This window comes from Lepisma saccharinum, chromosome 4, assembly GCF_977018435.1.
Source record: "Lepisma saccharinum chromosome 4, izLepSacc3.1, whole genome shotgun sequence".
Classification (NCBI taxonomy): domain Eukaryota; kingdom Metazoa; phylum Arthropoda; class Insecta; order Zygentoma; family Lepismatidae; genus Lepisma; species Lepisma saccharinum.
Window position 1 is genome coordinate 78,399,567 of NC_139232.1, and position 72,089 is coordinate 78,471,655.

The following is a 72,089-nucleotide window of genomic DNA, read 5'->3' on the forward strand; positions in this document are numbered from 1 at the left end:
ATGAGTGAGCAGAGGATTTCATACCTTATTGGATCTCTCGACAAAATATGAAATACTATGCAAGGAGTTTTGGAAAATGTAAACACATATAGCTAACTACAACGGATCTTGGCATGGTCACCCTCAACATCCTAAAATTATTTGCCAAAGCTCAATTTATGCTAATTTCGGCACTAAATTTAACCCCTCCAAATACGATCTTACGCCCTGCAGGTGGAAAGTTTAGATGAACATCTGATTAGGTACTAGCATGGACAGTTAGAATGTTTGGTGTGTGTGCATAAATCATAATCCGCTTCTTCGTAATTCAGTGTTGAAATGTAAATATGGACTTTTACCCTGGAGTAAAATAAATGGTAGCAAACCTTGAAGGTCAAGTTTTGTCATTTTTTCAACCTACGCAGTGTTAGAAGAGTTAATCTCCGAAGTAAACAAACGATCCATAAGTCGTCAAGGTTGTTTTCCTCCATGGAAAGTGACGAAGTGCTTTTTGAAAGAAAATTAATAGCAGTTTCGCATGTTGTCTGCCCTGGTTTGAAAAACTTAGGCTATCAATGTTTGTCCGCACGTGTTGCATGGTGGGTAACATTATCATTTGCTTGTTAGGATTTAGATTAATGTTAACATCATAAAGTTTGGAACAGAAGTTGAACACGAATCTGAACTTTAAATGGGAAGAATTTAAAGAAGCCTGTGCTAAATTGCATTTTCAGAGTTCCAAACGAGTAGCCATCATCATTGCTATCCTGTCCGGGCAGTTTCTTGACTTAAAGGTTTATTGTCTAGTTGTATTATAATACACACAAATACCGTACGTTTGGTACGTACCGGTATTTCATATTATTATTTAACAGCTTAAACTATTGTTAGTAACCAAACTTATATCTTAAAAATAGGGATTGACTATGTGTATTTTACTTACGTCAGTTTCCTTCCGTTTTTAGCTAATTGCAATGTTGAGGATGAATGGTGATGAAGTTAATGAAGGGACATTCACAAAGGAAAGCCCATCCAGAGGCTGGAACCACATCAGTATTTAAATGTGTGGAGGTCCAAAGTTAACGACAGCCTAAGTACCCCTTACGTACAGCTGATATGCATACACTTTTTAACATAACTGTTGGGCAAAGTTATTTTTAATTTCTTTATATTTTCATTACTAAACTGAACGCCACGGCGCAGTAGCCCTCTAAGGGTCAGGGCCTGCCAGAACGGCTATTTTTTATTGGGTGGTGCATCATCAGCGCATCGAGTCCCATCGCAGCTGTTTTTTGGCTTTCGGTGACCTTTTTTTGTTAACCTATATATTTCCGAATGTTTTATTCAATTTACACCAAATCTGTACATTGTATTTTTATTGTAGTGTCTGAAATAATGAAAATTACTGATAAATCTAATACGAGGGTGGGTCCAAAATGACCAAATGGGATAATGGGGATATAAATTTAATACAGTATGCACATGCTAGAATTACACACGGGACGCTTGGGACCGTACAGCCCTTTACTAACTACTCCACCACCACGGAAGTCGGCTTGCTGCACTGTATCATACAATAACAATATAAACAAGACACTCTAAGCTACTTTCCTTGTGTGCCTGAGCATGCATTTGTGTGTGTTTCGTAATGCCAGAGAGTTAATTAGATTAATTACTCGGGTAAACAGCATCTCTCATTTCTCTATGGACGCGTCACTATGCCTAGTTCTAGAAATAAATTAGTGACAATTATTTTTTAGAGTATTTTGGCTTTGAAAAACAGCATGTTAAGAGGGATCTTAGGTAAATATGAACTGCACTCTCACAAAACAAGACTATGGTAACAATTTCTGTTTGGGAGTAAATACACTTGATTTGTTGTCAAACATGGGCAGTGAAGCTTTTTAAAGAACCTTACCTCACCAAAAATCTTCTAATACCATGCACTAAACTTACTTTGCTGTAAATGATAATTCATAGAGATGTTCCTGATATTTATTTTCATCATTATTAGTCATAATAATAATATAGTGTCTGCTGAACGAAAATATGAACGTTTACAATTTTTTGCGTCAAGATTAGCTGCTCTAATTTTCTTTTGTGTTGCAATTTGCATTTTCGTCGCAAATAGCTAGCTACAAGTGGCAGAAAAGCGTCGTAAAATAACCTAATCAGTCAATCAATTCTTTCTATTATACTTTCAGGTAATAAGTCTCTGAACTTCATGGATCAGGTATTTCTTGTTGCTGTACAGTAAATATCATGAAGATCCTTAGCCTTGCTGTAGTCCTTGTGGTCTTGAAAGTTACATACATATATCCATTAAAATTTGCACTGGATAAAACTGGAAGTAGTAATGAAAAACAGCTGTTAACTTTCATCAATTATTTCATTAGCAGTTCCTTCGAATGTAAAACTTTGGTTACTTTAACTGATTCAAAGAGAGAGAAACTTGTGGAAACTATCTTAAAAAGAAGTTCGAAACCAGTGTTAGTATACTCAAGAGAAGGAAATGCTATTGCACCAAATGCTAGATCTCTACAAAGGACTGTATCGACGAATAACATGTTGTTCATAATTTTTGGGCATTCCTTCAAAGATTTCAGCGAGTTTTTGAACATTATTAGCAAGAAAAGTATCTGGAATCCACGATCTGGGCTTCTGGTTGTGCTATTATATGAACACGAACAACAATATGATATTATTCAACATATATTTAAGATTGCAATAAAGTACAAAGTGTTCAACTTGTATATACTCTGTCGAAAAATGAGAACTGAATCTGAAAGGAGAAATTTGTTTTCGGAAAATGGAAAGTTTGTTATGTGGTCAAGCTTGCCTCATGCATTCTCATTAGTCAATATTCCTCAGTCCAAAGTTGGCATGAAAGTTGAAGTGAAATATTATAATGCTCCTCTGAGCTTGGACAGTGTGCATGGTACAAGGTTTGTGGTATCAACATCTTTGTTCCCCCCAACCATATTACTAGAAGAAAACAATGGAACACTGAAAATGTCTGGAGTGAACGGTCTGTTCATGGATACTTTGTCGACGTATATGTCCCTGGATCCTATAATCGAGATGCCAGTTCATCAACCTGTATGGGGAAGGGTTCTGGACAATGGTACAATAACTGGGATCCCTGGAGATGTTTTGTATGGCCGAGCTGATTTTGGAATATTTCAGTTTCCTGCAAGTGCGGAATTATATGATGTCTTCGATGCTGTGATGATGCCAATACGAGTAGACATCATCTGGGTTGTTCCAACATCTGACATGTTACCTGTTTGGATGAACGTCTTCTTACCGTACGTGGAAATCGTCTGGTCCCTGATAGCTTTCTCATACGTTATAACATGCGTTTTCGTGTATAGCTTCAACAGAATCGCAGCAGACAAAGAATCTATTATTTTCACTGTCCCACCATTAAAGCTGTTGTCTACCCAAATTGGTGTATCCGTTCCCAAACAACCAAAGAAGGCTTCATCCAGAATCTTCTTTATCTCTTGGGTATACTGTGGCCTCGTTCTTTGCACAGGCTATGGGTCGTCACTCGTCAGTTTCCTAACTCATCCGAGATATAGAAGAGATATCAACAGCGTGGATGACCTGCTGGAATCTGGTCTACCCTTTGGCGGCATCACGCGGAATATATTCGAAGACAGTAGCGTGCCGTCAGCCAAGAAAATCTACGACAATTGGATTTATGTTGATGATATATTAGGCTACCTTCATAGAATCGCCAAGAGGAGAGATTTCGCAATTGCCACAGACATGCTCTTCAGCCAATACTTCATAAAGGAAAAGTTACTCGATGTCCACGGACACTCTCAGATCCGCATTGCCAAAGAGAGAATAGCTTCAATCCCAAGCGTATTTCTTCTCCCAAAAGGGTCGCAGTTTTATCATCACATAAATATTATATCTGTTCGACTGACGGAATCAGGTTTGTTTAGCAAGTGGGTGAAGGATTTTACTTCAAGTGGGAAAAGATCAGGAAAGAATTCTGATATAGAATCTGACAGTAGCAGCAGAGTTGTTATCAGGATTGAGCATTTAATTGGACTTTTCTACATATTCATCATGTGTTCTATTATCAGCTTTTTAGCTTTTTTGTGCGAAGTAGCTCTTTTCTATGGATACAGAAGAATTGGATCTGTGACTTTGTGTTTAGGTTTCATGATCCTTAGCTCTTGAGACGATATAAAATTCTTGGTGCACTACGTCTCAAGTATCGTTGGTTTGGTGTGTTTTTGTGGATTATTCATTTCCAAAATATAATCTTGCCTCTTTGCTTTCTCAAATTATAGTTATCCAAAAATGCAAATTGTAAGTACTTGCAGTGAAAATATTGTAAAAATGTGTTTCAATAAATTGTAATAATACACATTGTGACGTAACGTGTTACCCTTTTCTTGTTTATGGTCTACGGATAGTTTCGAAAATATGTAGGCAATAGGACACAGGATGTTCACTTACAACATTTACAAAATTTCACAAAGTGTACAGCTATCAAGGTGAACCAGTTTGTTAATAATAATGCCGGGAAATAACATTTTTGTACGCTATTTTATTTTAAGACCCTTTGTGCTCAATTGGCTTATCGGGGCTTGATTTACAGTTTACATTAGAGTCCGAATCGCTATGCAATATGCGTCCAGCTTGAATCAATCCACTGATGCCTTGATTACGATCAAGGTTGGGTATTTACGCTTTAAAGCGGTTTTTACTTGACGTGTAAAATACGTAAAAGCTGACAATTTAAGAGATTTTTAGTTGCAGCCGCTGGGAATGCTATTGAGACGACACAAGTCTCGGTCTCTTCAGGAATTTCTACACGAAACTGAGAGAAGGTATTGTGAAAATCGCCATGAGAAAGAAACCAGATCCCTCGAGACTTCTAGTGACGAGACGGAGGATCAGACAGAACCAAGGAAAATCAAGACGAGACCGAGACTTGATGTCTGAAATTCCGTCTCATGCGAGATTTATACCAAATTTTCTCTTCGGGACTGATATTGGAAGTGTTCATCAGACACCATCTTGCTATAAATAGAGCTAGTGAAAGCAAATGTGCCCATGTTCAGTTAGAATGTTGCGAATGGTCAGGAGAGGATTCATAAATCACTGGCATTAAGCCGTTCACTTTAGTCAATCTCAATTCTTAAAGAATTCTTATCGAAACAGAAACACGACGAAACCCAATAATAATTAAATGCACCTGGACAAATTTCCTGCTCTGTCTTCGACAAAGTAAAAATTTGGTATTCAAAGTTGAGGTTGAAAAGTTAAATATTAAAAAAATGGCATTCTACAAAAATAGTGATTTTGTCTGAGTGTTTGTCCATCTGACCCAATCCCCCAACGGGAAAGGGGGACAGAAGTCGTCCAGGCTCAAAAGCAACTGGCTCCGAAGGTCAAAAAAAGAGAAAGGCTGGAACAATACATTGCGGCGCCTAGTGAAAGTTCAATTAATAGTAATAAATGCGTGTTTGGCGTTTTGACGAAGTGATTGTGAAGGATTGTACTTTAACTATGTTACGAGACATCCACGATATACTTTGTCTTAGTATAGTATTAAATTTAAAGCAAGCACATCATTTTGACAATGATATTCTATCAGAAATATTATTATATTAACGATTTCCTGTATGCTGTAATAATTCTGCTCAGTACACTGCACACTAACGCCTTGAATATTATCCCACAGAACAGAAAACAATATAATGTCATATGCGCACTGATCTAGGTATGTGAAACAGTAATCAAACAGAACACACGTACACAAAGAAGCCAACAGAAACCAAATGTTACAGAAACACCACGAAAATCATTCACATTGATTTCTTCTTCCAAAAGTTGACTCACGGTGCAGAAAAGGCTGTTATATATAAAAGGTTCGAACACCTACATAATGGTGTATCGTAACAATACACTCATGTATTCTCCATTTTCTCGCAAACGGTATATTTGGAGATTATGTTGATTGAGACACTTTTTCTTTGCTTATCTCAGTGCGTCTTTTTCACCCATACAGTTTGTACCATAATTTTTGAATTGGAAAAATTGATTATTGTTATTATATTCGAAAAAAATAATAGATGTAAGCTATGAAGGGTAATTGTGCAAATATTATATTATATTTTCTCCACGTTTTACACACTGTCCATGTAAAAACACTGATTGAATCCTTGACAGTCCTCAAGAGCGTTCACATGAATTTTGGATGCATCCCATACAGCGTTCATATCACAGATAAAGTGAAATCAATGGCGTGCCGAAGAAAGGAGCCGATGGGACTGCAGTCAGACTAGAGGGAATAAAATAAAGTTTTGAGCAAAATTTATGAAACGTTACATGCACTTGACAGTAATACTTACGTGTCTTCGAAAGTATGAAACTTATACTTCTTTTTACGAGTTTGATTTTGTTTTGTTTTTAAGTCTACTTTATGCACAGATAGGTTAATCGAGACTGCACCTACAGTTTAAAGTGCGATCCGACTCCACCGGGTATCGAATTCGGGACTCCTTCATTACAAGGCGACGACGTTACCACTGTGCCATCGTGGAGGATTGTTTTTTTAATTTTATTTATTAACGAGACTTCTAGACAAAACACGATGAGGAATTTCCTTAATGCAAAGCAATAAATATGATATGTAAATTGTCTAATGGTGGTAGTACATGAACGATTTACGGAGGAGGGGTTAAACCCTACTTCACTCTGCCAGTATGATAATTTGCCATTCAGTGTTATAGGTTTTAATATCTCCGACAGAAAATTTTAGAAGACAGTGCCAACCAGAAATCTGTGCGTCACTGCTGCATAATTTCCCACATCAAATTACATCCTTCAAGAGATTTCTGAACTTCGTGCATTGTTAGCTATGAATCAGTCAGTTTGTTTTTATAAATACAGCACAAAATCTACTCTTGTGTAACACGTGATAAAACGGACATTGAGATAACGCGTGCCTTCAGAGCGATAACAGCGGTTGTCACTTCAGACAGAGCCAGTTGTGTCTGCAGCTAATCAAAGGGGAAGCATGGCAAACGTCAGTCGCATCGGAGAAGAAATAGTCAAGTACGAATTCAAGGACGTGAGTATAATTTCATTGCTCTCTAGTGTACACTCCAACTCATTGAACACTGGGCTTATGCCATTGCTGTCTGGGTGAGTGATATCGTCTTTGCTGCCAAGTGCGTTTAGTGGTCGATTCATGAGCTGCCGTGAACATATGCCTTTCTCTGTGTAGGGGAATAATCAGATCGCTATTGGGTAAAAAGTAAGTTCCAATTTTCCAAAATGTAGTATTTTATGCCAAATTAACAGCAAACAACACATATTACTATGAAATGTTATCAAAGAATATGAAATTAACATATTTCCAGCTCAGAAAATAATGAATTTTTGAGCACGAAATTCGCAAATTTGAATCAAATACACTCCTACGAGTACATTTTTCTAAATTATTCCTTCAATTTCCTGTTTCTCTCAATTAAAAACGTATTTTCTTAATGCAAATTATGTGATGCCTAAAATGTAGGACATACTATTCTTTTCAAATTTCACCAGGACACCGGACATAAGAGTAACATGTAGATGTCAGGAAAAACAGGACGTCTGTTAGCCTATTCTTTGTGTGTGTGTGTGGGGGGGGGTGTCTTCGACTGTTGAAAAACACCTGTGTGATAAGTTGTGTTAAAGTTATGAACGATTAGCAGATGGTCTCTGTTCATATTTGATAAAGTTCGAAATGAATAGGTACGTATATGTTGTGGCATTTCACGGATCTCTTCGGATAGTCCATTATCAAATTAATTATTTGTTAGTTACCAAATGGAGAGAAAATCGATTAAATTTAATAACTTTAATAAAAGAGAAGTTACGAAATCCATAAAGAAACTAAAGAATGCACTTAAATAATTACATTTTGCGGCACACTGTTTTAAAAAATAAATGATTACCGGAATTTCCTTAATTGATATTTGACAGAGCGAAGGAAAATAATAATACGTTTGAATTTGCATGAAGTTTTCTACTGCTTTGTTATTAAAATAACTTACGTAGTTGAAATTAAAATTCAATGTTGGAAGAAGGAAGCTATTTTTGGAAGCGGAAATGTGATTTAACTCAGAAGAATGATTGCATTCCTTCTTTGATTACAGCGGGCATGTGCACAGAACAAGTTGTAAATTTATCAATCATGCTATTCTATATCAGAATGAACTGGTACAAATGCATATGATAGGTCTTTTAGTATACTATATTTTCTTATATGCCTGCAATAGTATCTATAAATATTCTGTATCTTGGCCTCCCCAGTGCAGTGGAGCAGTTTCTGTCGCAGGTTAGAAAATAAATTTGTTCGTGTGAGAACGAGAGAAGACATGCTCTCTCTAAACGTTGTGTTAGAATAGCATGAAACAATGGATAATGTCCAATTAACACTGCAAGTTAATAAAACAAAAACACTGTTACTAACATCTGGACGAGTATTTCTTGTAAGAAACTCTTTCAGTTGCCTTTCACAATAAAATCCCGCGGAAACCTGTTTGTGTATTCCTTTTTACAGTATTCCTCATCCTTCCGAAATATCGGAAGTTCATCCTTTCTTTATTTCTATTTCATTTACTTTATGTTGCTTTACTAAATCGTGGCTTAATAGTGACGTTGGGAATAAATGGATGATCGACAAACGCAGACATCCACGCATTGACAAGTGTTCATACCTGAGACTTCTGGCTTCATAGCGCGTAACTCTCATCACTCCGGCCGAAGGTAATCCTGTACACTTTCTTCAGATGTTGTATTCTTCATAAATATTTTTTCACATCTTTATTCTAGAAATTATAATAAATGATAATTCAACATCTCAAATCTTTATGGATATTGCATACCCGGGACATAAGTACAATAAAATATTTGTAATGTACACATGACTTTGAATTATTTATAACACGAGCTTACTTACGAAGTTTGGAGGCACATCTACGTATTTTAAGGCATCCTTAACGTGACTCGGACGAGGTTTGTATTGCTGGCAGTTTGTAAATAAAGATAAGTGCATGTATGTATGTATGTATGTATGTATACACATTGTACATGAAATATTGCAATTTTGTTTCTATTATTTTATAATCAAACAATTATAGTTTGGATTGATAATGCACATCTGGATGTGAAATAAGAAGTTTCACAATTCCTCTATATTTTTACCTTACTTTCATTCTACACGAAGTTTGGAGGTACATCTATTTTAAGGCATCCAGAACATGACTCGGACGAGGTTTGTATTGCTGGTAGTTCGTAAATAAAGATAAGTGCATGCATGTATGTATGTATGTATACATGTACAAAGTAAAAAAAGGTAAAGTTACCCCTGTACCATGCATCATATCGTGAAGGCATGTGGAAGAAATGGAGGTATAGGGCCTCACACATTAGCAATCACCACTATGCTCTGGCCGTCTTTAAATTCTAAGGCTTTCCCCGAGGTACCCGTTTACTAGAGAGACTGGGTGAACTACAACCTTTTTCATGCAGCTGGAAAAATTGCCACCTGAAATCACCCATCCTGGATATCGAACCCGGGTCTCCTACGTGGCAGTCGGACACTGTTGACTAGACACCCTCTGACTCTCAAATAAGTATGTGCACCCTCGCATGTGTGCGTATAACAGTAGTAATAGTAGTATTGATAGATTGTAAGAAAGGAATTTCTCCGTTGAACAACGGAATCTCTAATGGTAGATTGTTGGCTTATTTACAGACTTTAGACTGGTTCATATCCTTCAATGACCCCAAAGAACTGTGGCAAGCTCAACCAACCTTTCTTCTGTCTCAGTTCATCATCCTTATTGGTGGAATCACTACGCTTCTTCATGGTAAGCAAAGGAACTAAAAAGAATTTAGAAACAATTATGATAAAGTATTGTGAAGGACAGAACTGGTTCTTCACCCAGGTGATTCCTGAAGGAGATTCCAATCTTTTGAGAGCCAGCTTCACTCTTATCTTCAGAGATTCAAGTACCTTTCAGGATTCAGTTTCTAGATACAATAACTAAGATATCTGGTGAGCTTGAAATATCTTCCAAGAACACCTGGTTGCAAGGGGTTGCCAAGATTTTGATCTTAAAAATCTGAAATAAGGCGAGTGTACTTTGAAGCATGTTCAATAATATACAGAGTTTCAAGTTTATTCTCGAAGTTTATTCTCTCAATTAATAAGTACTCTGTGTGACTTCACATAATGGTATGAATAACAACAGGGAGAATTCGTCGTGTACTGTCTCTTGCACTTCAATGTTCAATGTTAACAGAAGTTTCCACAACAGAAACAATGAGATTTTTAAGCTTTAAAATAAGTGGAACCATCTGCTGACGTAGGAAGCCGTTGCTCAACTAGCGCCAGCGCTTCATTTCCTCTAGCTACTCTGTAAACTGAGGTTCTTTGCACATTATCTAACCCACGGTCCTCCTATGTACACGCTTGTACACAAATACCCCATTTCTCGAACTGCCGATACCAAAAATGGGCGCTTCGTCCACTGCAGATCAAATAACAAATATTTTGGATAGTTTGTGCTTATTCGACACAGTTTACCAAAATTGACCTTAGAAGTTATCCCAAATTGATAATACAGTGCATTCGTTTTGGCTCCTGACCGAGATATCGTTTGACTGCAGAACGTCGAGGCACGGCACGGAGGCCGGCATTTTCAACCCGTGACGTCCCGCTTATTTTTACGCACATATCTTTATCATGCAGAAAATTGTATTAATATTACATAACGAGTACTAACCTGTGTTATAAGAGTTGTTCAAAGTCATGGCCAACTGCATTCACACATTCCTGGAATATTTTGATCAAATTTTGATTGACATATTTGTTCAGTTTGCAAGTTGTTTTCTTGCCATTTTAACCTGGAAGGACGCGCGCTGGGTAAAAAATACCCATTTTAATTGTTTCAAAGCATGTAAATAATGGTATATTCAATGATTAACCTAATTTTATTAAGTTTGAACATTTTTATTTCATTACGCAAAGACAATGTTTAGAATAAATGAGAACGGAAGTATTGCCCATACGGGCGTCCTTATAGATTCAACACTATAGGCAAGTTTCCAGCGCAGTTACAGTGTTGTTATTATTGACCATTCTGTGAAAGAAAACGCCGTCTCATTAAAATGCAAAGTTGTATGTTTAGGCACCGGGAGAGCGCACAAGGTGTCTGAAGCCCGCGTGCAGACGAAATTGTTGCTCACACATCAATACAGTTCTGTTCGTTTTAGCGTGGACGTGTAATTTTTCTGTTTAATTTAAGTGCGTGTGTGCGCGTTTGTCGCCTCATAGATCACATCAGTGTTAGTTCTTTTCTGTGTAATCCCAGTGTGTGTTTAATAAGATTGTGAGACCATTGAAATGTCAACCGACAAATTCACGTTAACACAAACTATTTTTATGTATAACGCTTAAGTGAAAACCGAATCATGTCGAGACGTTTGTAAGCAATTTATTATTTGTAGGGACACTTAAAAATAATCTATAGAAACAATCAGATGAACTAAAAGACAATATAAGAACAGTAGTTACAAAAATTACGGAAGAGGAATTTTTGCGTGTCAATGAAAATTTGAACAAAATATTGCTGGTCATCACTTTGAACAACTCTCATAACACAGGTTAGTAGTAGTGATATACTGATTAGAATGGTAATTATTAGTAATTGTTTAAGGTTGGTTATTTGGATAATAACCATTCATTTTGGTAAAAATCCTAATAGTGGTGGAAGACCACCAAGTGATAGGATTGAAATAAAGAGGGATATCTTTCTTATAGAGGGAAGCTTTAATATAAAGAGTTGGTGCCCTAAAATGGATGCAGATGAAGTAATAAAAGTAGAATTATCTCGCACAAAAAAAGCAAAAACGCTTCTACTCTGGAAAGAAAAAAATGGCATAAAACGCAAATTGTGTTCTATATAATATGGGAGAGTGAGAATAATTAATTTGGGGGAAAATTCTCGTGAGATAATTTCTAATTATAATCTAATTTAATATAATGCATGTTATGTAATAATAAGAACCTCTGTTTATAATTTAAATTAAAGTTTTATTCTGGCTTAAATCTCCTTAATTAAATTTCACATATGTATTTATTAAAGAGAGGTAGAATATTCCGTCAATTTTTCATGGGTTGAGATGGTTGTGTAGTTAAGGTTTGATGGTTCGCAGTGCGTGGGTTTGTTCAGTTTAGTATAAGTTAGATTACAGGATTTTAATCTTTAATAGTGTTTGTCCGGCTAAATTCGTGCCAGCTGCCGCGGTTAGACGTGGGGGCATAAGTGGAGAGTTGTTGGCTTAATTGTAATAATAATTAATTTTTTGTTGTTTATATTTTATTTGATGCTTATTGAGTCTAGAGAAAAAATAAGTTAATATATATATATATATATATATATATATATATATATGAACACAATTTTGAGGGGAAAAAATTGTGTTCTATGTAATATGGGAGAGTGAGCATAATTAATTGGGGGGAAATTTTCGTGAGATAATTTCTAAATATAATCTAATTTAATATAATGCATTTTATGTAATAATAAGAACCTCTCTTTATAATATAAATTATAAAGAAACAACGGAAGAAGAATTAATGGAATTTCACCACCAAAGATGGAAGTTAGCAGCCCCCTTAATATTATACCCCCATAACCAAGGAATTAACCCTAATTTTATTATTAACATTAATATGCCGCCTTCCTTTGGCTTCAGTTAAGCAAGTAAGGGTAATATATAATACCAATTTATTCAGGTCGAAGCTGATTGCATTTGCTTCTTACTTGATGAAGTAAATTGAAGTATTCAATACTTTTTGAATGAAACTCAAATGTTATTATTAACTATTACTCCAGCATGCTCATTCTAGTAATCCCTGGGTCCATTCATGATATAGTACCAAAAGTAAAATTAATAGAAATAAGAATCTTACACATAATCAGTATAATAATTTTGAGCTAGTAATGATAACTGTTATTGGTAATAGTAGTACGAATTCTACTTTTACCTTAAAATTAACCCTACTAGCTCCTCACCTTTCGAGAAAAAAGAATATTCAATTAAAATTCAATCCTCTCTGATACAAAAGGTACGATTATTAACATCTCCTATAATAAAAATCAATATTTCATATATTTAATAAGTCCCAACACTAGACAAATAATCTATAACAAACTAATTTATATATAATAAATATATAACCAAAAAACATAAAATTCCTTTTCATATCCAACCCATTTATAAACGAAATCAAATAGTAACAGAACCCCTATCAAAATATATCGAATCGACGTAGCCTCCCTATTCTTTATTTGTATATTTGTATATGCATGTTGGACGAGGAATATATTATGGATCCTATTTATATATTCATACATGATCAGTTAGAGTTATTATTATACTAACAACAATAGCAACAGCATTTGTAGGATCCATAATATATTCTCGTCCAACATGCATATATATACACAAATAAACAATAGGGAGGCTCCGTTAGCATGAATAGTTCGTAATATTCATCCATAATTTACATCTCGACAAATGTGTATTACTCTAGAAAAGGCTAAATCTGTTCTTTAGTACTCGCTATGCAATATAAATACAATTTTCTGCATTTAAGCTTCGTGCGTAAAAATAAGTGGGACGTCACGGGTCTCCGCCGTGCCTCGCCGTGCCTCGCCGTTCTGCAGTCATGCGCTATCTCGGCCAGAAGTCAAAACGAACGCAAGGTATACGTCACAAAAACGGCATCTGATTGGATATTCCAGTTATGACGTTCGACGAAACTCATGTGACTAGAAACTCCCACCACGAATACTTAGACACACAAGTTTGTTCCTCACAGACTGCGGAGCTATCTTCCAGCAACCTTCTACAACTCTCAGAGGTCCTCTTTCATTTATTATTATTAATAATATTTAATCTGAATAGGGTTACAATTAGTCCATACAGTATTTCTATAAACAATATCAATGCATTGTTCCTATTGTAGTTTACGGTTGATTCAAACATCTAACACACGGAAATTATATAAAAATGAATAGGATGTTAAAACACGATTGATATTTTCGGAAGTATGCTCGTTTGAAATCAGATTAATAAGGTTGTACAGTGGGATCCATAAGTATTATCAAGCAAATTGTCCATCACCACGTTTATTCCCTTTGTTTTATGCAATGAGAGCTCCAAGAACTGACACAAAATACCAAACAATTTGCTTACAACCTCTGAACCAGTATACGTAAAAATACAGTCCTTAAAAATACGTAGGATGAAGATAAGAACCAACGAAAATAGTCATGGACAATTTGCTAAGCAATACTTATGGATCCCACTGTACCTTGTACTTAGTAGCGTTATACGTTTGTGTTTACAGTTGACTTTGCGCAATAATTTTGTTCACTTCATTTATTGGGTTTTGATACATTTCCAGCTGCACGCGTGAGGGGCCAGTTTCCCTACCTGTGGCTGGGCTGCATCCTCCATGGGTTGGTGGTGGAAGCCGTGTCCTACGCTCTTCCGGAGGTCGACTCCTTCTGGCATGCCCAGGCGCCGCTCATGTTCCTTGGCAGGCGCCTTCCCCTCCACATCATCATTCTGTGTAAGTATTAGCACCCATTAGTTGTGAATATTTCAGATATACGAGGTAATATAATGGAGAGCCAATGGCAATGTGCAGAAACGGAAGTTTCCAGGTCAGAGGAAAAGCAGCAGGTACTGTACCAGGAAATACGGAAAGAGTCCAAGCTGCCCATGAACAATCGGTTTTTAGTTTCTGGACGCACCTTGTATATATTGCTTCACTACGTCAATGCTTGGCTGTATTGTGTTTCTGATTCAGCACATATCATACTATTTGCAAAGTATTGAAGCATTTCAACCACGTATGCTCCAATTGCTCATGGGCAACCCACACTGAGTTCCAGAAATATAGGCCACTTGCGTTCTGACAAATTGTGCTTAGTGTTTTTTTCAAATTTGACAAAATTGTCAACAAGGATGCTAAATTTACTACGAGCCGTAACAAACAAGTAACATCTTCAATCAATTTGTCTTTATGATGAAAACTGATGTTTTCAATTCTTGTTCACGAAAAGGAACGTATTTTTATTTATTACTACATTAAGAGCATAAGTTATTTAGAATTTTAAAGCAAACACTATGTTATCCAGTAACAGTATTTCCAAAATTGTTTCTATTTTATGTCCCTACGTCACTGATAGCTTTAAATAGACATCTGATAATGTTGGTTGCAGTAAGTATCGTATCTGTGTAATTTAAGATTATATTTTAAACATGTAAAGTAGAACACCCTAGTTAAAGTATCCAATAATATATCTTTTCTAATTATATTTTATTATGTTATGTGCTTGTTATATCAGACTTACAATCAACCAATAGATTCGGGTTAGAAGTATCTAGCATATGCCAAAAATTCCATTACTTTCATGTTGCTCGAAATATATTTCTCATAGTCTCTTCGTATTTCTCTCCTAATTCTACCGAACAACAGAGTGCATGGGCGTCGGGAGGGGGTGTCGAACGGGTCGGTGGACCCCCCTGGAAATTGACATTGTTCATTTGAAGATACAAGAAAGTCGAAAGTTTGTTACTCTTATTGTTAAGAACAGAAATAAAGTTAATTTAGTTAGTATTCGAAGAGAATAATCAAAGTAAAAATGCATTGGATGGAAAACATTGAGCGAAAAATACACGAAGAAGGTTATATTCTACCATTTCATCCAAAGAACAAATGGTTCCACAGTTTTCAAAATTCTAATAATTACAGTTGTAAGTGAGAGGCCACACAACAAACTTTCTGAAAAAAAAATCCACCTAACATTAACCTTTTCTTGAACAAGACTTGCGAAAGTTAATATCAAAATGCATTTCAGATAGTAACTGCATAAAATGCAAAAGAATTAATGGAAAAAAAATTGGTCTGGTGTTCACTCGTTTGGTGGATCGAGTCTCCCCATTTATATAATTATAATATAATATAATATTTAATAATAATAATTATAATAATAATAATAATAATTATTATTATTATTATTAATATTAATATTTCGAATAAAATTTATTTTTCTTAGTTTATAATATTTATTATTGTATAATACCATTTATAACCGTGGTAATAATATTATTTTTCTACTATTCAACTTTTATCATTTGTCCCACTACCCCCCCCCTGCAACTGGCGACGCCCATGACAGAGTGAGACCATTCCTTCTCTGGTTTGTTAATATTTAAATGTATAACTTTTCAGATGCTTTCTTCATATACAACGCAGTGGTTGCTGTGAGTAAGCTACGTCTTCCATCGTGGGCAGAACCTTTCGCTGGTGAGATTTTTATTAGACGAAAAGTGTAATTATTAAGTGTTAATTCTAGGCTGTTCGGGTTAAGTCATAAAATGCAATTTTACAGCAGACAGTTTTGTGTGTTTATTCTTTTAATAGCTAACATTATAGACACACTTTATCACATGCCCAATATTAAATTATACTTATATTATTTTCTTTAATTGAATCAGTGTGACTTAGATAAATGGAACAGGAAATCGCAGTTTGTGACATTAAGTGCCTTTCCCGAACACCCTAGAATTGTTTAATGTATTTCTTACCACACACACACTCAGTTTTCGTATATATAAATTTAAACTAACTCAAATATTCCAGTGTAGAGGAATGAAATCCGAATAATATAAGAATTGATATTTTTTACGTATTATTCTCATTTTAATTTCTAACTTATGCATTGACTCTATATTATTATAAGCATGTCTTATGTTGCTAACTAAGTCTGCAAATTATTTCTATGCATGTAGGGTCAAATACAGAGTATTGTATAAAGATGTAAGTTTGTTCACAACGCTTAAATAAAAAAAAAATATTTCAAATATTTTTGAATACATATCAAAATGTGCAATATCCTGAAGCTTCGAAGAAAATTGCGTGCAGTGATAATAAAAAAAGAAAATACCATACTGAATATTGTCCCCTCGGGGTTAAATATATGCAATAAGAAGTGGATGCAAATACCTAGAGGGGGAGAACAACCCCCTAATTCCCCTTGCACCGTGCTGAAATGCAGTGTACCAACTACAAGAGCATCCTCCCTCTCCTTCCAGTTGGCCTGGTGGTTGTGCTGATCGACATCCCTTACGACATCGTGTCCGTGAAGTTCCTGCACTGGGCGTGGCACGATTCCGACCCCAACATCGGCGAGAGGAACTTCTGGGTGCCCTGGACCTCCTATTATTTCCACGCCTCCTTTGCTTGCAGCTTCTCCTTCTGGTTCCACTTCTGGCGTCGAAGGCTCACCCGCACCCCCAAATGGCACGCCGACAGGTAGAGAACAGTCACTAGCAAAACGAAGTTGCTTAGGAAGACTGTAAAGAGAAAGGAGAAGCAAATGTTGACGAAAATAAATAGTTCAAATTTTCGCCACCAGGTGGAAATGTGGCGCAGAAATCGAGAAAAACTTCGTGCGACCATTGATCACGATGCTGCGCTTCCAAAGGGTCATTCACGTTGACGGCACGCATATTTAACACTGCTGTACTGACATAAACTCAAACATTTTTCTTCGTTTCCGACTCCTCGGTGTTACTTTAGCGCCACATTTCCACCTGGTGGTGAAAATTTGAACTTTTTTCGTGAGCAGTTGGTTTCCCTTTGATCTTGATAACCTCTATACAAAGTTTCAGAGTAATTCCAACTGGCTTCAGAGGGCTTTGTGAGTAGGGGAACTTTAATTATGAACACCCGGTATATCAAGGTGCCGCAACTGAATTTTTCGAGAGAAACTCGAGTGGCATTCTTTCCTAAAAGTAGCGTATCTTCAAAATAAATTGTTGTTATTGGTCAGTTTTCAAGAGTTAAAAAACAATTAGGTTAAGGTTAGAACTCGTTGAGGCTTGTAATGGTTATGTAAAAATACAACTCCTTGCTATGTGTGATCATGGGCGTATCCAGCCGGGAGCAAGGGGGCACTTATTCCACCTGGAAAACAAGTGGTGATAATTTTCATCTTGTTCATTTGTTTTTCTTGGAAAGTTAAATAAATGTTATTCCCTATTCAAATAATTCAAAATATAGCATTGCCCTTCCTGGGAAAATGTTAATTGCCCCCTCCTGGGAAAAAAAAGTCTGGGCAATGATGATGATTGTAATTTCCATGCTTCTTTAAGTTCGTGGTGGTGTTAGTTTCAAAGGGGATGTGCCTTCTAAGATTTTAATAGATTGTGGAATATATGTGTGATTGTTGATTCAGTTGTTGGAGAGAGATGCTGTCTACGGTACTCGCAGCGCTTCTGGCGATGCTCGGGGGAGTGTTGATGTTCCTGCCGCTGTATCACCCCCTGCACGACGAGGCTGGGGTCTCTACGGAGGTGATCGTGTTCACATTCCTCATCGCCTTCCTTCTCATCGTGTGGACGGCCGACAGAAATCCGTCAAAGACATCCCGACCGCCAAAAGGTAAAGAAGAAATAAGCACAACATATTTATACGACTATGTATTTCGTAATTACCATTTTTAACCTTCGTTTTAAAAGTTGTTCAGCCAAAAATGGTAATCGGGGGTTATGTAAAGGGGAGGTTTGCATTTGCCGTTTTTTGTCTTTTCCGAGTTCTTTACTGCATTGCTTTGAAATGTGGTAAGGGCCACTAGTCCCAATATTTTAATTCTTTATTTATTTATTGTTTAGGATGGCGAAGTTAAGGCACGAGCCTTTCCTTCCACTTAACCATATCTACTTTAGATTATAGCATATTTATGAACTAGCCTATTGGCCTAAATGTATAGCATAACACATTGTTGTATGTAGGGCAAAAATATCTTTTATATAGTTAGAGAATCCGTAGAGTTTACATTATAAGCTTAATTGTAACTCTACTGCATAACATGATAACTTAATTAAATGTTAAAACCTAAATGGCATTGACTGTGAAGGGAATGTAGCGGATATTCAATGTAACGAAAATTGTTTCTGGTCTAGGTGCAGCTTGCCGCGTGTCGTGGATGTACCTCCACCTCCTCCTGTACTATCTCACCTTCCTAGGGCTGTGCATCTTCGGCGATCCAGAGAAGGAAGTATCCACGGGTCTTCATCAACCAACGGGACCTTGCGAGGATAAGGAGAACGTCACAACAGTCTTTGGAACGGTAAATGGACAGAATTCACCGCTGTTGTATTCTCCCTAAAACTTAAGTATAGGCATGGGTGTTCGTAATATGGAGACAGATGGGCTGGAAACGGAGGCCTTGGTAGAATTTTTCATTTTGGTTGGGCAAAGGATGGAAGAAACATTTTCATGTGGATTTATGTCCTTCGATGGTCATGTCACGGTTGCTAAGATTCTTTATCTCGCTGTATCTGTCTATTTGTTTCTGTCTCTGTCTATTTTTTTGAAATATCGCAAATTTGGCATGAAATGCGAATTGTGCCCTTTATCGAGAATTTCAACACATTTAGTTCTTAAAAGACGAAAAATACCGCAAACTTTTAACATCTGCCGTATCATCGGCAATTGTGGGGGGGGGGGGTTAAAATTATCCTAGCAGCATTGGAAATACAGGTTTGGCATCCTCCCTCGCGTCAATTCTCAGCCTGCTACAAATACGAAAATAGTAAATAGTTTTATGTACTCTTTGAAGGTCCTCCAAAGGGGCAAGTACCTGTGTGTGACGGACTACGACGAGGGGTACTTTGACTTCCACTGCCTTCCCGGTCGGAAGCCTCCGTCTCTAGGTATGGAGTGGTACACGATATGCGGTACACCTTTTGAAGACAGGGTGGAGTACATCGTGGTGCTGTGCACCATCAATGTGGTGGCTGCCGTCGTCTTCTGGAACCTTCACCACTCGTCGGGGGAGGAAGTCGTTCCAGCCAGGAAGAACACCGCGAGGAAACACAAGACAAATTAAGAATTATGAATTTATCGTTAATAAACAATTCATCGAAATATACATTATATAGTACGTTTTTCATTGTTGATTTCATCGAACTATTGAATCGTTTATTTATGAAACATCCACTACTTCCACCTAATGAAACGATCCTACTTCATCATGTAAAGTTGTATAATTAAATATATAAATTTAAAGGATAACAATAGAAACAACATATTAGTGTTATTACATCTACTGTATATACCGATTTTTGATTCTAAAAACTGTCATTCGTATGTATAATAGGTAAGGGGTTTTTGAAATAAAAGGGCTCAATTGTACATGACAACTACGTTCTAACCTTTCTAATCTAATTTTTCGCGGGATTTATACTGTAATTATTATGTAGAGAGTAACCGAATGTCAAATGCACGTATCATGGATTACTTTGTGTATATATGCAAGTAACATTAGATAATTTTGATAAATAAAAAAGTCCTCGTTAGTAATCAATTGCATTAAAAAAAATCACCTAAATATATTTCCTGGGGTCCAGGGTGCGATTCCTAGTGGAGGCACATAGTGGTTCGGATCCCACTTTAAACTGTAGGTGCAGTCCCGATTAGCCTTACTGTGCATAAAGTGGACTTAAAACACCAACTCAATCAATCAATAAATACGGATTTCTTGATTATTTAAAACAGCTACAGTGATCCACGTTTAGCGACAGTTTGAGTGTGTGTGTGCGCGTGTGTGCTGAAGTGGAATTTGGACGATAAAACTGCACCATAAGAGAAAGAAAAGTAGTAGTATTTCTGCTGTCAAGGTAATTTCTGTATGAATAGGTAATTTTCACAGGCAAGGATAATTATTGCAAACACAGAATTTCAAGGTATTCTGGCAAATGCTTCATTTTTATACGATGAAATTTCAAAACTTGTTTTAATTTTACTATCAGAAACAGAAAATTGCAAAGTGACACGTGCCTGATAACCTTTCGCTTCCGACCCTTATCGTTATTTCTCATATAACACAACAGATGCAAAAGGTAACTTCAAAGACAAAGATTGACAAAGTGCGTAGTTATGGGACCTCTACTGGTGCATCGTGGTGGTATGATTCAAAATCTTTGATTTTTAAGTGGATGAGGGAAGGAAATAAAGAGGATAGAGCAAGAAATCAGCAACAAGAAACAAATTGAACGCTGTTTACTGTGTAACAGCGACATTACATGCATACTAATCACTTAGTAGTCTGTGTACCCATATTTAATTACTTATATATTTTCAACGAAAGGAAATTCAGAATTCTTAGGTCTTTTCCTGTTTATTAGATTATATTTGTATTATCGTCTGAGTAGGTATATATGTGATCATATTTTTAACTTGAACTGACAGATTCACAGAAATATAAATGCATCAGTTGAAACAAAAAAAATGCATAAAGTCTCTACGAGGAAGGTAAATCAAAATACGCATCAGTTGATCCATTAAAATACAGCTTAACATAGAAAGAAATACTCTGGTGCGTTTTTTTGCCTCCCCGATGGCACAGGGGTAGCGTCGTTGCCTTGTAATCAAGGGGTCCCGGGTTCGATACCCGGTGGAGGCATATTGTGGTTCGGCTTCCACTTTGAACTGTAGGTCCAGTCCCGATTAGCCTTACTGTGCATAAAGTGGACTTAAAACACTAAAGCAACCAACCAATCTGATGCATTTTGACGTTACCTTTAAAAAAGAAACACACACACACACTTTAATGCATCATTGTTCATCAAATAGATTTGATGGATTTAATTTTCCGTGTGCAGACGAGCCAATGTAGAAAATGTAGGGTGTCCGCATTGAGACTGCACATTTTCAATGGCTACAAGTAAAATAAATAAATCAATACAAGGAAACATAGGATTCCACTTTGAATACAAACCAAGTTTGATTGCTAAAAATGTCGTACAGTAAACGTACATAATATTCATAAAATCAGTATCGTTTCACATTTCTTCTTTCTTGCACAGAGATATATCTAGTCGGTAATTAATTTGCTTCCATCTATTCTCTAACTTCTGGGGCGTGACAGAAGACCTTTATGTGCGCACGAACTCCTTGGAATCACGAATTTCAGATCACACACAACCTCACCCAACCTCTTATTAACTGGCCCCTGAAGTCAACCCTTGGGAATAAAGAAGGCGGGAGCGTGATATTGATCACTAACATCCGTATTTTTATGTAGTAATAAAGTGAAGTATATCTAGAAATATGTGAACTAAATCACTGAAATATTTTTAAAAAATATGTAAGTATAACCATTAACCAATTTGAATTTTGTAATTATATTTTTCGTATTCCTCGTTCTTTTACTTCATTCCTGTGGTATTTTTTAGGTTTGAGAGGATATCCCAGAAATTCCGTTAGGGTTCGTACCTGAACTGCTGACTGCAGTCAATATTTTCAGACACGTAGCTTTGGTTTATGCTGTGTATTTTCCATGGCCTAGAACAGGAATATGTAAAAGTTAGGTGGAGTGCCTGAAAAACAAAAACAAAAAGAAACTGCCCAATTTACGGGAACATCATATTTTGAATATTTGATATTTTAAAAAATATGTAACATGAAATTCATGTGTAGTGGTCCGAATGGAGTAAGGGGAACTAAACAAGCTTCCAAAAGTTAAGCACGCGATGGTAAAATCAACAAGAATGAAAAAGTAAAGCTTTGATTAACACAAAATTGCACAAGAAGGTAGCAAATGTGTTTTAAAGAAAACAAGAATTGTATACAAAGATGAAAAAAATATTTACTTTTCTTAAGTTATATGATGACGTCACATTTAGGTCATTAACATAATGATGTTTAACGGCAAACAAACCAAACAAAACTTACAGTAGTATAGTATGTGACAAAAAAAAACTTACATTAATATGGTATGTGACCACCCCGGACCTTCACACAAACTTTGCAACGATTTTCCATGCTGTCAATGAGGTGATCAACCATCGCAGATGTGAGCAATGGTCATTCCTCAATTAGGGCAGTTTCCAACTCTCTGAGACTGGCTGGAGGAGGTAAACGTGCAGAGGCAGCACGTCCGAGGGGATTAAGGTCGGGGAAATACGCCGGCCACTCCATACGAGAAATGCCCTCACTTTCCAGGTACTCGTCAACGATGTTGGCTCGATTGGGACGGGCATTATCGTCCATAAGGAGGAAATCAGGACCAACTGCTGCAGCGTAGAGTCTCACAATGGGGTCTAGGACTTCATCCCGATACCGCGCAGCCGTCACAGAACCGCCTTTAAAGATGTGAGCTCGGTGCGATATCGCATTGAATTTTCAGCCCACACCATGACGCTGCCACCTCTGAATATGTGATGTTCGATGATGTTCTTAGCCTGATTGCGTTTCCCTCGTTCTCTCGAGACCCTTACACGCTTATCATCTGATTCCAGGGCAAATCTGGACTCGTCCGTGAACAGGACGTTGCACCAATCTGAGACAGTCCAATTGGCATGTTGACGTGGCTTGGACGGTTAGTGCAACACAAACACGTGGTACTCGGGCGTACAATCCCTTCATGTGGAGCCTTCGGCGCACCGTACTGGCAGATATTGTCTTACCAAGTGCCGCTGCAACCATGGATGTAACAGTTGTGGAGGTCGCTCGTCGATTCCGCTTGGCTACTATAGCAATGTATCGATCATCAGAGGGAGCGGTAACCCTTGGACGACCGGGCACAGGTCTCCGGACAACTGTTTGACTTGTTTGAAATTGTTTCCATAATCGAGAAATTACCGAATGATCAACGCCAAAGAAAATAGCGACATATTTGATTGACTGTCCTGCTTCAATGCGTCCGACAGCACGCCAGCGCTCACTGTCTGTCATTCGTCTTCTTTCAGCCATGGAAACACGAATATTATCAAAATTAATCCTACAAAGTTATAAACACTTCGTATCAGCTTTTAAATGCACCTCAAACCCTTCCGAATGCTGGTGTCTTCAACGAAAGTGTCAAGGTTATTAGAAGTATGAAAGTGTGATGATTCTTGCACGAAATCCTCATTTTTATGTTATTTCAAGAGCACAGATGAAGCACCTAGGTATAGATGATTCACTCTCTACTTACAAAAAGGAAGCTACACATAAAAACTGACATCTACATCCGCAGCGATTTTCAGCCACTCAAATTCAAATACGCTTTCGAGAATTTGCATTGCGTGCTTAACTTTTGGAAGGCAGTGTATATAAATACTTAAAAATCAAGGGCCAACTGAGCACATCACCTCCCGTATCGAGTATGCCTATCTTTGTGTGCCTAATCTAAGGATATTTTAATCTTTCCTTACCTTTATTTGCATGTGCAATGGCGAAACTCCGTGAGGACGGTGTGACACGTGCACTATCTTACACAGAAAACGTCACGGGTCATGTAGAATGAGATAACAAAAGCCTTAAAGAACAGATTTTCAACACATCTATTTATAAAACAAATATCTGATGATAATTCATTCTGATATGCATTTAATTGGGCTTCAGGGATACACATGAAAATTTGCATTGGTAACCTTATATACACTTTAGAAAGGAACCCAGCTAGGGTCTATGAGCATGGGTAAGTGTCATTTCCTTTGATCTAAATATTTTAAAAAGATTTTCATCATACTTGAAGTTGCCAAAATTGTTTCTATGGAAAATTCTGACGAATAAAACGGCTATGAACATATGAATTTTAGTTAAACTTTAAAATCATACTTAATATGTTGAAGAAAGTTGTTGATCGTGTTGTGAATATTGCAAAATATAAACAAATACTAATTTAATGAGTACATTGATAATATATAGATGGTATTATTATAAATATGAAATTATAATACAAATCAATGAAGACATATGTGATATGCAACTTTATGACAGTGCTGAAAAAGTCGTCAATGCTAAACGAAGCCAAAATGCTTGAGAGCTCTGAAGGAAATAAAAAGCTCTTCAGTTCACGTACAATCAAGGAGTTCCACTTGTCTTTATAGCAGCACCGGTTCATGTTTTCTACGTAAACTTCGATTCTCCTTAATTTTCCGTAAAATGAACTATTTCTGATTTATTGCACTTTAATTTTTTCGGGCGGATTTTGGTGTATTTTTGTGGTTGATTGATTCATTGATTTGGTTTATTTTACTTCGCTTTCTGCCACTTTTGGCTAATCTGGAAGATGAGGATGAGTGATGATATGTTTAATTTGATAAAGGGACACTCACAAATAACACCCATGCCCAAGACGAGATTCGAACGGGACCCCGGTGTATTTTTAAATCTTATTTTACAGGTTTCTGATGTATATATCCCTTAGTTGCAATTAATTCAGACTTCGACCTCTTTTTTCGTATTTCACTTCGAGTAAGAGAGCAGAGAGCAGAGAGAGAGAGAGAGAGAGAGAGAGAGAGTTAGAAACAGGTACATAATGAAAGAGAGATGGAAAGGCATAATGGTAAAAAAACGGCGGAAGAAGAAAAATGAAAACAAAATGTAGAGAAACAAAGAAAATAAGCATAGAAAGAAATGTGGAAGTAGTGAAACAGAGAGAGGAGAATGGAGACAAAGAGATAGAGAAACAGAAGAAATAACGAAGAAATGAGCAAACAACCGTGGAAAACAGTGAGAGAGAGTGATAGAAACCAGTAGAGAAATAAAGATAGAAGTTAGGACATTATGAAAGAGCAACAGAGGAAGAAGAATGATAAAAATAAAATATAGGGAAAGAAAGACGGAGATCGTGAAAAGGAGAGGGAAAAATAGGGAGAAGTGACATAAGAAGACATAGATATGGAACGGTGAGTGGAAGAAATGAGAGCGAGAGAAAGAGATGAAGAATGAGATAAAAAAACGAATAAAATATAGAGGAGAAGGAAAGAAAGGGAACCTACTACTGAAGCAGAGTCCATTTATCCCCCCCGGCCCGAACCCACATTCAGACGACGCCACTGTTGCACACGCACCGTATATCGCAGAATCAGAATTGTTTCCTTGGCACTGTTAGTAGGTCAACAGCATTTTCCGGCGGTACATCAGCGTAATCGTCTGGAGCAGGAGAGCTTAGTCTGCAGAAAACGCAATCGTTGACGTTCTGCAGTGGAATGCAGTGCATGTCTATGAAAATGCCAGTCGCAATTCACTTCCCTGTTCGAATTGCTTTGAGAGGAAGGCATAAAGTGCACTAGGTACATGTTAAATAAGTGTTGATGTGTATGTATTCTGAGTGTAAGTTTGGACGAAACTCCCTGGTGTGTGAAGATCAATGATGTCACCTGTAAATACTCTATGCATTGGAGAGTGGTGAGTATCAATGTATACTTCTTCTGTGTTCATAGATAGGTGTGACTATAGTAAAATATATCCCGATAGGAAGAGACAATAGTGAACAAGTGGAGATGTCCAAACACTCCAATCCAGTTACTTCAGTAATATGGCCACAATGTCTCGTCAGTACCTTACATAAATTTCCTATAAATATATTTTACACAGTACTTGTGAGTTTCCGTAATATGATATTATCACTTAGAAATACAAGTATAGGCTTCGGCCTATGCACAGAGTGGGAAGAAGTGTATGCGGGATCATTGTTGGAAGACCTAGATCTACAAGACGAAGATGTAAGCACGATGTTGAGATAAACCTGACGAATATCAGCTTTAGCAATGACGTTCTACATTAAGCAAAATGTTGCACATGGTAGGGGGAGATGGAAGGCAATAAAATCCGCCTGGTTTAGGGATGCTAGTGTTAGTTTGTCCAATTCTAGTAAATCCAATGCATTTAACAGAAACTGAATATTTAGATTTTTGCTTGCTTTAAGTCCCATAGCCAATATATTATTTTCCAAAATGTGAAATTAAACAAAACATATATTATTAACCAAGCTTCTATTTTAAAATTAAGTTACAGGTAACTAACAAACTTCAAAGCCATTGTGGCACCACTAAATATAAATCTATTTTCATATTCTTTTGGCCGGCTTATTTTCTAAGGGTATGGAGATGTTCCAGGGCAAGGGGTGAGATAGAAAACTCGATTTGTTGTTTAAAGTTATCTTTATGCACAGCAAGGCTAATCCGGACTGGAACCCCTTGATAACAAGGCGACGACGCTACCACTGCGCCATTGGGGAGGCCCTAGAAAACTCGAAAATCGAAAACTTGAATACACACATACACACACACACACACACACACACACGTCCATTTATTAACTCTCAGGTTAATTGCGACGGATGAATAATGAAGTGATGAATTCGATATGGGGCAAACGCAAGGGGCTCGAACCCGAGATCCTTGGTTTCTTGGTGCGCCACACTGATCGGAGACACCTGAACATTTTCTGGAGGGGCAACATGTTTAAGTTGAGTTAGGGTTGACCACTTTAAATCTGGTCATGACATTAACGTAAAGATGGTAAGCTACGTTAAATAACAAACTATAGAAACACAAAATGCAATTTGAATATTTCGGAACGGTGGTTGTATGAACATTTAATAAAATACAACAAAGATTATTATTAAAGGGATAATAATATTAATATTAATAATAATAATAATAACAGGGCCTGGTCATAAAATTTGTTTTGCCTCCTTTCCCTTGGAAATCCAGTAAATCGTCGTATTTACTTTGAATCCACCCGAACCAAAGTCTCGAAAGAGACCATTAACCCCTACTGCTTCTCCCCCCCTCTCTCTCTTTTTCTGTGGGTGTGTTTCTCATGATGACAATTCAATGTGACTTCATTATATCCCACTTAAATGTATTATTTGTAGGCTATTTAGAACATTTTCTGTGAGTGTTTCCTACAAAATTATTGTTGGAAAACTATGGCTAAAATCCTTAAGCAGTTAGTACATGAGCAGTCTGTTCGGCGTACTGATGAAAAAACACACGTTGCACTCTTCGAGTTAGTACACTACACGCGATTCTTCCTTCGTTTGCATTATTGTGGGCTACTTTGCTGCGGCCAGTCAGCAACAAGTGTTTTGTTTGATGAAACACTTGTTTTCGCGCAGCCTGGGCTGTAACTTTATTCTTCTTGCTCTTACAATCAACAAAGTTTGTTTATTTTCTCCAGGAGCGTCGCCCGCCCTATAATTTTTTTCAAATTTTCGGAATCTCACACGGAGAGATAAAGAGATAGAAAGAGAAAGACAGGGAGAAAGTGATAGAACGAGAGAGAGAGAGAGAGAGAGAGAGAGAGGAGATGAAAGGAAACAGAGGAAGACACACAAACAACAAACAAACATACACAGAGAGAGAGGAGATGAAAGGTAACAGAGGAAGACACACAAACAACAAACAAGCATACACAGAGAGAGAAAGAGAGAGAGGGGGGTAGAAAGAAGCAAAAAGAGATTAAAAGATAGAAAATGGAGTAAGAAGGACAGAGAGAGAAAAAGGAAAAAAGGGGGAGATATAAACAAAAAAGAAAGAGGAAGAGAGGTTAAAATATAGAAAACAGAATAAGAAGGATTGAAAGATGGAGAGAAATAAAATATAGAAGTGGCAGAGGGATCTTCCTATTCTCACAACAGTTTTGCTACCCGTCAGACGAGGAATGCCTACGAAGTTAGGTTAGGCCTCTTAGGTTAAGTTCCATTAGCATAAATACAATGACAAATTATTATTTAGGCTAAGAGAACCAGACATAGCAAGCCTAACCTAACAACATAGGCATTTAGCCTAAAATTAAAAAGCCTTCTCCAGTGACGTCAGAACACAAGGTTGCTCAAGTGTTGTGCGATAAGTGAGATCCTGGGCGGAGAGAATAACGTATATAAAACAGCGTAAGAAAAACAGAGAGAAAGATTAAAAATAAAGAGACAGAGAGATTAAAAGATAGAAAACAGAGTAAGAAGGACAGAGAGGGAAAAAGGGGGAGATAGAAACAAAAAAGAAAGGGAGAGACAATGAAAGAGAGAAGCAAAGGGCCAAAGAGATAGAAAAGTAAAGGACTAGAAACGCGAAAAGAAAAACAGAGCAATAGAGAAAGATTTAAGGTGAATATAATGAGGAAGATGGGGGAAATGAGTTTGAGATTGTTTTTAAGTCAACTTTATGAACAAATGGGCCTACAGTTTAAAGTTGGAAAGAAGAAAAAGAGAGGAACAGAGGCCTACCTGAATTCTGTTGTGATTTTCTCGCCGCACACACACACACACAAACAAGGTTATCAGCAGGAATTCTTATGGAGGATCCTCAGGCAGTTGATATAAATATTATGGAAATAATCTTTTAGTATTATATGCTTGGGGAGGGGAGACTTCCAATGGACGCACCTGACGAAGAACTGACACAACTATTTCCCTTATTTAATTTCCACTGTGTGTTGTGGGTGCAAGTGAATGTAATTGGTAGTGAAAGTTCCGTCAGCGGCCGAAAGCAAGGGTCTTGAGTAGAAGCTGATGGCGTCTATTTATAATGCTGTGTGTACCGTACATAGTTGCGAAAGCCGCCCAAGACTTGTAGCGGTAGAACTTGAATAAACCAGAGTCAGAACAAGAGAAACGGTGCTATAGATGCGCGATCAAGCTGTGATCGTTAAGTTTAGTGCCTCGAATAAGTGTCAAAATATTATATGTTATATCCGCATATTACAATCTGCTTCAAGAGTCCGACGCGGGAAATTACAGTCCTACAGAAGTGGCCAGTGGTAAGTGTTTTCTATTGTTTCGGTAACACAGCATTTTTTGTCTACATTTTCCTTAATGTCGTTATTTATCCCATGCTCAAAAAAGTACCTAGTAGCAGGTTATGGTTACTGTATAATATTCCAATCATTCGGAACCTGCCTCCGTGGCAGGGTGGTTAGTATAGAACGCTACGACGCCAGGGGTCCCGGGTTCGAATCCCGGCCTGGGCAATTATGTTCTTTGGAGTGTGCCTGTCTTTGAAAAGGCAGGCAGCGCCGATGAAACAATTCTGAAAGACAAGTGTTCTGCGATATTTCAGTGCGTGTGCAACAGTGGCGTCGTCTGAAGGTGGGCTCGGGATAGAGGGGGAATAAATGGTCTCTGCTTCAGTGGTAATGGTGGTTCTCTTTCTTTTCTCCTCTTCTCTATATTTCATTCCCTTTTTATCACTTTCCTCATCTGTTTCTCCATCTCTATCTTTCTCTCGCTTTCTTTTTGTTCCATTCGCCGTTCCTTATTTATGTCTTCTACAGTTTCTCTCCCTTGCTCCCTATTTTCTCTCTCCTTTTTACGATCTCCGTTTTTTATTCCCTATATTTTGTTTTTATCATTGTTCTTCCTCTGTTGTTCGTCCATTATATCCTTCCTTCTCACTTTATTTCTCTACTTGTTTCTCTCACCCTCTCTCTCTCTCTCTCTCTCTCTCTCTTCCACTGTTATTCGCTCATTCCTTTGTTATTTCTTCACCTGTTTCTCTACATGTTGTTTTACATTTCTCCTCTTTACCCGTTCTTCTTTCACTATGTCCTTCATTCCCTCTTCATCTAACTGTTTCTTTCTTTCTCTCTCGCTCGCTCTCTCACTCGAAGTGAAATTCGAAGGAAAGGTCGAAATCTGAATTAATTGCAACATAAGCCATATTTACATCAAAAGCCTGTAGAATAAGATTTTAAAATACACCAGGGCTCACGTTTCAAATCCGGGCTTGAGCATGGGTATTATTTGTGTCCCTTCATCAATTTCATCATATCATCACTCATCCTTATATTTGCGATTAGTCAAAAGTAGTCGTAAAGAGAAGAAGTAAAACAAGTCAAATAAACAAAATCAAATCAAATCCAATCATTTTGGGAGACAGACGAGACGTGTCCCTCCCAAATAATACAGAAAAATAAACTATTAAGCGTGTAAAATATATTGTTGTACTCAGTGCTCGAAGTGGGGGGGGGGGGGCACAGTACTCCCCAGTTAGCAGATTTTTTTCAAAAGCACCTCCAGCCAGATGTCCCATTTCCATAATGTTAAATCATCGGATCATCCCCCCAGCTAACCCCAAGGCTCAACTAACCACCCTTATCCCAGCTAACATTTTCCACTTATATAGAGCATGTCACCGCAGTAACTCAAAAGAAACTACTTCAATTAAACATTGCCAAAACGTCTTCACCATTTCTTTTTGAAGCAAGATGCGGATGAAAGAGGGTATCAGAGAATTTGTATTTTTGTCATTTTACGTCGCATTTCTGCCACTCTTGGCTAATCGCGACGATAAGGATGAGTGATGATTAGTTGAAGTTGATGAAAGTATCACTCACAAGTACATCAGGCATGAATGTATAATTTGTTTTTGTTTTTTCATTTCGTCAGTGCATCATCCACGATCGTTCAAGACTATCTAAACTATCAAGAATAAAAAAATAATATATAAATTATTTAGACACATACCAGGGCATCCAATAGAAAAACGGTATTAGAAAAGTTGTTTGCCTCAATGACCTCTGCACAGTCTGAAACGTTTTGCGGTGACGCGTAGTCTATGCCACTTTTGCTGTGTATTTCTAGACCCCAGGCGAGACGCAGACTTGCCCTTCAAGACTGAAACTAAAACGAGAGAGATGTTTGTAAATCTAGACTAGATCCTGAAGGGGGGAGGTGGCGAAGAATGAGATAGGTGGGTAGGGAGAGAGAAACAGGAAGAACGAGGAGAGATAGAGAAGGAGAAAGAGAGAGAGAGAGAGAGGAACAGAAAGCAAAACATTAACATGGAAAGAAACAGGGAAAGGGAGTGAAAGATAGGAACAGAGGAAGAAAGTGAGAGAAAGAAAGAATGAGAGATGAAAGAGCGAGAAAGAAAGAGAGAGAAGTAGAAAGAAATAGGAAGAAAGCGTTAGAGAAAAGGAAGAAGGCGTGGCATCGAAGCCCTGAGCCCACGCGAACGAAATTCTCAGGCAAGGCAACTGGAAAGGTTTAGTATAACATAAAACAGGAAAACAAGAAATCGAGATATAAATCAAGGGGAAAGAGGAAAGCAAACAGACAGAGAAGAGAGAGAGACACACAGAGAGATGGAAATGGAGATAGGTCTGAAAAGGGCATTAGTCCAGAACTTGAAGTTAGAAATTAATCCCACTTGACATTTTAAAAAGCGAATTACTAAGTAGTTTGAGCAGCATTTTAAAAGTTGCAAAAAATTTGTATCCTTCTGTTGAGGCCAAAGCAGTCTCGTTTCCTCTCATGAATTAGGAAGGTTGTCTCGTTCTCGATCTCGAAGTGAAGGAGCTGGTCTAGTTCGCATCTAGATTTTTAAACGATAATTTCTGTGTCGGTCTTGACTTGATTCCGAGTCAATATCAAGATTTTCCTTGTCGTTTCCGGAAACACCTCACGAATAGAACAAGCAGCTTACGTACTTCGATCCATCGCCATAATACAGGTTTCCCGGAAAACAGAAAGTTTTTCAGGGGGAAACACAAACAACGATTGCGACATTCAATTGTCTCTGTAGCCGGGAGAAGTGTCATCGACCAATGACTCCCGTTATCACTTCTATGGAAGATCTGCAACACGAAACCGTTGCTCGGAGGGACCACAATTCACGATTCTCTTATCAATTTTAGTTTCCGTTAAGTTAACCGGTCTAAGAGGGAAAGTTGCAATCAGTATTTTTGATTTGATTTAGTTTATTTTACTTCGCGTTTTGTGCCTCTTGGCTAATTTGCGAAGATGGGGATGAGTGATGAAATGATGAAATTGATGAAAGGACATTCACAAACAACCAAGCCCGACCGGGATTCGAACCCGGGACCCTTACAATCAGTATTCAATCAGAGTTTAAATAATCACGTGTAAACAACAGAAAAGTAAAAGGGGCTGTATTGAAGTCAAAATATAGTTTCCATAGACTGTTTTCTGATCAATGTCACCAGTGGCGCAGGGACTTTATTGGTTTGGGGGTTGCGGGTACAATGTTCAACCACAATATATGTATTTTTCGTGTACGTTTCAGTGTGGGTACATGCATATATGCACATGCATGGCTACATACATAAACAACATTCCTGGCTGGGGGATGCCTGTTCAGGTTTGGCGATAGGTGGGAGATCAACATGGGGGAGAGACAATGGGCCGATTTCCGTGCCGGAGTGGTTATAAAGCACACTACGATATCAGAGGTCCAGGGTTCGAATTCCGACTTCGGCATGGGTTTCCTTGTGAGTGTCCCTTATATCCTCATCTTCGCGATTAGCCAGACATGGCTGTAAAGCGAAGTAAAATAAACCAAACTCAAGGCTCATGTATCATGTATCACCTATCACGTAGGTAGGGGGATGCTTATGCAAATTATCGTAGCTCATCTGGAGCCATACCATCTTAGAACAGGTCACATAGCTCTTAATTTTTTTAATAGAATTTACATTCGTATTTACATACATACTTAATATAAAGTGTAATTGGTAAGTTTCGCACAATTATAGGCATCTGAAAGGAGGAGGGCTCCCCTGGAGAATGAATATCAACCTAAAATTATATATTTCACACCTACAGCTAAGGTATTTTATGTCTCTTTTCTATCTCCTGGGTTATCGATGAGGATGAATGACTAAAATTGAACTGGGTGATGGGACAAACCCAATCATACCACCGTGTCACCACGGCTCGAACCTGGAACCTCTGGCTTTACGCTAATGACTCTATCACGGAAGTCGGAATATTTAATTTTATTTCAGTTACAGAAATGTATGTTGATTATCTGTATCTTTGTTATTGTACATCGACTTCCTGTCACTTTGTACTAATCGTTCCAATGAGAATGAGCGATTATTAGATGAAATGAATGAATGGGCTATCACAAACACCTATGCCCAGGCTGGGATTCGAATCTACTTTCACGCTTTAGGGCAGTTATTACGCAAAATTAAAGGGGCAATGAATGTGGACAGCGAGAACGAAGGATAGATACCACGCAGAAACATGATCAGCGTGCATGAGAGGAAGGGTTACGGTATTCAATGCGCAATTTCTTCTGCTATAAGTTATTTCATCTACTGGGCTTCATAATCCCACCTGTGAGGTTCTACGTTCGAGTGCCGGTAGGCCACGATTTCATTTCACACTTAATCCAACATCGTGATGATGAACCCAAACAGGTAAGGAATTAATGAAAATAAGCAAAAATATGAGTGGTATGACTTACAGTTAATATAAACCATAGAACTTGAGTGGATGAGCATCAAGGTAATGCGTTTTGTCTTGTTTCAGGTTTCAAGATGTCCATCACTTGGATTCTCCTTGCGTTGTTCTTCTTAAAAAGTGTTACATCTCGTAAGCCTCAGCACATTATCTTCATTCTTGCAGACGACCTGGTATGTATACTAGTTTACATGAAATACGCACTTGCTACAAACTGGCCCTTTGTCAGTTACGACATTATTGAAAATGGGACATTTTATGTCAGTTATTTACATGAGCATCTCAGCTTAAGTTTTATATTTAAAGGCATTTGTAAGAATATGTCGCATTACTAGGTCTAGAAACTACATTAGTATTATGTCTTCAAAGTTTATAGTGTTTCAAAGTATACTGGCACTACTTGTTCATCCTTTTGTTATTCAAAATAAAATTTTCAATATTCACACGTAATATGAAAGTTGCGTCGATGAGATTTTTAAAAATATAACAAAATATGCACACACTTTGCTTCAGGACTAGGATGAGGTTCTATTTTATGAATCAATTTTCATTTCAATAACTCAATTTTCCAAAATTGGAAAAAAAATACTAACTTTAAAAAGCTTCAACTATTTGTCTTATTAGATCTAAGATTTAAAATCTGATTTTTTGCTTTGTTAGAAATCCTTGTACTGTCAACATTTTATTAGAAGCTCAGATCATCATGTGATATATCACTGTTTTTCTTATTGATTTATAATGGAATGCCAAATGCCGCTTGCCTGACATAATCAATTGGAGATTTATATCTGTCTGCATATTCTTCCAGAGTTTAGAAGAGCTTCCCATGCCTCTCTTGTTTATTTTCTTATTAAAAACATAACAGGCACCTGTCCAATCATAGCTTTCTTAAAACTAGGTTTTAAACCACGTACAAGAACTAGATCTTGAAAGTTAGTAATTTTTTTCACTTTTCACAAATTGATGTACGTACGTACTACAATAAAGAATTTCGTCCATTCATCGTTTACTGCAACTTTCAAGCTTTCCGATCTTGCACCCTATTCATGTCAACGTAGGATCCATTTATTATCTATCATCTGATATCTAATTCTTCTTCCTCCGATCCTATACTCTTTAACCGTTCCTACCAGAGCGTCTAATAGCAGGCAGTTTCTTCTTAGCCAGTGTCTCAGCTAATTTCATTTTCTTTTCTTGATCAGTTCCACCATTGCTCTTATTTCACCAACACACTTTTATTTTATTTCTTAGTTTGTCTGTTCATTTCACAAGGTCTATTCTTCGCCATAGCACATTTCTAAAGCTGCTAGTCATTATTCCTCACTTCTTCGTAGGCCTAGGTTTCTGCGGCATACAACGCTACATTCCACACAAAGCACTTCATTAGCCTCTTTCTTAATTATTTGTCCAAAGATCAATAAAAAACATACTTTTTCCATTGAACGTTTCTTTGCCATTCCTATTCTCACCTAAACTTCCTGACGGCAGCTCATGTCTCTGATTGAAACATCTCAGGTATCTGAAGCTGTCAGCTTGTTCAATACTTCAACCTCAAATTCTGACATTTTGTTCAATACTTCAAACTCAAATTCTGACATTAATTTTCCTTGGTTTCTTCCCAGTAACCAATATCTTTGTCTTGTTCACATTTATTAATAAAGAATTAAAGTTTTTAAATAAATGGGGTCCCGGGTTCAATACCGATGGAGGCACGTAGTGGTTCGGATTCCACTTTAAACTGTAGGTCTAGTCCCAATTAGCCTTACTGTGCATAAAGTGGACTTATAACACCAACTCAATCAATCAATCAATCAAGTTTTTAATAAATAATAAACAAAACTTATTTTGTATTTTGTAACACTGTTAAGCTATGTTTCCATGTTAAATGAAACACTCAAACGCTGACGAAGGCAAAATTTATTGTATAAAAATACACTAAAAACATAACGTTTCCACCATCTAGCAGGGTCTTCTTTAGACAAATATTAGTGTGAATCTTTGTCTGAAGAAGACCTTGTTAGAGTGTGGAAACGTTACGTTTTTAGTGTATTTTTATACAATAAATTTTGCCTTGGTCAGCGTTTGAGTGTTGTATTTTGTATGTATTTTATATCATCTAGAGATTTATATAATACGCAATGAACATATGGCTGCAACAAACTAAATACCTAGTTAATTTTGAATGCAATCCGATGATTCATTTAAACCTTCTAGAATACGTAACATATAAACTGATCTGAATTTATCCGAATTTACTACATCATCTCAATTCTACGAATCAAGAAGTGAGTCAAATTTATATTCAGCAGACTATATATTCTTGAAGCGGTTGGAGCACATTTTGTCTAGATCATCAAGGACGCTGAAACAATATTTTGCTGAATATTTTGCATTTTAAATCAACTGTAATACTGTTTATTTCAACGTAAGAAAACTGTTTATTCTGAAGTGCCGTTTCCACTCCGGGATTTCTGTGTATGCTGATGGGCACGTTCTGTTTTTCTAGAAACAAATGCAGAAACATTTTGTATCTCCTCCCCCCCCCCCATCACCAGAAACGTTACGAAAAGCAATGACGTATTCAAAGGTGGATCCAGAGCTCCGCACTCCTTCCTGAATAAAAAGAAATGTTCAGTAGTAAAGTTACACCTTGAAAGGCACATAGGGGAAGGTGGTATGAAGGTACGGCTCCATATATTCTCGATCTCGGTCATTTTTGGAGGTAATTATGTGACGCACTTGGATTGTCTGCATGTAAAATTCTTGCATGCGCACATACGTTTTCTCAAACACATTCCAAAACAAATCTCAGTGTGGAAATTGTCCTTAACGGTTACTTGTGTTTCTGTTTGAATCCAATGGGAGTCTTTGTAATTGCAGGGCTACAACGACGTAGGCTACCAGGGCTCCAATGAAGTTCAGACACCCAACATAGACGCCCTGTGCTACGGAGGGATCATCTTGAAACAGCACTACGTTCTCCCTATGTGCACCCCTTCCAGGGCGGCCCTGATGACTGGGAAGTACCCAATGCACTTAGGTAAGTGTGAACACAGCACTCGCAGCAGGGGTATCCAGAGGGGGATAGTAGAACCCTGATCATATAGAAAGTAATAAACGATAATTTACCTGCTACGTCTTCACTAAGGCAAACACTTTACTCAATAACGTTTTTCTATTTGACGTATGGTTTCGACTCTACGAACAATCGAAAAACGAATTTAATCCCGAATCTAATGATTATTTTTGCTCCAAAGTTTGGGGCAAGGGATATATTGATTGATTTATTAAAAATCGGTTTTGGTTATTTAATATCGCGTTTCCATCTTTGGGATAATCACGACGATGAGGATGAGGAAATGATTAATGAACGATGGAAGGACTCTCCTAAATGTCCATACCATACTCCTCACTTTATTGGGGAAACGCGAAAATATGTCCATTATGAATTCAAATTTAGAATATATCTTCGGACTGCGTATGTAGGGCTTTGGCTGGGAAGATAGAGATATAGTTATAATAATAATAGCCCTACCAGTCAAAGAATACCACGGTATAGCATTGTCTTTTCCCAGCCCCTCTGACAGAACAGGGAAAAGTCGAAAAAAGCAGAGGAACACGAATGGTTCAGAAAATGGTGTTTCTTTATACAAGCTTCAAGAGAATACGCTGTTACGAAAAATATAAAAATAGTAAAAATCTAGGTGACAAAACCAATTGTTACAAGCGCTCTTAGGGAGATTTCAGACCGAAGCGAAAAGCAATTCGGGGGTTTCACAGCAAAGTGACAACCGATACGACACGAGCTCCTTCAGTTCATGAGCAAGCATTCGCCGCGCTTGCGCTACCTACAGACCAAGGCAACACGATTTACGATATCAAGAAAACTGCCTAGTCCAAGCGACACGTACAGCTTATCGAATCACTTCGGTTCAGAAGGTTGCATTTATTACTGAGTGTTTGCTTTATGACGGACATGTGTCGCTTTGGTCTGAAAGCACTCCCAGATACACCACCAAACTGATTGTTTATTTTCTCTTGCCAGGAATGCAGCACTTAGTCCTGCACCCCCAGGAACCGCGAGGCCTTCCCTTGACAGAGAAGCTTCTTCCTCAGTACCTGAAGAAGTTCAAGTACGTGAACAGGATCCTTGGGAAGTGGCACCTCGGCTTCTACAAGAAGGTGTACACGCCGCTGTACAGGGGCTTCGACTCCCACTTTGGGTACTACGGTGGTTTCCAGGACTACTACGACCACACCACGCTCTCCACGGTGAGTCAAATGTCAACCCCTTGTCAGGCTCCTCTCCGGCGGAAATGCAAAAGCAGTGTTTGGAATGTTACTTTTTAACAGCAATCGGTTGCAGTTGTTTTACTAAAATAATGATTGATTTCCTTTATTTTACTTCGCTTTTCGTGCCACTTTTGGCTAATTTGCGAAGATGGGGATGAGAGATGATGTGATGAAATTGATGAATGGACACTCACAAACATCGATGACCAGGCCGGGATTCGAACCCGGGACCCCTGGCGTCGTAGTGCGATGTGCTAAGCACTCCGCCATGGGAGCAGGAACTCAAATATATATATATGTATTATTTTATGGAAATTTTAATTTCATGTTTTTACGTATTATATTATACTACAGCATTGTCATACTTTTCTTCCTTTCAGAATGCAATTCGTAAAATTTAAGACTAAATCATAGTTTATCATGGTAATACAATATATTTTTTATAGTTTTGGTTACAAAGTTCTGGTCAATATTTAAAATGTGTTCTACGTACGTACTTTCAACCAAAACTCACAAGAATAATTAAACACATGCATTATTTTGTTTCGATGGGTTCAAGGGAGACCAAGGTATTATATAAAATGCTCCAGGGTTTCCTGGCAGTCATGAGCACCGTATACTTTTTACATACTTATTTCAGAGATACGGCTACAGAGGTCTGGATATGCGGAGACAATGGACTCCCGATTGGAGCTCATACAATATGTATTCGACGCACTTGTACACGAGGGAAGCCGAGAATATAATTCTAAACCACAACACATCTTCCCCACTGTTTCTATACTTCTCCCACCTCGCCCCCCACGCCGGCAACTATTACGAACCCCTGCAAGCGCCGTCGGAAACGATTCGGAAGTTCTCCTACATCAGAAACAAAAGCAGAAGGACTTACGCAGGTAAGCTGCTAATCGCATGTTTTCATATTTCGCACATTATAGAATGTGTGATATGTATGTGCTTTATCTTCATCCGTCTTTGACAAAAAAAAATCTCACTTTATACTCGGATTAATAGGGTCTGATGTGTGTATGTGTGTTTGTATACACATATATGTTTACACTTATTGTTGTTATTATTATTATTATATAATTATGACCACAATCTTATTTTAAATTTTCTACAATTCGTTGAGTCATTAGGTGAAATGTAATATAATGCATAACTACCCTTCTGAAAATTATAACTAGAAATGTCAGAAACGTTGCAATTTTTTATGAAATAATTTTCTTTGAATTTGTAAGATTGTAGGTTTGAAAAATTACACATTATGTTGTATATATTTTTAGTACTGATTGTTTATCTTTGTATCTTTGTGTTTGTATGTGTAAATTTAAATCGATACTGAAAATATCCAGTGAATAATATCATTTGGATAATGAGAAGAAGGGAGAGGAGGGGGTAGATAGAATGGAAAAAGGGATGCAACACAATATGTAAGTATGTCTACGAATTATTTTAAATTACATTTTGCTATAAAATTCAAAGGAAATGTAATGGTTTCGCTTTTTTCAGCTATCCTAATGCAAACAGAATGTTTATGTTTTATAGCATTAAAGACTCGGATGCCACAACACTATAGATTTGTGGCAGCTGAGAAATGGCACTTGAGGAACTCGATTAGACCCTCTAGGAGGAACGACCCTGCTCGCGTGAAGACCAAAGTGACAAATGACATGTCACACAACACCGATATGAAAGGTTAAGTTTGAATCTGAAGGCACGTTTCCAAGGGACATGTTACTCGAACACGTGTCGCTTATCGTCAGGACGAAAACGTCCTGCCATTCTGTTGTGAATCCAATCACATTCAGATTATACTTAAGGTGTAGATGCGACTTCAAAAGACATGCACCTTATTCTATTTCTCTCCGTAAAATGCCGCTAAAGATTCACAACAAACTCCATACTAAAAAGCGAAACACCATCTATTACTATAAAGAGCTTTCCATTTTCTCAGGTATTATATACCGAACAGTCCATTTACATACTTGACCAACCTCAGTGCCAGATACGACACATTCTTCTTTGTTACATTCCGAATTAGTAATACTTATTGATATTTCTATGTATTATATATGTGTGATCATATTGGAAAACATTATACCTGTCTCAAGCCATTTCTTGCAGCCATGGTCTCCGAGTTGGACGACTCCGTAGGAGTGGTGATGGATGCTCTTAGGAAGAAGAAGATGCTGGAAGATTCCATCGTCATATTTCTCTCCGACAATGGGGCACCGGTGTATGGCATCCACGCCAATCGAGGATCCAACTGGCCTTTGCGAGGGGTATCGTTAATTACAGCATATCTCACTATAAGAATTTTCTTTTGCAAAATTATTATTTGAATAAGCAGTAATGGAGGAAGGGTTTGGTTTGTTTGTGTGTTTTAAGTAAACTTTATGGTCAGATAGGTTAGTTAATATATGGTGGTCCAAAAGTCGCAGTACAGCCTATTATTTCAGAAGGTGTAAGGAAAATGAAACATTTGAATACACCAATGTAAATTGGGCATGAGGGCCCACATTTTGGGACATAACACAACAATGGCCGCCATTTTGAATTGCCGTACATTTTTTTTAAATGGGAAGGGGGTCATGTGGGGTATCAAAACACATTGATAAATAACGCCTACACCGTAACTGTTATGTGAAATCTGATTCCAGAAATGAATTCCTGGCAAAATTTCAATGTGTTTTGATACCCCACATGACCCTCTTCCCATTCAAAAAAAATGGACGGCAATTCAAAATGGCGGCCATTGTTGTGTTATGCCCCAAAAGGTGGGCCCTCATACCCAATTTACATTGGTGTATTCAAATGTTTCATTTTCCTTATAACTTCTGAAATAATAGGCTTTACTGCGACTTTTGGACCACCCTGTACATTGAAATTAAGATTTAAAATGAGATCCAAACCACTGTGCTTCCGCAGGGAAGCAAACCCAGGACACTTTGATTACAACGCGACAGAGTTACCATACTCCATCGGGGAAGCTCGAGAGGACTTAGTTTAGACATGATTAAAAGTAATATATTTGGATTAAAGAGAACTTTTGTGAGATCATGGAAAATATGTGACCTTTTTGTGGGAAACTAACTACAGCTTCCATTGACGATCGATTAATGCACCATTCTACAGATCCAGGGTCTCAGGTTCGAATCCTGGCTAAAAATGGATGTTTCATTGTATATGTTTTTGTCATTAATTTTATCTATTCATAGTTAAAGTTAACGTAGCGAATTGCATTTGTTTTATTTTACACCACTTTTCTGTCACTTCTGGCTAATCACGACGATGAGGATGATTAACAGAAAGTCAAAAAATCATATTGGACAAAACATAGAGCACAAACCCCACACGAAATTACAATGGCTTTGGATCCAGACACCAGTGCCTCGTCGACCTCCAAGAATACAGTTTCCAGGGTGAACTAACAGTTGGGCTGAAAAGTTCGTAGGCTAACATAGTAAAAAATATTTTTTTGACAAAATTCGGTTTTATTATTCAATATAGTTGCCTTCGAGGGCGATACAACGATTATAGCGGTCATACAATTTTTCGATGCCATTTTTATAGTACGATTTCTCTTTACCCTCAAAATAGGCCTCAGTTTCGGCGATTACCTCTTCATCAGTGCTAAATTTCTTTCCAGCGAGCATTCTTTTAAGGTCTGCAAACAGAAAAAAGTCACTGGGGGCCAGATCTGGAGAATATGGTGGATGGGGAAGCAATTTTATTACGGTTGAATATCGCTAAACATTGCTACGAATCATCAAAACGTTGTTGCTTTTGATCGATTGTGAGCACGCGCGGCACCCATTTTGCACACAGCTTTCGCATGTTCAAATATTCATGCACAATATGTCCAACACGTTCCTTTGATGTTTTTAAAGTCTCAGCTATCTCGATCAACTTCACTTTACGATCATTTAAAATTATTTTGTGGACTTTTTTGATGTTTTCGTCGGTAACAGCCTCTTTGGGGCGTCCACTGCGTGCATCGTCTTCGATGCTCATTTCGCCTCGTTTAAATTTAGCAAACCACTTCTCAACGGTTGATTTTCCTGGTGCAGAGTCCGAATAATGTTTATCAAGCCAAGCCTTGGCTTCAACAGTATTTTTTTCCGCCAAAAAGCAATGGTTTATTAACACACGAAATTCTTTTTTATCCATTTTTTCACAATAACAAAAGCTGCTTCACTCACAATGCTATCTCACGAACTAATTATCCGGCAGCTGTGAAATTTATACACGTATCTTTTGAAGGTTAGTACTAAGTAAAAATTACATGGATTTAATTCTAGTAACGCCATCTATGAGTCAGCCTACGAAGTTTTCAGCCCAACTGTTACATGTGTCTATAGCTATACACACAAACACACACATAACGAGAGAGAGAGAGAGAGAGAGAGAGAGAGTGCATTTTGTAACATGCTGTGAAAGCATGTGAGATGATGTGATCAACGCATGTGTGTGTGTGTGTGTGTGTGTGTGTGTCTGTGTCTGTGTCGATATGTGCACATTGACAATACTCTAGATACAATTGTCCTGTTTATTATGCTAATTACGTTCCTGGCTTATTCTGCAGCAAAAGAACACCCCGTTCGAGGGAGGCGTCCGGGCGCCAGCGTGTGTGTGGAGTAAGAGGCTGAAGAGAACAAGAAGAGTCTCCTCACAGCTCATGCACATCTCAGACTGGTTGCCAACTCTTTACTCTGCAGCAGGTAAACCAATATAAACTTTACAGCCAGTGTGTTTAGTGCACCTTTCCAGGATAAGATTTAATGGAGGTTGCGATAGATTGCCGAATGGTTCTAAGCATAGCCGTGCGCAGACCCTCTGATTATAGGCATGGCCGTATTTAGAGTTTTTTTTTTAGGGTTAACCCCCCCCCCCCCTGAAACTTCTGGCATGTTGGATTAATGGAAGTTCAGAAAGCAAATTTGTAACACATTTTTTTAAAAATTTATTCGCAGTTTTACAAAAATAGAACAGGGGGACGATCCTGGAATGATCGAGCTAGAATTTTCAAACATTTTGAATTCTGAAATTTGAGCAAAACTGATTTAATTCTTAGAATCGCAGCCCACCCGCGACCCCTTCATTTTCACTTCTGCTGTCCTCTTTCCAGTGCTGTTCCTGGATCAGACTGAAAATTCCCTTGTGAATTGTGATTGTCCCAAAATTCCCGTTCCAACTTTTAAACTCCCGCTTTATAAGAGTTCAAACCTAGGATATCCAGCTTCATAGCGCGTTACATTCACTATCCTTCACCCAGCGGTTCGATATAGTAGATACTATGGAAGTGCCGAAGCCGATTACAGATGTATGAAAATCGGCAGAAATTGACACATCGGCATCGGTATCGGAATCGGCAAAAATCCGATATTTAAACCGGTACAGATTATACTTGAGTTTTTACCTTCTAATAAGTTTTATATTCTAGTTTTGTAAGATTTATTGAAAATTTGGCTATGATTCGTCATTATTGTAGAGTTTTTGTAATACAATTATTGCAAACTCTCATTCAGAGGATCAACCTAACTTAAAATCGGAAATAAAACAGTACATTGCTATACCAGGATCTGCTGTTGTATTGGAAATTCAAAAATGAATATTCAAACCTGAAGCAAGTGCTGAGAAAATACTTGGGCATACCTGCTGCATCAGTATTCAGTGATTGAGTGTTCAGTGTTGCTGAACAGATTTGCGATAAGAGAAGAAGTAGGTTACTTCCTGAAGTGCTTCCAAATCTCGTGTTTCTGAAGTTGAATCTGGCAGCAGTAAATTTCCAACATTAAGAACAGGAATTCATTTTGCATTTCAAAGAGCTGCTTCTGTACTAATGTTAAATCTCTTGAGAATCCATGTTCTTCTTAAAGGTTCACATAACATTTTGTACATGCAAATGCACATTCGCATCTCTTGAGACTACATATGTATATACATATGATATGCAATAGAAATGTTCATAGCAAATTTATTTTTGTCACGCTGAAAATAACATCCCATTTCTGTTTAATAATCTTATGTATCGGAATCGGTTAAATATCGGCATCGGTATCGGTTCCAAAAATTATCGGTGAGTACATCGGCATCGGAAAATTTTCAGCTTCGTCACATCCCTAGAGATACATTTAACCCATATGCGGTCCTATAAACTACATACTTGTATAGTGCATAGTGGTTGTATATAATGATGTTTGGTAAGCATAGGAACCATATGAGCGTCGGAATGTGGGATCGAACTGGTTCATAGAAACCCCCTCCTCCTCCCCGAATTGACATAGTTTATTGCAAGTTACAAAATAGCATAATGTTTGTTAGTTTTATTGTTAATAACGGAAATAAAGTCCAGTTAGTTAGTATTCCAACAAAATAACACAAGTATGCATTTTGAAACTTTTTATCTGCTTCACTGCAAGTAAGAACTGATTTACATAAACTTATGTGTGCTGAATTCAGATCTGCTTTCAGTTTTCTCCTATCACGTCATTTTCTTTTGTAATATCGTTTTAAAATTAATGTACATTAATCAAGTTTGGAGTATTTTCAATGAAACTGAAGTATTACAACAAGTCATAGGAATTAATAGTTTATACAAGTTTTGTCAGTGCACCATCATAAAGAGAAGTTCATAGAGTGCGAGTGAACCCTAACAGATCAAACAGAAGATATTTTGCCCCGTTTCACTGAGCTTCTACTGTAATTGACAGAAGTATCTATCTCTCTTGAGGCACCAGCAGTAATCAGCCATCATGGCCTCATTCCACCGCCCTTGATATCTTATTTCCATGGTTCTGATATCTTTGTGGAATCTTTCACCTTGCTCATCACTTTTTGCACCAAGATTCTCAGGGAAGTAATCAATATGGCTATTCAAGAAATGCAACTTAACACTCATTCTGCACCCTAACAATTTCAAGTTTTATAGCATTTCGTCAACAATCTGTTCGTAGTTTTCTGATTTCTTGTTGCCCAGAAAGTTTTCACATACACTTTTGAATGACATCCACGCTGATTTTTCCACTTCATTCTTTTTTTTTTTTTTTTAATTTGAATTTAAAATTTTGGGTGCGTCAGCACTAAGGCTATTTTGCACCCGTCACATTATACGGGGTCCAGCCCCTTATCGTTACACATAACAACTCTAACGTTGCAGAACTAAAATCATAAAATAGTAAAATGTTCTGACTTTCATTAAAAGCTGAGGCTGTAAAGGAACACTCAGCACGAATAAGGACAAAACACAGGACAACACAAACAAAATTATACTGGCCATGGGGCCAGTCGCCAGAGCCTCGTTAGTCTGCAGTCCAGGGTGTACTACGTGGAAGTGAGGTTGACTATTGGGTGCACTACTTGGAAGGAGCACCCCTTACACCCCTCCACTTCATTCATGCAGTTAGGGAAATGTTGGTCTTTCATAAGAATGCGTATCTGTGGGCCATCAAATTCACCTGCCTGAATTTTGGCTTCAGATTTATTTTGAAACTTTGACCTCAGATATTGAAAGACATTGTTTTCCTGGCTTAGACTTGTTATGAATTGCTTCATGATGCCTAACTTAATATGGAGTGGAGGAAGGACAGCTTTATCTCTAGGAATCAAAGATTCACTCACAACATTTTTCTGTCCTGGTATAAGATCAGTACGTTTTGGCCAGTGTCTTCTCGTCCAGTGTTCATTTCGTGCTTTGCTATCCCAGAATCACATAAAGCAGGGATACTTAGTAAAACCAGTTTGTTTACCAAGAACAATTGTTAACACTTTTAAATCAGAGCAAACAATCCAGTTATGCTCGTTGTACTTTATCTTTTCCAACATGAACCTCAAGTTTATGTACGTTTCCTTCAAAACTACTGAATATCCTAGAGGTATTGAGGGCAGCAAGTTGCCGTTATGAAGCAGTACTGCTTTCATGCTCCTCACCGAACTGTCAACAAATAACCTCCAATCAGCAGCATTAGCTATACTCGACTCCAAGGGCCTCAATCAAACCTACCACGTTATTGCAGTACACCAGTTTATCCACCTTTGAAAAAAAAATGTACAAGTTCATTTTTCCTATGTCTGTGCCAAGCAAACGTAGTTCCCGGAGCAAGTTAATTCTTTTCTCTGAGTCGCGATCCAAGAAGTTCAGCACTAATTTTGGGTAAATGCAGGTCTGTAACTAAATCGTTCAACTCACCTTGTGTGAACAGACGAGGAGAAGGAGGTCTACTTGTTTGAAATGAAGGATCATGTTCGTGTTCAGAGGTCTCTTCTGATTCACCACTGTTATCCTCCAGCTGCGTAGGTGCAGGGATTGGCAGTTCATTTGGGATATTTCACGGATTTCTTATTCTTTTTGTTTATGCCTTACACGTTACATAAACAGAAGTAACAATCACTTATGTGATCTCGAGGTTTCAACCACACAATTGGACAACCAAACTGCAGTGAAGCGCATTTTCCTTTCACCCACTGATTCATGTTTACTGAACACGTACTACATATGTAATGAGGTGCCCAGGCTTTGTCTTCATCGCCTAGAGGAACACCAAAATATGCCAAGTAGGCCTTTTTGTAGAAAGAAGTAATATTTCTCCTCTGTGTTGGCAAAATATAACTTCCACAAGTGTAACAGAAACTATCGGGATGATTTCTACCGCCCGGTGAGACATTTTTCAGCACCACTTCACACTACAATCTCAAAACTAGGTTTCCTCGATAAGCTCACACACAAACACATATAGACCACCTGAAAGCAGTTAAATCCAACAGTTAACAACAAATTAAAACAGTTCAACAAGTGAGCAGCATTTCCCAAATGGAACTAACAAACGCCAGTGAAGAAATGAGTATTTTCTTCACGTGCATTTTGAAACAATAGGTAGATATTATTGTATCAGCAACACTCGGGCATTGTTGGAAGCCAACATCAGGGCATTATTGAAAGTCAATATCAGGCCATTGTTGGCCGCCAAGTTTCTCAAAACAAAATTGAAATTAACTGCAAATTACTTAAGTAGATATATCCTAACTAATTTTCTTATACTAGCAAAAAGGCAGTTTCGTTAGAAATTGAAAAAGCGTAAAAAAAAAAAACCTGACGTGATTAGAAGGAACGAAATGTCATTTCTGTCATCACTGATGGTAAGCTTTTTGCAAATGTGATTACTTTCGCTGAAGCAAATTGGTCGCATACTTGTGTAATCAAAGAAAAACGGCGTTAGATCGAAAAATGAAGGTTACAATACAGGCACCAGGTTATGCTTTACCATTTAATCCAAAAAATAACTGGCTCTACAGTTTTCAAAATTCCAAAAATTAAGTTTGATGTGAATGGTCAAACAACAGAAACTTTATGACTAAAATTTCTCTCTCTTAATTTTAAAGCTTTTTCTTGAGGTACCTAAAACTTAATAACAAAATATAATAAGTGTGCATTTCAGAATACATTGCATGAAACGTAAAATAAATAAATAAAACCAGTTGTGCTGCATATTTACACTTCTGATGGATAGAGTAGAAAAGTCTCCTCAAGGATATAAGGACAGCGATAATAATAGTAATAATAATAATAATATATTTGAAATTGATTAGTTTATGAAATTATTTTAAAAAATATTATTATTTTTGTTATTATTTCTATTATTCAATTTTTTGTGACGCCCATGGGAACAATTATGAGTGAACCCCTCCCGAAAATTTCTCACTGTTTCATGGCATTGATGGGGATATATATACGAGGTCAGACAATAAAGTAATGAGAATGATTTTATATTGTGAAAAGGAAACAAAATAATTGAACATTGCTTGTTTATTACTAAAAATATATCCCTCCTGCATCAATACAGTAATTGGCACGGTTGGCCAACGATCGATACGACATCTGCAAGTCTTCATGTGGTATGACTTGAAGATTGTACGTCACAACCTGTTGACTGGTCCTGTGCTCATCAAAAGCGCGTAATTTCAGCAGCAGCTTCACTTTCTGGAACATTAAATAATCACAAGGGGGTGAATGTGGGGAGTAGAGACGATGATTCAACACATTCACTTGTTTTTGGACTAGGAATGTATAGACAACCACTGCTCTGTGGGACCGTGCATTATCGTGGAGCAGGAACCAACTGCCTGGTTCAGGATACTGAGGTCTGATACGGTCAGTTCTCTTCCATAATCAATCCGAGCACTACGATAGTAACAACCAATTACACTTTCACCCTCTGGAACAATTTCATGATGAATAATGTCTTTGCTATCATTAAAAAAACACATTGTCTTCACCCTTGGCTTTTCGAGCTGCATTTTCTTGCTTCTTGGCAAATTTAGGGACTTCCATTCAGCGATTTGTTAGTTCGTACAAGGACCGTTGTAAAGTGCTCTGTTTTGTCCTCCACAACAATAAAATTCAAGAAATGTTTACTCCAGCAAGCAGTTTTCAGAATGTCCTTCATGAAACTTGATGTTCACTCGCTGCTCCATAGCTATTACGTGACGACACCCTTGCACCTCCTTCACGACATGGCGGCATAATTCCCAGCATACCTATCGCAAGTTCATGAGGTGTTGCCAGGTTGTGGATTATGGACCACACTACGTCAGGACGCGTTACTTCAGAGATAGAATGCACATGTGGGACAATATAAAATCATTCTCATTACTTAATTGTCGGTCCTCGTATATAATGCAGCAACATAGAGGCGCCATAACGAATAAATAAATTGCCTCTGAAAGGTGCCACGCTCCTTTCGCTCCAAACAATTGTGTTCATGCACTTAAGACAAAACTGTTTAGCAGCAAGAGTCTGAAGTACTTAGTAGTTATAACTTTTTTCTCTGGTAATTTACAATGCATTCCAGAAAACAATAAAATTGCGAGCGAAGCGAGGAAAAAAAATTAGATACATTTTTTTTCAAACTGAAAACAATATTGACTTAAAATGGCACAAAAAATCCATGGGGTGTTATGGCATTCTCTTTTACAATTACAGTAGAGCGTCGATTATCCGAACGTCGGTCAACCGAACGACCGCTTAACCGAACTGTGTACTCGCTCGCACCTGTTACTCTCCCACCCTACCGTCCATCATCCCCCTCACTCCCAAACCAAGTTTCCCACAGTAGTCGCCGCATTGAGCCACCGCTGGCGGAACATTGCTTCTAATGGGGCCTTCATAAGGCGCTGCTGACCGGCCAAGCCGCCAGTCGCTGTGTTTCAACAATCAGCACACTTCTGTCGGTGTATGTATTGTTCATGCAAAATGCGTATGTAATATGTACATATTTTTGTTTAATAAACTGTACCACATACTATATATTCCTACTAAAGTTGCCTTTGTACGTTACTTTGTAATACTTAAAGAGATGCCTGTTTTTATGAATAAATTTACTGTACAGTACTTCTTTTTGGCAAATAAACATGTACAGTTCGATTATCCGAACAAACCAGTTTTCCGAACACCCATGTCCCCCAATTACTTCGGATAATCGACGCTCTACTGTATTTTCATTTAGATCGTTCGGCTCCCAGGACCGACTCCCGCCGCCCCTAGCTACGGCTTGAAGTTGACAAGACTGTAAGAAAAGCAGAGACTGCGAGCGAAGCGAGCCAAATTTTTTTTACGAAATGTATTTTTATTTTTTATTTGCATAAAATTTGATATCGAGGGGACAATTCCCTTTGTGCCCCTCTGCAGGTGCGCTTGGCAGTCTGGAAGAAATAATGCAAGAAAGACGTGAAAATTAATTCCACCTTGAGTATCCTTTTGTCCTGCTACTCTTAGATTCTACCAGTCTTGCTTTCTTTTACCTCAATGTTTGCCCCCCCCCCCCCCGACCCCTAGAATTGATTTCCGTCCAAGGTTGGGGAGGAGCAATGACCATTGCCTCCCTGTGGTTGCGCCATTGCACCCTCTTTCCCCGTAGTTGCTTTGAACTTTAATAGGCTTGAAAATACTTTATTTTCTTTAAACTAACACTACACTAAATTTCTAGGTGAAAGTATAATAATAATATAATAATGTAGGGACATGGACGTCTGGAAGAGGGAGCAAGGATGTCCACACCTCCCCCTTAGAAATCGAATGTGAACCTTAAATTATATATTTGACCCGTATAATTTAATTTCAGAGATAGTAATTTACATTAATGCGAACATTTCAAATTCAAATGGTGTTTTTTTAGGGGGCAACACTATTAGCGGGGTAATATACCCATGGAAAAATACAACGCCTATGGTTGTAAGGCACAGATAGCGAGAGAGAAAGAGAAATATATATTGAATATAACAGAAATGTACTTACTATCCTTTCCAACCCCCTTGGGAGCACAGGGCCTTCATGAATGTATGCCATCGAATTTTGTTCTTACCCATCTCTTGAACTTCACCCAATTTTTCCCCTGTCTCTCTGCTTCTCTTGATTTTTCTAGATCTTCCTCTTACCCTTCGTGTACCTCGTGGTTTCCAATCTAAAGCCATTTTTGCCATATTTTGCCACTCGTGTCTCAATGTATGCTGTATCCATTTCCTGTGACTGACTTATTTCTGCACTTTTTTCATCGTTAATTTTACATTTACCTAATAAAAGTCATGTTTGTATTAACTCTTGTATCAAAATGCAAAATTCAATTCAGAATTCAATATTTAGGAACACTTTGGTTATGAACTTGTTTTCTATTTGTTGTACTGTACTATAGGAGGAAACGTGAATGAACTCGGCGAAATCGATGGGGTGGACATGTGGCAAGCGTTGTCGGAGGACCTGGAGTCCCCGAGGCACGAGATGGTCATCAACATCGACGAGAAATCGCCCTACGCAGCCCTCAGGGTAGGAAGTTTGAAATATGTCGTAGGTAAGACTATGCTTGCATCTTGTTCAATTAGTGCCGTTCATATTATCGACAATGTGAATTAATTAATAAAATTTTTGGGTTTGTCGACACATATGGCCATTTCTTATCCTTCAAAGTGTAGAAGAAAAATCATCTTATCTAAAACCATTATAAAGTTAAAAAGGGAATGTAAAGAACCCATTGGGAAAGATCCAAGGTCGTAACGGGACCTCCACAGGACGTACACAACATATTAAAAAGGTGAAGAGAGACCAAAAACTTCCTCAGAAACACTGTAAACGACCAGCTCTTCCCAGAAAAATAAAGACGTTTGTTAAAACACTGCTGTCATCTCCCAACATGGATGGAAAAGTGCACACCACCAAAATGAGTAATATACTGATGAAAAATAAGCAAATTTAATCATCAAAGTACTACACATTCGTGAGTTGTTATTTCAGAATTTCGTCTTCAGTTTCAGGTGGTGTGGTAATGTGCTAGTTTTAGTGGTGTTAGTACCTTGGAAACATCATTCATTTTATGTTTTTAACTGGAATACCAACAGGACAACACAAGCATTTTAACAGGGTTGCTAAAGGTCTAGGAATTTTAAATAGATTCAATTCCGGTTCAGGAGAGAAAATCAGCAAGTGTAAATGTGTGCAAAGTATTTCAATTCGGTCCTGGAACTTTTTTCCGGATGAAATTAAAAACGTTCCAGGAACCTTTTATCCGAACCAATTTAAATTGAAATGGAACAATACGCAGCTTCGACCTAATTTAAATTGTGCGAGGAAAAAGGTTCCAGTCGTGTTCCGCAACTCAATAGAAGTCTTTATAATTTATGGTTTCCTGGACTTTTAACAACCCTTCTTTTTAGTGCCTATCTGTGTGGTTTAGAGGCCAAAGATTGAAAATGGACAAAGATTGTTGAAGTTTAGCAAAACCAAGGTTTCTGTTACATTTCTCTTGTCTGCTTCAGGTACAACATATGCAGGACTGTTCGACAAGTGGTTCGAACCTTACGACGACGACAGAAGCGGCTTCTACGACATTTCAGCGGTGCACAACAGCCGAGCAGCGAAGGCTTTGGAGTCCGTCGGAGTTTCCGTCCCGCAGAACATACCGGAAGTGAGGTACAGGGCGGGAATATACTGCGGGGTCAGAAGCAGGAGCGATGAGACCTGCTACGCACGGTACCAACCCTGTCTCTTTGATCTGGAGACGGACCCTTGCGAGTACAATAACCTGTACGGAAGGCATCCGTCGACGGCCTTCATAGTCAGTCGGCTTCAGCAGTACTCAGCGACGCTTATTCCTGCGTCTAATGTGAAGTTGGATCGCAGAGCGAATCCCAAGTACTGGAACAACACATGGACAAACTGGAGAGACTACATTTGATAAGATAAACACTTATAAAAAATTCATATAATTTCTGTTTCCTCTATATTAGGGAGATTTCACACTGAAGTGACAAACTACAAGTTACAGCACACAAGTGGCAGGTGGCACGGGGTTTCACACTAAAGGGACAAATTGCAAGGGATACTTCACCACAAATTTTACCCACATTCCTCTAGAGCAATGGTCCCCAAAGTGTGCGTCTCGGCGCCCTGGGGCGCCGTGACGCGCTTACAGGGTGCCGCAAAATATTTCAATGTTCATTGGATATTGATCTGATTGTTCCATATATGTACTTATTTAGTACTTTTTACACATAAAATATTTCTGAATTTGAAATATGTGTTTATTTTTAACTTAAGTCAAGCAACCTAACCACACTAACTGAGCGTTGCAAGTGCAACACTAAGGGCGCTGTGAAACGATAAGTTTGCGAACCCTTGCTCTAGAACATAGGTGGCCCCAATATATTGAATCTTGGGTGTGGGGGTATGGTGTGGTGTGCACGCACAGAATTCAAAATGCATCAAATGGAGGTCAACTGTATCACAGCGTGTTACAATATTATGTGTCTCTCTCTTTGAAATGATCCGCCCCATCTGTTTAGTTGATATATTTTAATGTATCCTACAGAACAACAATGGATAAAAGTGACTCTTGATGTATTTTCTATGTATTTTGATGCACCAAAAGTGTAAAACAAATTATACACAATTCCGTCATTGACAATGTTTTATTTCTGCGTGTACATCCTCGAAAACAGACAGATATATGTATATACATACATACAAACGTAGATAGGTGTGTGTATTTATGGTACCTAGTGTGGTAGAACCTAAGCATATACGTATTTGTGTTTTTGCGTATGTTATGGCAAATGCATAACAGCTCTTTTGCTCTACATATTGAGAAGCATGATCTACATGCCAGTAACCTAGCACATGACCAAATAGAATAATGAAAGGGGGTATAGATATTATGAACGTGCTCATCCCGTCTAAATCAAAGAACATCACTTTAACATAATACATATTATTTCGTATTATTATTATAATAACTATATTAGGAGGAATTTTGACAGTGAAGATATTAAAACAGGTGGTACACAAGCTCCTCTCTCCCTCCCTGGTGCTGTAAGGTCCTTCGGTCTGGAAAAACATTTTACGGTGCATCTACAACAAAAGAGACTAAGTCGACACGATTAGGGTATAGAAAAAGACGAGCCAGTCTGAGTGATTACAGCGTGAAAGATTACTCGGAATAACCTATCGCTCGTCGCTTGTCACTTCAGTGTGAAATCTCCCTTGCAAGCAATCTCCCTGGGGCATGCAGCAGAAAGGGAGTTATTCATTTTCTTCATTTCAAGAGTATCACTGACTGTTTAAATATGAAACATATTCAGCAATAATTCCTGCGTATTTATGTGTCAATCCTTCTTTATTAGTTATTGAAGCTAATCTGTATTTTCATGTAAATTTACATTTTCATGTGATATCATGTTATAAATTAAATAAAAATAAATAAACATGTTTTCTTAAGTTGACAGTTCAATACTTTGTTTTGAATAAGGTTTAGGATAATCAGAAATGGTGTTTTGCAAGTAGTGCAGGTTGGGGAATTCAACGCCCTCAAGTGGGGCTCGGTGGGGCTCGCCTTAATGGATTTCTCTCGTAAGGCAAGAGCCCCATTTTCTGGCAGTGTTGCCAGCTCCTTACTCGAAAAAATCACCAAGGTTTTTTTTGGGTCTAACCTAGCCTAAAGCAAGGAGCTGGCAATCTTGCTTGAGGCTCGCCTTAATGGTTTGTTCTTGTAAGGCATAAGCCCTATTTTCTTGCAGTGTTGCCAATATTTTACTCGAAAAAATCACCAAGGTTTTTTTTTGGGTCTAACCTAGCCTCAAGCAAGGAGCTGGCAACCTTGCTTGAGGCTTGCCTTACAGTGCATAAAGCAAGGAGCTGGCAACCTTGCTTGAGGCTTGCCTTACAGTGCATAAAGCAAAGTTGGCAACCTACTGGTACTTTTGCCATGGCTTTTTACAAAAAAGAGAGAGGAGAGAGAGAAGGAAGAGTTAAACAACCGACAGCTGCCAACACCCACCTACAGCCTTTTTTTTTCTTGGTCTAACCTAACCTAAAGCAAGGAGCTGGCAACCTTACTTAAGACTTGCCTTACAGTGCATAAAGCAAAGTTGCCAACCTACTGGTACTTTTGCCATAATCTTTTACAAAAAAAGAGAGAGAAGAGAGAGAGGGAAGAGTTAAACAACCGACAGCTGCCAACACTCACCTACAGCTTTTTTTTTCTTGGTCTAACCTAGCCTAAAGCAAGGAGCTGGCAACTTTGCTTGAGGCTTGCCTTACAGTGCATAAAGCAATTTTTGCCAACCTACACACACTAAACAAGGAGAGCCGGCAACAAACACGCACTGCCGTAAAAGAGAGAGAGATGGGTGGATGGTAATATAGTATGTGTGTGCGTGTGTGCGTATAATATGTAGCATTATTAACTAGAGTGTGTTGGCAATTTACTTACAACTAAAAAAAAATAGAGATGCCAACTTTGCTGTAAGATGAAAAGAGAGAGATTTATGGCTGGCAACAGTGGTGAGCGATGTCCTCTTATTGTAAATTTTTTCCAAGTCCCAAAAAAAAAAGAAAAAGGCCAATGTTTATATATCGTGACTTTTGTAAACCTCTCTCGGGGGAACGATGTGCCACACACGCGCGCGCGCGTATGTATTGTGACGCAAACAAACAAACAAAATAATAATTGTTGTTTTTTAGGATACCTGGCCCCTATAACCTCGCCAGGGTGCGTGGTGCCCAGCCAAAAAAGTAAAGGTTTTCTAACGGCTGCGGTTATCTACAACCGCACCTCTGTAGAGTTTCACGTGTTTTGTTTTTTTTCTCAAACTTCCATGAAACTCTACAGAGGACCTCCGTAATGCATGCAACGTGTACTAACGACTCTAGTGTTATTTGATGTTGTGATATTTTTGGATATAGAGTTTTATTGTGAGATATAGATAAAAATAATTATGTTTATTATAATATTTTCTTGATGAAGATGGAGAATATGTGTGTGTTACAAATAAAGTTGCATGCTTTTTATTTCTAGTGTGTGTGTATGTGTTTTTGATGTTTCGACAGCATCTGAAACGATAAAAAAAGAAATTTTATTGTTAATTTTCACGTGTAAAAACAACAACAAATTTTTTGTGCAAATTTTCTGATTGTCTCTCGTGCTATAGTGCAAAAAAAGATATTGTAACTGATAACTAATAAAATTGACATTTGTAACTGATCTGAACTAGTGAAATTCGTATTGTGCCATTGTAACTGATTGTGCTAGTACAAAAAATTTCTTATTGTGCAAGAAAAAGATGTTAAAAACTTGTTAAAACTGCTCTGTGACCCTCTCGTTCTTCACGTCGTAGGCGAAGGACTTCTCTGCAATCAGGATGACACTGCATAGGGTATCCTCGGGCAAGGCATCGTGGAACTCGCAGACGACCTTGATGTTGGTTCGATCGTTGACCACAACCTTCTTTCTCTTAGATGTGTTGATGACGGTCATGGGTCTCCGTGCTTTGAACTCGCTGGGCGTGTAGTACATGTCCACACTTCCCTCGGTCACGCGTTTGTAAGCCGAGAACGCTTCGTAAAGTTTGAGGTAATCGTTTTTGGTCACGTCGAGGTTGTAATTCTCGCGCGGGAACACTTCGTTCCTACCGTTCTTCAGATAAACGTTCTTGATCTTGCAGTCGTCGAACTTGCTGGAATCTTTTTCCTGATTTTTGTCCCTCCCGGTCTGAAAAAGCACTACGACGAAATCTGGCATGTCGAACTGTATGTTGTTGAACTGCGTCGTCACGTCGAATTCCATGTGACTTCCCGACGCCATTTTCTGCACGCACTGGTAACCGTGAAAGTGAATCGACACCTGCGGACTTTTCAAGATCTCCGCTTTGTACTTGAGGGCGTAGTTCGTTTCGTATTCCACCACCGGCATTCTCAATTCCATGCTCTGGATGACGCACTTGGCTGCTTCGGGTAAAGTTTTGGCTATCGGCGTGGTGCCGTCCGGACCCAAAGTAGCGTATCGCATCAGTGCGTCGTTGTCGTTGGCCGCTCTTCGAAACGTGATCCTCAGTCCCCCCTTCCACATGATCTCCTTGTAGTCGGAGAAGAAACCAGGCAGCAGACGCATGGGAAAGAGCACGGTGTGACTTCTCGTCGATATTTTGGTCCCGGCTTCGAATCCCCCGGCCTGGTAGTACGCTGCGTCTGTTTTGGATAATTTCAACGTTCCCACCGCCGTCGACGTGATGCCTGGATAATCTATTCTGTCGATGACGGTGTTGTGTTTCCTCACCTCCACCTGCGAGAACAGGTGAGGCACGAAGTTGTCCACGAGTATCAAGTTTGCTGCTGCGGGAAACGCGTCTCCGCTTTCTTTCTTCACCACGTCGAATTGAAGGTAGAGGTCCGCTCTGTGAGGATGAACGAACCCATCGCCTACGTCCACGTCGTATTCGATCTCCCTGTTCGCCTCGTTGAGATTGGCGAACGTGCGACGGTTGGGAGGGAAAGATTGCAATTCGTAACTTTCGATTTGCTCCATTTTACATGTATGGTTATTTATTATATGTTGATCTCCACGATGGCCGTCGTAGTGGCACCTGCGAAATCCACCACGTCTCCTTTCTCGTTCGTCACCACCAACTCTATGTCGTCTATGCGGTTGCGACATACTGGAAAATAGATCGGTGAAGAGGGCGTGTAGATGATCGGTTCCATGAACTCGGAACTTGGTTTGAAAGTGGCTATGATTCCCGTCTGCTTGTGACTTCCTAACAATCCGTCCGAAGATTTCGTGATCATGCCTTCCGCCACGTTGCAGTGTATGTTCAGAGTCTCTATGGCCAAGAATTTAGGAATGTTGGTTGCCACGTGCTTGATGCCAGCTTCGAGTTTGGTGTCGTTCTCGAAACCTAAAAGTTCTCCCATGGTGCCCAGGTCCACGGTCTCCGTCGCGGATAGGATTTCCACTCTGTGCGTGACCGAATTTTGAGAAAGGTACGTGCCTTTGGGTAACTGAGCTTGCAAAGTGGAAAGATTGTATTGGCCTGGCGTGACGACGATGTGTTCGCTTCCGACGCTAATTTTGTTGTTGTGAGGTATGAGGTACATGCTGTAGAATGCACGCAGAGCCACGGATTTAGGATAGACGATGTCGTCGTGCAGCGTGAGTTTCAAGATCGAAGATTCGCTCGTGAGATGAAACACGCCCATCCTCGTGATGCTGTTTCAGGTTCCACAATGCTTTCTGGAAATCCTCGATCGTAGGGTTATTTATTTTAGAGAGAAACGCGAGCACGGAGAGGCAGAGATGACCGCAGTTCACGTCTCCGAAATCTTGAATGCGTTCGTCGTTGTAGTATATAGAGGTTTTGTTCGTTTTCAGATAATGGACTAAATTTGTAGGTGGAACACCTCCGAAAGAATCGAAAACGAATGCTTTGTTATTGTCATCGTTTTTGTGGTAACATATCCAATGCGTGCCTGGATTTTTTTGATTGTCCAAGTTGACTACTCCACATTCTCTTCTTTTGACGGTTGAAGGTAACGAGTCGGACATGAAAACTCCTCTGAAGTGTTTGATTCGTAACGGTTCGATCAGAGATTCAATGTCTCGGTTGGTGAGTGCTGCTGTTTCTTTTTTTTAAACTTTCTCATCACGCCCTTTCCTCCTTTCTTCTCCATGGCCAGGTTGTGACGTTTCTGTTCTTCCAACTCGGCCTTGTTCTTCTTCGAGTCGATGACGGTTTTCGCGATGGCGGCACTTCCGCCGGCCAAACTTCCAACGGCCCCCAATGCTGCCAGGATGGCCGGGATGCTGAATATGAAACCTCCGATCTTTTGCTGTTTCCGCGAACGCTGCAAGCGTCTCAATTGAGGTGTGCTGAGAAGTAATTTCATTCCATGTCCTTTCGACAAGCAAGAACGTTTCTTCTCACGTTGTTTCTTGGTAAGTAACCCATCGAGGGCACCTAGATTTTTAAGATTGGAGTATGGTATCTGGTACACGACACCCTTGGGCTTCATGTTGATGCTCTATGTGTTATTTTCACGGTATGTTATTTATATATATATTCTGAGATTTTTTCTTGTGTAGTTTTTTTTTACGGTATGTTATTTATATACCCCACCCCAATTTTTGTTTCGTGTTCATGGCGATGGTGGTACCCAGTGCGGCGACCCGTTCACCCAGCGATGCGTCTCTGCTCACGAACCTTTCGAAAGCTGCGTGCTCTAACTTTCTGTCTGCTTCGTGACGTGCATCCAGATCCGTCTGCGTGGTGTTGTAGGCGATGTCGTGATCTTTGCATGCGGCATCCAACGGATTCACACCCTTGTCTCCTCTCTCCAATCTTTTCTCGAGTTTGGTACCCGGTCCGCAGTACTGGTAGCCAGGTAAATGCATCTCGAAAGGTAACTTGTTGATGATGTCGTTCACGAGTCCCTTTCCTTCGGCCACGTTCCAGAATCTCGGAGGCAGCGTGTTGATGATTTTGATCAGGTAACCTATGCCCTTGTCGTCGTTCACGATGAAGTTGGAAAGTTTCGTGCTGATCATGTCCACGATGCCAACCTTCTCGTTGTAGAAATTACGATTGCCTGCATTCTCTTCGCCGGCTATCACCAACAATCGGTCCACGAGTTTCCTAACGTCGTCCACCCAAACGAATTCTTTGGGTAACGTGTTGTAGCGTTTGACGCCGCTGCCTGTTTTGACCTGGTTCCAAATCGGTTTGATGAGATTCCTGAACTTCTCGCCGCTGCTCGATTTCACCCTATTCTGCGAGGCGTCGTTGTTTTGGTACAAGGCATCCGTCATGATCAAAATTTCCTTGTAACTCTGGTAATCTTCGTCGGTGTAATCTTTCGGCTGCTTTTTGGCGACGAGTTCCCACAGTCCCACCGTACCCGGATACCTGGTCCAACTATCCTTCTCGCCTAAATTAACTTTAATGTCGTTGCCTTCGAAGGTCACCTTCGATTTCCCAATCTTCCACACCACACCACCGCCTTCGTTGGTTTCCATGCTGGGATACAATCCGAACACTTCATCCTTGTCGAATTTCCCCGTACTCAGGTAGTCTCGTGCCAAAGGTCCCAACTCGATTTTATCCGAAGACGACGTGCTACCAATGGCTCGACGTCGTGCCGGTGCATCCTTCAGTTCGAACGGCGTCGAAGGAATGCTCGAAATGGGCGTGGGTACGGCGTAACTTTTAGCTGCGAGCGGTACGAGTTCGTTGATCAAATTTTTATTTTGTTCCGTGACACTTTTAATTTCTTTACATAGACCGCTGATGGCATCGATCACGGGTTGATCCTGACGTTTCTTCTCTTCGTAGAATCCACGATTCTCGGATTTCCAACCTTTGAAGCGTTTCGCGAGGTAATCGCGAAGCTTGAGATTTTCGTCTTCGATTTTTCGTTTCGTCATGACGTTATTTATACACGTCGTTTCTCACAACGTTGCAACGTTTAGAAAATCGTTGATTTTGTTTCTGTATTTTCCGTCGTTGGGTTTCCTCGTCATGTCGATCGTCGCGAATCCGAAATCGTCACCGTTCCAGCAAGTAGAGCAGCAGCGTTCCGAAAATTGATTGTAGTTCATGTCTCCGCCTACGTAGTCATCGTACGCATGCTTGAGGTTGGTGTGATCTTGACGAAACAAACATATGAAATTAGCGTTGTCGCGTACTAACTGTTTTGGAATTTTGGAAAACGTTTGAGCTAGGTAGAAGCAATCCATACCTTTGTGACGACCTTGCGTGAAAAAGTTGCGAATTTCATTTTGATTTTCCAGGATGGCGTCGTCGAACACAACGACTGAATTTTCACGACAATCGTCGAGTGGTTTTATTTCCGAGGCGAACGTTGCAATGTCCAGACCATCGTACAGTTTCATCAGTTGCTGGTATTTGGATTGCTCCAAACTTTTCGAGAACACGTACAGGTGCCTGTTCTTCCAATCTAACCAATTCGGTGCGAGGAGAAAATTGTCCACGAGCAGTGTCGTTTTCCCACACCCCGAAGGACCTACGATCAGACAGCGGATGCTGTCGGGAAGCAACTCACCGTTCTTTTTTTTTCTCGTTTGACTTTCCGGATCCGGTAGACGCTTCACCACGTTCCACGTACTCACAAGATCACTTCGTTCGCGTCGATCCAACTCTTTTCCGGAAGTCCCAGCCATTTGACCAAAAGTTTGTCACCTTTCCTACGCAATACTTTTTCGATGAGGTACGTGTCGGGGTGTTTCGTTTTAGAGAGTTCCTCTTCGTAAAATCTTCCTTTCAAAATCTCGCCGCTACTATCTTTTATTATATACGTGTGTCGGTTTCCGGGTAGAACTCGAACCACCGTAAAGAGTTCCGTGCTCCAATTTTTTGTGAATCCCTTCTCGAAGGTGCGTTTGAATTTGCTGATCCTCACCTGGTCTCCAATTTTGTATTTAGCTTTTTTTGTCGTGGGTGTGTACTTTGGACAGTAAACGGTAGAAATTAAACGCTGCTCGTCAGACTTGGTAACGTCAACTGGCTTCATGCCTATCGTTCTGTGTACCGTTTCATTATAGGTGTCGACGAGTTCCGGCAGGATGTCGACCCATTTGTAATTTCCCCGAAGCGTGAATCGTTTCCACATGTGTGTTTTCAAGGTTCGATTGAATCTTTCCACGATGCTGGCTTTGATGTGACTGAAGGTCGAATAATGTCGAACGTCATGTTTTTGAATAAACTTTTGGAATACAGCGTTATAAAATTCCTTCCCCTTGTCTGTTTGCATAAACCGTGGTCGTCTGCCACCGCTTTCGCGAAAAATTGTCTTGAATGCTTCCGTGACGCATGTCCCCGTTTTGGCTTTCAAAGGTAGAGCCCATGCGAATTTCGAAAACGTGTCTATGACGGTGAGAAGGTACTTGTTGCCCTTGTTCAATTTATGTATGTTTTTTAACTTGCCGCTACTCATCTCGACGAGGTCACTTTGCCAGAGGTCATCGATGCCCTTGGTTACCACAGCCAAACGTTCGTAGTTGCGGCGTGCAGGTTTATGCAATTCTTCGACGATGGCTTGCCTAGACATTTTTTTAGAGATTACGTTTCAAGAGAAGCACAAGCGTGATGGGATTCAAAGAGGGTGGCACTTCGCTCGTGTTTTGAATGATCAGCTTATCGCCGGCACTCACGTCGAAAACGGTAAGATCTTCGTCTTCGTGTATTTCATATATGTTGCGCGTTTCGTTCCAACGTGCCAGAGGAATGTTTCCTGCTTTCTGGACACCACGATTCGATATCAAGGTCATGGTGGGAACGCTAGCTTTTCTACCGTGAGACCAGTACGAAAATTCGTTTATCTGAATCGTGCCATCGAGGAGAAACTTGTAGTACGGATGATAAGGATGTAACATGTACAGTTTGTTACCTTCGACGAACGTGGAGATTCTTTGTTGATTGGGTACGCTGTTGATTTCGATGGCTTGCAGAGAATGCAGTTTAGCGAATTTAGTGTCGACGCCGAGCAGATTACTGTGAACTTGTCCGAGTTTATTTTCGATCGGCAGCAAATGCTCGACTATGGTATCTGTTACGGCAGAAAACGACGGTTTGATTTTCACTTCCACGTTCAACTGCTTGTAGTTTTCGTTGAGTTCTTGCAACTTGGCACCGAAAGAAGCCAGCGTCGATTCCTGCGTGGATTCCAGCACTCCGACTTCATCTCTGATGTTGACGACGATGTTCTGAAGGTTCTCGACTTGATTCAATTTCGAGCTCTTCTCGGTAAGATCGTTCACGATGCTTCGCATCTCTGTAAACTGCGTGTGAAGATCGGCGACGCTCTGCGAAGTGGGCAGCGTCGACACCAGCGAACTAATTTCGTCTCGAATCTGTTCCACGTTCGCCGTTTCCGTTTCTAGTCGTTTCAGCATTCGAGATATGTTTCTTTTCAAAGCGTGCAATTCTTTGGAGGTGGGGAGATTGGCCACCCTACTCTCGAGATCGCTCAATGAACTTTTGATGTCGTTCGAATCGGATAGTGCCGTCACCGCCGTTTTCAATTTTTCCAAATCTTCACTCGAAGGCACGCTTGTCCGTAACGATTCCAAGTCACCCTGTATGTTGTCCAGTACGTGATGAAAATGAGCGAGATTCGTTTCGACGTTTAAATTTTCTAAATATTCGATCTTCTGCTGAACCGTGCTTAACGTGTCTTGAATGCTCGTCAACGCTCTCGCTTCAGCGTGAATATTTTTAATTTCTTCGTTGATCAATTCCAAGGACGCATGAAGCGTAGCGATGGTGGTTTGAATGTGTTCGAAATCTTGATAGGCCTCCAATTGAATTTTTATGTTCGCGACGCTTTTACCGATGACCTGCAGTTCGTCCGACGATGGTAGGTTCGTCATTGTATCTTCCAAAGTCTGCAACTTGGATTTAATTTCTTCCAACGTGCTGGTGAATTCTTCTTGTAATTTGGAAACAACGACATGCAAGCGTTCTGCGTCTATATCGTTCACAACGGTTTGAAGTTCAGAGAAATTCTTTTCTATTGCGGAAGTTCGTTCTTCGATTTCGAGTTTCAATTTTTCCAAATCTTCATTTTTCGATTGAAATTGCTGTAATTTGGCCAAATCATTTTGAAGCGAATCCACGCTCAACTGTATATTTTGAACGTTGTCGTAAGAAGGTACGTCGACATAATTTTTTATCAGCGTCTTCAGTTCGGAATCGATTTTCAGAATGGGGTCGAGACATTGCGTTTGGAGCGTAGCGATTTCCGACTCTAAACTTTTGTTTAAGGTCTCCTGCAAAGCAATCAAATCGGTCCTCAACTTCTTAACTCGAATGTCCAACATGAGAATCTCTTCTGCGTGGTCTACACGCTTGGTGTTGCCGAAAATGTCGTTAGGCATTTTTGGTTAACGGTTATTTATAATAGGATAGACGATTCGTAATTCTACGAAGAGAGGAATAAGTTTGTCGTAATCTCCGAGGAGTTCTATGTAAAAATAATCTCCTGCAGACACATCGTACGTAATGTTAGAAAGCATCTTGTCGTGCTTGATTCGAAAAATGTTCTTGCCAGTAGAAATTTTGATTTCGCCTACGTTTTCCGGATTCACGGTGATTTGAAGTTTCCCGTCCATCGGAATTTCGTAGAAATGTAAATTGTTATTAAAAACATAAAACATCTTGCCCACATCGTCATTCAGTTTCGTCCAAATGCTGTTGAGGTGAATGATCAACAGACCGTTGAGTTTAGGTAACACGGAAGGTAAGACTTCATGATCTGGTATGGTTTCCATAATGATCTGTTTTTTGAAACCGAACAAATTCATAGGCATGCTGGTTATTTAAGAATACGGTCAAAGTTTTTTTTGTAATGACAGTCAAAGTGTTTTTTTTTGTTTTGTTTTTATGAATCTTCTGTTGAAGATGGACATATGTTGCAGGTTTTGCTTTCTGCTAAGCGATAGTGCCCCCACGGCAATGTGTGAATACCACACTCGAGGACGCACCTCTTATCGTCATCGGGATCCAGCGCAATTTTTCTAACTTTATTTGTGGTCAACACATGGTCGACGCTCTGGATGCGCTGTTCTGCTCTTAGAACCAACGACCTGGTCTTGAGGCAATCGACAAAGTCCTCGAATGTGAGATGCTCCCGAACCACCTGTCTGCCGACACCCTTGGCCTTCTTGGTAACGCTGCCCTCGGCTTTGATGGCATAGGCCTTGGCGCGAAGACCTGCAAACTCGAGAATTACATCACCGTCCTTCTCGTCTTTGAGTTTGCCAGGCACCTTCTTGTTGCGGGCCAGGATACCGTACTTGTTTTGCTGGGGATAGCCCGAGGTGTCGAAAAGGTTAACCAAAGATGGAACTGTGGCTATATCCCCGTACGCGTCGTCCGTGCGAACGTGGTACACCAAGCTGTCCGTGTCCGTGTAGAGTAGGCTAATATTGTCGTTATAGTGCTGGCGTAGTTTCCCATAATATATTTGAAACATGTGCAGCTTGCTCAGGTCTAATACTGAGGCGCCAACATAAATTGGCTTGTTGAGCTTCACCTCGCTCTTCCTCATATGCACCAGAGCAAGCTGTTCGTTATAAATGGTCCTCGATTTGAATAACGGGTTTGCTACGAGCCTGCAACATTGTGCTTTGTTTGATATTAGCCTCACATCTACACGATTCCGTACATTCTCCATGGTTTTCCCGAACACCGCATTGTTCATAAGCTTGAAGAAATCCTTATCAAGCTCGGACGTGGCTGCTGTGCGGTGTTTGGTGTTGACTTCAATATATGGACGCAACCACGGAGAATGCTCGAACTTGAGGATGCGGTGAACTGCGTGGACCGTGACCCCTCGCTGCATCAACCACCGGAGATTCTGGTAGTGTAGGACGTAATTCTTCTTGGGCTCGAAATCCATGACGAGCTTCTTCTGGTTGGAATCGGGTGGACACTTGAACTCGGGTGCAGGGGGGAGATCGCTGAACAAATCCTGCAGCTTCTCGGAGAATTGCAGATCAACCTCGGCGAAGAACCCATGTTCTGAATCGTCGAAGCTTTCGATGTCGAAGTTGGAGGGGTCAGCCCACTCGAAGTCTCTAAAGGGGAGTGGCTGCATCATGGAGTGTCCGTAGAGGTTATTGACGTCCGTGTACATGATGTAGCTGGACGGTTGTGAGGGGTCGTAGCCGGTGGACATGTGGTGATTGTTGGCGTGCGAGTGTCGCTGCGACACCTGGACCATTCCACCCCGCACGGCACGTTCCACAAACAGCACCATGTCCACGTCCGAAAGAAGCTCCAGCTCGATCTTCGTCACCAGAAACATGGCTGACCACGCAGTCCGGGGAGACTATAGAAGTAGGCCGGGTCCAGCTGGTAGATCTTCATTGCGGTCGCACGGAACGTCTGGAACACGTCGGCGAGGAGCGTCACATCAAGTCTGAGGTAGGCGTCGTGGTAGTCCCCGAGAGTTCGACAGCCCAGCTCGCGCCACATGGACTGGGCGTGGTGATATTCCTCGTCGGTGATGTTCGAGCCTCGCAGCTTGCTATAGAAGTTTGCTCGAGGAGGTAGCGACGTCTCTGCGAACTTGGAAGGGTCTGTGATGTATTCGTAGGGATAGACCCCCTTACGCTTGAAGAGGCCGGCGTCCAAGTTCGGAAAGTTTCCGGAGGTAATGAGCATTTGCTCGTCGCTAAGCTTCCCTGCGAGAGCATCGAGGCTGGCCGGGAGGAACCTCAGGGAGTCGAGGAAGCGAAGCTCGACGGTAGAGTGTGATCCTGGGATTCGCACCCACTTGCTCAAGCTAATGTAACGCTCCTCGTTCTGCGCCAGGACGTTGATTCGCATGTCGTCGTACCCAAAGTGAGGCACCAGATGGTGGAAGTCGTATCCCGAGCCATTATGAAAAAACACAGGGATGAAGCGCGGGTCCCGGGCCATGAGGTTGCATCCGTTGCACCATGGACCAACATACCTACCGTTAAAGTGATCATGGTGTTGGACTTTACGGTTGTTGGCGGTGTACTCCTTGACGCAGACAGGGCAAGCGATGGCCTCGTCGTGTCTACGTTGATCGTCGGGAGACAGTGGGAGCATAGACTTGGGGGCCAACAGTACCTTCCCTATCTCGTTGGCCTCGACAACCATCCTCTCGAGGAAGTGTTTGGCTGCGTCGGGGCCACGGTACACGTAGGGCTCGGGGGCGATGTGCTGGTCACGTCGCACCACAACGTATGCGAAACTGGATGCCTCGTGGAGTTGGTAAGGGGTGGTGGAGGAAACTTCGGGATCGGGATCGCAAGTGGACAGGGGTTTGAGGAAGGCCTCGAAATCCGCGATGATGATAGCGGGGTGCTCCACCATGGCACCGTGCATGCGGAAACGCTCCACGGCACCAGGTTCGGGCAAGACTGCCACACCCGGCTCGTTGTTACTACAGTAGGGCTTGTGGCGAGCGAGCTTCTCGACAGCGATGTTGGGACCTCTGATGCGCTGATAATCCTGCTGTTCTCGATTGTCAAAAGTGATCAGACACCTTCGACAAACTTCTATGCTACCATGATGCTTGCTTTTTTGGCTCGACACCAACCGGGAGAGCGAGCGAATGAGGGTGTAGTGGTGATGGGTCTCGTTCTTGATAAGTAGGAGATGGATTTCTCGAGCATCATTGTTGTCTACGTCGCTCACGCAAATAGGGTACACCGCATTTTTGTCAGTGAGACCGTAAACGTTGATAGCCAACCGCGCACGAGCCTCGAACTTTTGAATGTCCGGGACCTCTACGGGATAGTCGATCCCAACCATCGCAACTTCCAGCTCTGACTCGTAGGGTAGGTAGTGGTTAACTCGGTGTGGATGGTTTTTTGGCTCGACCGGGTGCAATGCTGCCAGAACACACCATACGAAGCACTTGGCGTCACTGTTCTGAATGTTCCGGACGGCCTTCTTTGCCGCAATAGTAGGTGGTAAGGGGACGTAGCTGGAGGCGGAGAGAGGCACGAACTTACAAAGTTTGACGCACAGTTCGTGAGGCTCGCCACACAGCGAACCCCCGAGCCTTTAGCTTGATGTTCTTCTTGTTTTGCCACCAGCTCATCGGCAAACTGGTTGTAGATGACCTCGAGGTTGTCGACATCCGCCAGATGCAGCGTCTTCGCCTTGGTGTTGTGGCAGAAGCTGTAAATTTCATCAGACGGCTTCTTGTACTGGCAACGTAGCGATGCGTAGAATTTGGTGGAGTGCGTTGCAAGCGCATCACCGAGGATGGAAATAATTTTGGCTTGCATGTTCTCCAAAAAGCTACGCACGTCGCATGAGCCCTCCGAAGTGATGACAAAATCTTCTAACAAACGCTGGAAAGCAGACTGGTTAGCTTTCGCCACAGGCTTGACGCGTTTGGCGGATGGTGGCGAGTCGGCTTCCGCTTTCCTCTTGGTCGAGCTGGTCGACGGTTGTGGAACAGGTGTTCCGACGACAATTTTGCATGATGTTATATGCCTCTTTAAATTATTAATGGTAATATGTATACCGCACCTGGGACATGGTTCGGTGGCAGCCAAATGCTTGCCTGGCACGCAGGTACGACAATGTCTTGCAAAACGTTTGCTTGATATGGTTCTCTTGCACACAGGACAACTTTTCATGGAGCGCATTTTTTTTGGGGGGTATGTTTATTTATATGTGATCTGTTGGTGGTAGAGTGTTTACAAAAAAATGCCTTACGAGAAAAATTTTGTAGGCTAATTCTAATTAGTGTTAGTTTGAGGGGTTTATTTATATATGGGTGGCGTTGTTTTCCTCAAATATGTGCTTTAATAAACCCTGTAAAAAAATTTAAAAAAATATATAAGAAAAATATGATTGTAGATAGAAAAAAGCACAATAAATATTGTATGCATGTGTAATTCTATTTTTAGTTTATTTTGATCGTGGCCGCGGTGGCTCAGTCGGTAACGCGTCTGACTACCATGCTCAAGGTCCCGGGTTCGATCCCCGGCCGGTTCAAATCCGGGAACTTTTCTAACGGTGAAAGCGGCCCCGGCGCCCACCCAGCGTCGAATAACATGGGTACCTGGGGGAAACCCTGGGGGGTAAAGGCGGTCAGGGGCGTGATGCTGATCACATCACCCCCACTTACGACCGGATCAAGAAAGTGTGGGGCGTTACCCCCACACCCCCTATACGCCTTCATGGCGTGGTGCTATGCACAGGGGAACACTTTACCTTTTTTTTTTTTTGCTAGACACGAATCTTCTTCAGATTTTATTGCCCATTAGTATATTTTTCTACCAATCTAGTAGAGGTATGAAACTATGAAAATGTACTTGTTTATATATATTCTATTGTTTCGGCTGATATAATAGCAAATATATATATATATAGCTATTTTGAAATTCTAAAACTTTCAGGTATACTTATTTTTACATGCAAACATACATCATAAAAAATTACACAATCGTATTTTTTTTTCCATACACACATTTTTTATTTTCAGAAAACAAAGTTATTTTTCGATTTTTTTTTAAATCAAACAATAAACATTATTTGTGTTTATAGTATTTGTCGGGCAATAGCAGATAAAACAAGAATGGGTTTTCTACGACCCCTAGTTTACGAGTTACAAAACAACTTAGAAATTACATCTTGAAATTTAAATTTAAAATAACTCGAAAACAGTAAGCACTAATCATTATGTTTCCAATAGGTTGTAGAGTACATTCAATTTTTTATCAAATATCATTAAAATTTTCGAAATAGGGTAAAAACTAAGCCAGCAAATCAAGTTTCTCAAAAAATAAAAAAAATTGTCTATATTTTCGAAACTTGAGGGGGTGGAATCGATTTTATTTGCTAGTCGTATAGTTTTCGTCAAATCCTATCCAACAAACCTAAAATCATCATCCTAGGTCAATTAGGAACCAAGAAAATCAATGTCTTGGAAAACATCTTAAGACAAATATCTTAAGAAAATTTTCTTGACATACCGGAAGTAACATCTTGACAGACCGGAAGTCGACTTTCTTAAAGATTAAGACAAATATCTTAAGATGTTTTTCCAAGACATTGATTTTCTTGGTTCCTATGGGGCCTAGAACCACGCAACTTTGGATTATGTATATACCGTTGTTTTTTCCTACATATTCACTAGGGCTCGAAAGTGCGGTGGTTGTGTTGTTGCCTTGTAATCAAGAGGTCCTAGGTTCGAACCCGATAAAAGTACATAGTGGTTCGGATCCTTCTTTAAAAAACTGTAGGCCTAGTCCCGATTAGTTTTACTGTGCATATGTGAATATAGGAAAGTACAATGCAAAATCAGCAATGTGTGATGTGGTCAGCACCAAATATTTTAATTTTATATGTATATTTAAGTTTCATGCATAAACATGGCAGTTTTCCTATATGCTTTTATGGTATGGTGCTATGCACAGAGGAGCACTTTATTTAAGCATATTTAACTTCTCTTTCCATCTCTCAATCTATTCATATTTGACACAGTCATTGCAAGTCGGCCATTTTGTTTACGTAGCAATTAGGCTTAAAAAAACTTTGACACACTCATTGCAAGTCGGCCATTTTGTTTACGTAGCAATTACGTTAAAAAACTTTAAACCACATTATTGTTATTTTTTTGTGAATGCTTGTTGTGATAAAAAACATAATTAGATATATTTTATTTAATTTTATGTTTAATATCTTTTCTGTGTATAAAACTAAATAATAATAAAATTCGAAACACTATATACCTCCACTAAATATCAAACGCACAAAAAAAAAAAAAACAGGCTAACACACGCAAAATTATACTGGTCTGCCAGACGCCAGAGCCTCGTTACTCTACAGTCCAGGGTGTACTACGTGGAAGTGAGGTTAACTGTTGGGCGTCTTACCAGAAAATCGTCCTCTTACACCCCGCATATTGCTATTTTGCATATGCTTGGTGTATATAGTAATATGTAATAAATATATATATAAAAAAAGCAAGAAAAAAAGAAGAGAGATACATGCAACACACTTAAAACTTGTATACTTTCTCTCTCTTCTTTTTGCGTGCTTTGCGAGTATATATTCCTTCCACAATATGCTTAAGAATTGTTTGGCTTTTGTAGAGAGTTTTACCTTTTATCTACAATTCCTTTACATTTGTTTGGCTATTACAGAATCAACTCACAGAAGCAACACTACCTATTTATATAACACAAAGCCAACTCATGCAAGCTAACAAACAAATTTACTCACGTTAGTTAATTTCAATCACAATCACAATGTTCTTCTTGCAGCTCACAATGTTCTCCATGCAGCTCACAGAGTAGAATGATGCTTTATTAGTCAGAATAGAGGAAGCTCGCTTGTGTGATCTCCCGTTACATGTCCGCCTCCCGCCCCACTTCCCCTAGTTGTTATAAAATGGCGACGGAAGCGTGTACATGTCTCTCTTCTCCCCGTCTTTTTTTTTTTTTTTGGTTTATGAATAGAAGCAGGAAACTTGGTTCTGGCGGCATCAGTGATGGGTAATGTGAAAGTCTGTGACGGTCTAATGTTAATGCCCTCGAGCTTCTAGTTTTATTAGTCGAGGAGTAATATGTAGGTTAACAACGTGGACTAGTAGAAATCCGCTCTGTCAGCATGAAATTCCATCATTATTGTTAGCTTTTAAAAAAAAAACAGGAAGTACATCCGCCACTGTGAATAGCCAGAAATGCTGCCCCTCCCAGTCATCCATCTCTCTTACAATAGCGTGTGTGTGTTGGCAACTCTCTCTAGTTGCAGGTTTTTTTTTAGTTAACTCGTAATCCCCGTCAAAAACTACAGTAACATCATAATATCATATTGCACAGAAGAGGGAGGACATCGCTCACCACTGTTGCCAGCCATAAATCTCTCTCTTTTCATCTTACAGCAAAGTTGGCATCTCTATTTTTTTTTAGTTGTAAGTAAATTGCCAACACACTCTAGTTAATAATGCTACATATTATACGCACACACGCACACACATACTATATTACCATCCACCCATCTCTCTCTCTTTTACGGCAGTGCGTGTTTGTTGCCGGCTCTCCTTGTTTAGTGTGTGTAGGTTGGCAAAAATTGCTTTATGCACTGTAAGGCAAGCCTCAAGCAAAGTTGCCAGCTCCTTGCTTTAGGCTAGGTTAGACCAAGAAAAAAAAAGCTGTAGGTGAGTGTTGGCAGCTGTCGGTTGTTTAACTCTTCCCTCTCTCTCTTCTCTCTCTCTTTTTGTAAAAGATTATGGCAAAAGTACCAGTAGGTTGGCAACTTTGCTTTATGCACTGTAAGGCAAGTCTTAAGTAAGGTTGCCAGCTCCTTGCTTTAGGTTAGGTTAGACCAAGAAAAAAAAAGGCTGTAGGTGGGTGTTGGCAGCTGTCGGTTGTTTAACTCTTCCTTCTCTCTCTCCTCTCTCTTTTTTGTAAAAAGCCATGGCAAAAGTACCAGTAGGTTGCCAACTTTGCTTTATGCACTGTAAGGCAAGCCTCAAGCAAGGTTGCCAGCTCCTTGCTTTATGCACTGTAAGGCAAGCCTCAAGCAAGGTTGCCAGCTCCTTGCTTGAGGCTAGGTTAGACCCAAAAAAAACCTTGGTGATTTTTTCGAGTAAAATATTGGCAACACTGCAAGAAAATAGGGCTTATGCCTTACAAGAACAAACCATTAAGGCGAGCCTCAAGCAAGATTGCCAGCTCCTTGCTTTAGGCTAGGTTAGACCCAAAAAAAACCTTGGTGATTTTTTCGAGTAAGGAGCTGGCAACACTGCCAGAAAATGGGGCTCTTGCCTTACGAGAGAAATCCATTAAGGCGAGCCCCACCGAGCCCCACTTGAGGGCGTTGAATTCCCCAACCTGCACTACTTTTGCATCTTTCAGTATTAATATAATATGAAACATACTACATCGC

At 39.5% G+C, this 72,089-nt stretch overlaps 3 protein-coding genes across 3 annotated transcripts; all 3 read left to right on the forward strand.

The window, feature by feature from the left end:
- The first annotated feature begins 2,748 nt into the window (after positions 1 to 2,748).
- On the forward strand, positions 2,749 to 4,176 carry LOC145986985 (glutamate receptor-like). Its single transcript, XM_083121448.1, has one exon. It carries the CDS (start codon positions 2,749 to 2,751, stop codon positions 4,174 to 4,176), a length of 1,428 nt encoding a protein of 475 aa, XP_082977574.1.
- Positions 4,177 to 6,976: 2,800 nt separating this feature from the next.
- Positions 6,977 to 20,215, forward strand: LOC145987223 (uncharacterized). The gene is made up of 8 exons (XM_083121741.1): positions 6,977 to 7,081; positions 9,755 to 9,869; positions 14,480 to 14,647; positions 16,316 to 16,390; positions 17,179 to 17,398; positions 18,324 to 18,529; positions 19,051 to 19,217; positions 19,710 to 20,215. Exons 1-8 carry the CDS (start codon positions 7,028 to 7,030, stop codon positions 19,977 to 19,979), a joined length of 1,275 nt encoding a protein of 424 aa, XP_082977867.1. The 5' UTR covers positions 6,977 to 7,027; the 3' UTR covers positions 19,980 to 20,215.
- A 5,973-nt stretch (positions 20,216 to 26,188) lies between these two features.
- Positions 26,189 to 52,591, forward strand: LOC145986986 (arylsulfatase B-like). Its single transcript, XM_083121449.1, has 9 exons — positions 26,189 to 26,269; positions 34,146 to 34,249; positions 36,957 to 37,116; positions 38,122 to 38,348; positions 39,010 to 39,265; positions 40,497 to 40,654; positions 42,958 to 43,093; positions 51,056 to 51,211; positions 52,173 to 52,591. The coding sequence occupies exons 2-9, from the start codon at positions 34,154 to 34,156 to the stop codon at positions 52,589 to 52,591; spliced, it is 1,608 nt and encodes a 535-aa protein (XP_082977575.1). The 5' UTR covers positions 26,189 to 26,269; positions 34,146 to 34,153.
- The last annotated feature ends 19,498 nt before the right edge of the window (positions 52,592 to 72,089 follow it).

What these genes read in the sequence shown, in the direction of transcription:
- LOC145986985 (XM_083121448.1), top strand. Translation starts at nt 2,749, where the DNA reads ATGAGAACTGAATCTGAAAGGAGAAATTTGTTTTCGGAAAATGGAAAG.
- LOC145986986 (XM_083121449.1), top strand. Translation starts at nt 34,154, where the DNA reads ATGTCCATCACTTGGATTCTCCTTGCGTTGTTCTTCTTAAAAAGTGTT. An exon ending in AACTCTTTACTCTGCAGCAG is followed by an intron (nt 43,094 to 51,055) that starts GTAAACCAATAT and finishes ACTGTACTATAG; the next exon opens with GAGGAAACGTGAATGAACTC. An exon ending in AAGTTTGAAATATGTCGTAG is followed by an intron (nt 51,212 to 52,172) that starts GTAAGACTATGC and finishes TGTCTGCTTCAG; the next exon opens with GTACAACATATGCAGGACTG.
- LOC145987223 (XM_083121741.1), top strand. Translation starts at nt 7,028, where the DNA reads ATGGCAAACGTCAGTCGCATCGGAGAAGAAATAGTCAAGTACGAATTC. An exon ending in GTGGGCAGAACCTTTCGCTG is followed by an intron (nt 16,391 to 17,178) that starts GTGAGATTTTTA and finishes CTCTCCTTCCAG; the next exon opens with TTGGCCTGGTGGTTGTGCTG. An exon ending in TCACAACAGTCTTTGGAACG is followed by an intron (nt 19,218 to 19,709) that starts GTAAATGGACAG and finishes TACTCTTTGAAG; the next exon opens with GTCCTCCAAAGGGGCAAGTA.